At 34.7% G+C, this 68,564-nt stretch overlaps 2 protein-coding genes, 2 long non-coding RNA genes and 1 pseudogene across 6 annotated transcripts; 2 read left to right on the top strand and 3 right to left on the bottom strand.

Moving 5' to 3' along the window:
- Positions 1-26,551: 26,551 nt before the first annotated feature.
- LOC114279194 (plant-specific TFIIB-related protein PTF2 pseudogene) lies at positions 26,552-41,397 on the bottom strand (annotated as a pseudogene). 2 transcript variants are annotated; one of them, XR_014364495.1, is made up of 5 exons: positions 39,182-41,397; positions 39,008-39,102; positions 36,835-37,499; positions 36,649-36,722; positions 26,552-26,964 (listed from the first exon to the last, which is right to left on the bottom strand). The product of XR_014364495.1 is annotated as a plant-specific TFIIB-related protein PTF2 pseudogene, transcript variant X2 (transcript). The 2 variants fall into 2 exon arrangements; XR_014364494.1 differs by lacking the exon at positions 39,008-39,102.
- On the bottom strand, positions 29,916-32,290 carry LOC145821850 (plant-specific TFIIB-related protein PTF2-like). Its single transcript, XM_082918424.1, has 3 exons — positions 32,009-32,290; positions 30,930-31,910; positions 29,916-30,158 (listed from the first exon to the last, which is right to left on the bottom strand). The coding sequence occupies exons 1-3, from the start codon at positions 32,288-32,290 to the stop codon at positions 29,916-29,918; spliced, it is 1,506 nt and encodes a 501-aa protein (XP_082774550.1).
- Positions 41,398-42,548: 1,151 nt separating the features above from the next.
- Positions 42,549-43,499, top strand: LOC145822792 (uncharacterized). Its single transcript, XR_014364496.1, has 2 exons — positions 42,549-42,667; positions 42,734-43,499. It is a non-coding gene; the product is annotated as an uncharacterized LOC145822792 (long non-coding RNA).
- Positions 43,500-43,547: 48 nt separating this feature from the next.
- On the bottom strand, positions 43,548-44,769 carry LOC114305257 (uncharacterized). The gene is made up of 2 exons (XM_028250341.2): positions 44,410-44,769; positions 43,548-44,273 (listed from the first exon to the last, which is right to left on the bottom strand). The coding sequence occupies exons 1-2, from the start codon at positions 44,728-44,730 to the stop codon at positions 43,959-43,961; spliced, it is 636 nt and encodes a 211-aa protein (XP_028106142.2). The 5' UTR covers positions 44,731-44,769; the 3' UTR covers positions 43,548-43,958.
- An 8,850-nt stretch (positions 44,770-53,619) lies between these two features.
- On the top strand, positions 53,620-62,700 carry LOC145822790 (uncharacterized). The gene is made up of 3 exons (XR_014364493.1): positions 53,620-53,836; positions 58,436-58,597; positions 62,360-62,700. It is a non-coding gene; the product is annotated as an uncharacterized LOC145822790 (long non-coding RNA).
- The last annotated feature ends 5,864 nt before the right edge of the window (positions 62,701-68,564 follow it).

Here is a 68,564-nt window from a genome sequence, read left to right as displayed (position 1 = left end):
AGACACAAAAAGTGCTTCTAGCCACCTTTATGCTAGAGGACGAAGCAAGAAGATGATGGATGTTAATGTGTGAGAGTTACAAAGACGCTGACTGGGCAAAATTTCTGGAAATTTTCTACAACAAGTACTTCCCACAGTGTGTTCGAGATAGGAAAGTGGCAGAATTTATGGAATTAAAGCAAGACAGTATGACAGTAGCTGAGTATGAGGCCAAATTCCCTGAATAGGCCAGGTTTGCGCCACATGTGATTGATACAGACTCTAAGAAGGTGAGACATTTTGAAGGTGGGCTTCGAAGTGACATCCTTGAAAGAGTGAATGTCTTAAAGCTAGAGACCTACTTTGGAGTGCTAGACAGGGCCATCATATCAGAGGCCAATATAGCTAGACAAGCCAAGCCAACAACAGAATGGAAGGGTGACAAAAGACAAGGCTTCTTTTCAAAGAAGAAGTTTCTGAAAAAGCAAAACATGGGCTCCTCAAAAGGCACCGTGGGGTTTGTTACCGTGTGTTAGGGGCCTGTTTCAAGTGTGGTAAACAAGGGCACATGGCCCGAGATTGTAATCAAAATGGAGAAAAGAAAGCTGCTAGTTCCACTACATCGATCACAAAGCCAGGAAACACTTTGAGATCCGCTACCACCGGGGATACCGTGAGACAGGGGAGAGTTTTCGCGCTTGTTCCGGGCGATACACAGAATGCCAACGCAGTTGTCTTAGGTACTATTTCTATATGTAATCAGGATACTTTTGTGTTAATTGACACTAGATCCACACACTCTTTTGTGACATATGCATTTGCATCTTATAAAGGTTTGGGTTGTGTGTTAATGCAGAATGGAAAGGTTATTGCTTACGCTTCCCAACAGTTGAGGCCACATGAGAAGAATTATCCAACGCATGACATAGAACTCGCCGCAGTTGTTTTTGCTTTGAAAATCTAGCGGCATTATCTGTATGGAGCAAAGTGTGAAGCCTTCACGGATCACAAAAGTTTAAAATACTTTTTCACACAGAAAGAGTTGAATATGCGACAGAGGAGATGGCTGGAATTGATAAAGGATTACGATTTAGAGATTCAGTATCACCCCAGGAAAGCTAACACAGTTGCTGATGCCTTGAGCAGAAAATCAACGGGGAGTATGGCTTGCTTGCTTACAGAACAGAAAGAGATCTTGCAAGATTTTGAAAGATCTGAAATTGAAGTGGTAATGTGTGAACAGAGCGGATTGATAGCCGCTATTACAGCCGAATCGGCAATCATTGAAGAAATTAAGTAGAAGCAGAAGGAGGATGAATTCCTCAAGAAAGCGATTGATGAATTTGAGACAAGTCCAAAAGCAGAGTTTGGCATTGAGAATGAAGTGTTGAGATTTCAGAACAAAATATGTGTCCCAGATATTCTGGAACTGAAGAAGAGAGTTTTAGATGAAGCCCACAGATCCGTATTTGCTATGCATCCGGGTAACAATAAAATGTATCGGGATTTGAAACAAACCTATTGGTGGCATAAGATGAAGAAAGAAATTGCAAAATATGTGTCCAAGTGTCTCCAATGTCAGCAAGTCATGGCTGAACATCAGAAACCAGGCGGTCTACTACAACCTCTCTCTATTCCTGAATGAAAGTAGGAGCATGTGACTATGGATTTCGTTGTTGGCCTGCCTCGGACTTCGCGAGGTATGGATTCTATTTGGGTTGTAGTTGATAGACTGACTAAATCTGCACATTTTCTGCCAGTTAGAACCACGTTTAATGCTTATAGATTGGCTACTATTTATGTTGATGAGATTGTCCGTTTACACGGAGTTCCGGTATCCATTGTGTCGGATAAAGATCCGAAATTTGTATCTAGATTGTGAAAGAGTTTGCAGGAAGCTATAGGAACAGAATTGAGGTTCAGTACTGCATTCCACCCACAGACAGATGGGCAATCGAAACGAACAATACAGACTTTGGAAGATATGCTTCGGATGCGTGCTTTGGATTTTCAAGGGAGTTGGGAAGACTATTTGCCACTTGCAGAATTTGCTTATAATAACAGCTTCCACTCCAGCATCGGTATGGCACCATACGAGGCTTTGTATGGTAGGAGGTGTACATCACCTATTTGTTGGACAGAGGTCGGGGATAGAGCTTTGCTTGGGCCTGAAATTGTGCAAGACACTTCTGAGAAAATCAAGACCATCCGTCAAAGGCTCAAGACAGCTCAGGACCAACAAAAGAACTATGCGGATGTTCGAAGAAGACCTCTTGAGTATGAGGTTGGTGACCATGTGTTCATTTGTGTGTCTACAATGTAAGGCCAAGTCAGGTTTGGAAAGAAGGGCAGGTTGTCGCCCCGTCACATTAGGTCGTTGCAGATTTTGAAAAGGCTTGGTCCAGTTGCCTATAGAGTTGCTTTGCCGCCGGGATTTGAGCAAATACATAATGTGTTCCATGTGTCGATGTTAAAGGATTACCTCCGAGACCCGTTTCACGTGATTGATTATCACCGGGTAGCTATTGATGAGAATATGGAATATGCTGAATGGCCGAAATGAATCATTGATCAGCAAGTGAAACAATTGAGAAGCAAGTCCATCCCAATGGTGAAAGTTGAATGGAAAGAACACTATGGGACGGATGCCACGTGGGAAAAAGAGGAGGAAATGCGACTACGCTATCCACATTTGTTTCCTGACGAAGGTAAATTAAGTTTGGAGGACCAAACTTCCTGAAGGGGGGAAGACTGTGATACCCCTGTTCCGTAATATGTTAATTGGTCCTTAATATGAATGTGATTATGTGTTTTGACATGATTGTGTGCACCATTATGTGAAAATATGTGGTTTTAAATTTCTATCTGTTCACCGTAGGAATATCTGTTTGGTTATCTGCCTTGAAAATTAAATTGAAGGCCTTATCGACCACAGAACCCGAAATTGATTGCGCCATTATGATTAGCGCAATTTTTAGAGCCTACGGTGAAATTTAATTGAAAATTGATTCGGGTCATATTAAATTGATTTATTTAATGGCTTTGTGCTCAAATTGTTAATATTTGTAATTTTGGTTAGTGGAATTTGTTGTGTAAGAGCACTAGACCTCCCATTCCCTCTTGTATCTTCACTTGGGCTGATCAAACTCTAAGAAAGAGAGAAGAGCCGGCTGTTAGAGAGAGAGAGGGAGAGAATTGTGTAATTTTTTACTCAAGCTTGGGAATTTGAAGTCTAGTTCAAGAATTAACCATAGATTGGGCTTCTAGGTAAGCATTGATTCTTGAATTTATGAGTTTAAGGTGTAATCTTGTGTGTTCAAAGTTAATTAATGGTCAAGAGCATGTTTTGAGTTTGTTTTGTTGAATTGGAAGACCATATATGCATGCATGTATGTAATTGTTTGGAATTTGCATTATTGAGCTTGAATTACATGATTCATGTTGCAATTTGGTTGAAATCCATGTAAATTTGTAGTTGAAACCCATGTATAATCACCATTGGTATCATCTAAGTTGAGAATGGGAGCTAGACATCACATGCATGTACAATCTATGAAGATAAGAGCTTTGAATGCATAAATGTGTATGTTAGAATTGAGTTTGGTGTCAATGTGAGCCATGCATGTGTTAAATCTTTGAAATTGAGCTCCATGATGATGTGTTTTGGTGTTTATACCATGTTAGTACAAGTATGTGTGGAATTGGAGCTATAAAATGCATGAATTGTTAGTTGAAAGTCGAAATGAAACTCAAGAACACAATCTGGGATTTCCAGAATTTTTATTTCCACTCGAGCGGGGTAACTGCCGCTCGAGCGGGAAATACGTGCTCCCAGTACTTTTTGCAGACTTGGTGTCCGCTCGAGCGGGGTAATTCACGCTCAAGTGGGGGAGCTATTTGGACAGGCCTTTCGCTCGAGCGCCCTAATTCACGCTCGAGCGTATTTTTGATGCAACCAGTACTTTTGCAGGCCTTACAGGTCTGCTCGAGCGGGTAAGTCCACGCTCGAGCGGGGACCCTGTTTTCTGAAATTTTGTTTACGCGTTCTGTGTTTCGTTTTCCGTCCTCTTTCACTTCTAATCCTTCTTAGGCATACTTTGAGCATTGTAATTGAATTAAAGAGATAAGAATGAAGCTTGAAGAGGAAAATGTGAATTTAGAACGGATTGAATTGTTAGTGCCCCTTTTGTGTTCATGAAATGTGTAAGGTCGAGCTCTAGGGCAAATCCACAAACCAATCACTGTGAATAATATCTGAAATACATATTGTTATCCAATTGCTTACTTTTATGTAAGTTTTGTAAAGTTTATTAATTTTGAATGGTGGACAAGTTTGAAAGGCTTAAATGCCAGTTTGATATGACAAGTTTGAAAGGCTTAAATGCCAGTTTGAAATGAAAGTCTAAAAGGCTTAAATTCCAGTTTGAAATGAAAGTCTGAAAGGCTTAAATGCCAGGTTGATATGACAAGTCTGAAAGGCTTAAATGCCAGTTTGATATGACAAGTTTGAAAGGCTTAAATGCCAGTTTGATATGACAAGTTTGGAACGGCCGAAAGGCCAGTTTGATACGAAAGCTCGAAAAGACCAAAGGCCAGTTTGACATGAATGAATTGGGCCCAAGGCCGTCTGATGTATAATGTTCCAATGTATTTTCTTTATTTGATATCATTCACCGGGCTTTCGCTCACGCTCATTCATGTGTTTGTAGATGAGCCAAGAGAGGTCCAAACCCAGCCCCAATGAAGTCTGTATAGGACAATCGAGTTTTGAAAAGTCAGCCTATGTGTCTCACGCATGAGACTCGCCTTCGCCTTTGTTGTTTTGTTTTATGTTGTCACGTTGGCGGAGCCTTTGTATATGTCTGTATATAGTTCATGGGTTGACTTAGTTTTGGATGATCTTGTCTATACAGAACTTTTTGATACTTTAATTATGTTGTGAGTTATTAATGTTTATATGTATGACTTGTTTGACGTGCCATGTAAGCGCAACTCTAAGGACAAAGTTTTTAAATTACTTCCGTTTGGCCTCTATTAACTCTGTTAAAATACGTTTGGTTTGGTTTGAGGCCATAGGTAATCTCACGATTATTGGCCGGTTATGTCCTTAACCCACGGGGGCGGGTTCGAGTCATGACATTAGTACCCCAATGGTATGCCCCTAAAAGTAATGCATCAGTTTTCTTGTTGCCATGACGAGAGCAAAGACGAGTTTTTCCAATGAAAGGTAACGTGTTTCGGCGTCAACCATTGCTTTGCTCACATAATGAACTGGTCGTTGCTCCCCTAGTTCTTTATTTAACAGTACGGCGCTGACAGCCCAGTCGGAAACTGCCAGATATAAAATGAGTGGATCACCTGCCAAAGGTGTTGTCAAGAATCGAATTGATCGGAGGTAAGTCTTCAAACCGTCCAAAGCGACTTCGCACTCGGGGGTCCATTCAAAAGCTTTACCCTGCCGAAGGGTATGAAAGAATTGCCGGCATTAATCTGTGGAACGACTGATGAATCTGTTGAGTGTGACGGCCATTCCCATCAACTTCTAAACCTCTTTGACCGACCGAGGAGAGTCAAGTTATAGGATTGCTATGATTTGCCTCGGGTTGGCTTCGATTCCGCAGTGGTTAACAATGTATCCAAGGAATTTGCCAGATTCGATGCCAAAGGCACATTTGGAAGCGTTCAGCTTCATTTTGTATTTGCGAAGAATGTCAAATGCTTCTTTCAGATCGGCTAGATGAGTTTGCTCTTCTTTGGACTTGACCACCATATCATCGATGTACACTTCCATAGTATGGCCGAGTTGCTCCATGAACATGGCAGTGACTAGTCTTTGGTAGGCTGCCCGCGCATTCTTCAGCCCGAAAGGCATAACCTTATAGCAATAGGTTCTTCTTGGGGTGAGGAATGCAGTTTTTTCTTGGTCCTCCAAATGCATGGCAATTTGATGGTAGCCTCTGTAAGCATCCAGGAAGCTCATACGTTGATGATGTGCCGTTGCATCTACGAGTTGGTCTATTCTGGGGAGGGGGAAACAATCATTGGGACAAGCTTTGTTTAAGTCCGTGAAATCCACACAAACACGCCAAGTTCCATTTTTCTACTTTACAACCACAGTATTCGATAGCCATGTAGGATAGGTTACTTCGCAGATTGCCTCGGCATCAAGCAACCGGTTAACTTCCTCAACAACGGCAGCAGTGTGTTCCGCGGCTGACCGCCGGCTTTTCTGAATAATTGGCTTACATCTGGGATCAACGTTTAAATGGTGCTGAGACACTGATGGATCCATCCCCGGCATCTCATATGGTGACCATGCAAATACATCAAGGTTGCCAAGTATGAAGGAAATTAGCTCCTGCTTGTCGACTTTACTTAGGGAGGCGCCGACCATGAAGAACCTGTCATGATTCCCGTCAATTTCAACCTGATCCAGGGCTCCAGTTGCCTTTTCACTTGGAAGCCGCCCAACGTCGTCGAGGCTCTCTCGATTCAGCACCTCAATCGAATTCACTTCCAGCTCTCTTGGTGTCTTTGCGGCAAGAAGATAAGATGTCTGCGCCGATTTCTGGGAACCTCGAATTTGCTCAATGTCGCGTTCAGCCGGAAAGCGAAGTAGTTGATGATAGGTGCTTGGCATGGCCTACATGGTATGCAGCCAAGTTCGTCCCATGATGAGATTATACGGCGTAAGAAGCTTGACAACCAAAAATTCTACATCCACTGATCGGGAGCCCGCCCGAACTGGTAGTGTGATTTTGCCCAACGGATATTCCGGATTAGCTTTGAAGTTGAATAACGGATAATGAGCTGGAGACAGGTCCGATTCAGTGAAGCCAAGTTTGACGCAGGTCTTGTAGTACATAACTTTCGAAGTACTTCCCTGGTCAATGAGAACACGTTCAACGGTGAATCAGTTTACGCATAGTTCGATGACCAAGGGATCATTGTGGGGGAGCGTTATGCCGACCAAATCAGAATCATCAAAAGTAATACTCGCAGCTTCACGGGGCCATTTCGCTGGTGTGATTTTCTTTTGGTGGTTTGGATGCGACTGAATTGTATGTATCGTGGATGTCGTCGATAAGCTGTATATCATATGGATTACGCCGAGTAGAGGTGAATCCTGCCGTAAAGCAACTGTTTTGGTTGGGTTATTTTTTCGAACGTGTTGCTTAAGTCGACCATCTTGTACCAACTCCTCAAGGTGATCCTTCAACGCATAACAACTGTCGGTATCATGACCGTGGTCTTTATGATATTCGTATCGCCTATCCCGTCTTCTCGTGTCGTGAGGTCCCACCATCTTGGGTGGCCATTTAAAGAACAGAAGGTGTTGAACTTTAGACATAACCGTGCTGATCAACTCCAACAACTCCGTATATTTCTTGTCTGTGCGTCTTATGCGCCTGCTATCCACTTGAAGTTGTTCATTAGCTCTGTGTGAACATTGGTCATATGATTGGCGTGAATCTCGTCTTTTGTCTCGTTTAGCCCGATTCCGTGGTTCAGGGCTCCGAGATGGTACAGAATTTATCGGCTAAACGATTTCAGACGGGGCCGTCTTGTTGGCCTTGTGCCTGGCTTTGACCCACAGGGCGTCATCTTCCACTTTGCAGTATTTCTCAACTTTTTTCATTAGCGACTAAACTGTTTTGGGGGGCCTTCTAGTCAAGGAGCTGCGGAGGGCACTATCGGGATCCAATCTCATTTTAAAGGTCGTGATGGCCATGGAGTCATTGCAGGCATCATCTACTAGGTTAAAGCATTCCCAATAGCGCTTCGAATACGTACGTAGGGTTTCCCCTGGTTGGATTTGCATTGCCCAGAGGGAATTGACCTGCTTCGGCTGGACCTCATTGGTGATGAACGTTGCCCTAAAGGATTTTTGGAGCTGATAGAAGCTCTTGATCGATGTCGGTTCCAATTTATAATATCATCTAACGGCCAATGGTCCCAAATTGCTTAGAAATATTCGACACATGAGGGCCTCATCGTCTGCATGAAGCGTCATGGCTTGCTTATAATGACGAATGTGATCAGTGGGGTCCTTTTTTCCATCATATAGGGTGAACGATGGAGCTTTGAACTTTTTGGGTAGCATTGCCCTTGCGATCCGTCGCACAAAGGGGTCATGTTGATCCTCTTCGTCTGAATCATTTCTTCTTCGCTTATTACGTGCACGCGGACTGCCTTCGGAAGAACTGGAGACTTTGACTCGTCCCTTCTTTTTGGATTCTGGAGATGATAAGTCAAAATCACTACCACTATCATGTCGCCGAACTTGAGGTCGTCGGCCATCCTTTCTCAAAGGTCGTCCCTGATCTTGGCGCGTGGTCTGTTGGGATTTTGCCACCTCCAAGGCCAAATCCTGTCGAAGGCGCTCGTTCTCAGCCATCATGTTTTCCAACCTCTGTTCGTTTTGCTTCACCTGATCCATAATCACTTGTATTGTCTCATGTGCTGAAGTCAATGGTGAAGTTTGGGCAACTGAATCGAAGTTTAAGGCCCTTCGTGCGGTAATATTCTCTAGCCCAAGCATGTTGCTTGGAGTGGTGTCATCTCATGGCATAAGGTCGTCAGCGACTACCGGAGGATCTTCCGTCACGCCCGCCATGGATGTACTGGAGTATTCCCACAGACGGCGCCAATTGTGGAGAAGTGGTTTTGAAATGCTCTCTAGATCCTGTAAGACACTCTTGATCCTCAACTAGTCACCTAAAAAGGAATGAACACTCCTGTTAGGGGTGCTGGAATTAGCACTCTGACAGATAAGTCAGTGTATACTCTCTTGGTAGCTTATGTCTTAAGTTAGTCTTACTTGTTCTCACTACCTCTTTTTTAGCTGATGTTTTTCTTATTTATAGTCATCCTTGATGTTGATGGTTGGGCCCACCTTTCGTCCAACGAACAACCGCTCATTCGGCTACCTGTTCATATTCGGCCCGGTTTACACCTGATTCTTCGGCCGATCTAGTTATTCGGCCTCCATCCCTCCGGGATAGAGCCATATAGTACATGACTTGATTTCCTTCTTTAAGTTATTCGGCTAACCTACGTAATAATCTATTCGGCCCCCACGCATAGCAAATAATTCTAAGATATAACATACAAGTTTCTAACCTAGTTTTTCATACTTCTTCTTCTTCTTCTTCTTCTTCTTTTCTAATACTACAAGTCTCAAATCACATAAACATATAACATATGACATGAATGCACGAGTAATTTAATATACATGATGCATGAAAAGGTGTGGTTGTCACAACGTCGCCGTCGCCACAAGAAAACACGAACTGAAACAATTTCAAGACTACACTTCTAAAGAAAATGGCGAATCTTCCTCTGAATAGGAATCCTCCATAGTTGCTTCCAATACTCTCTCATCACTTCCTAATTACTACTAATCCTTTGCCCACACATCCCTAAAAGGCCACTTTTGCAAATTGACAGAGCACTCTCATACCTCAATTTGACTGATCATCTTGAGTTCCTCTTAGACCGGCAATTATCCTAGCAATGCTATGTACACAAAGGACCAAACATTGAACCAAACACAGAAACTGTTCTATTGGACGACCGCTTAGACGACAGGAAGACACTGTAATACCCCTGTTCCGTAATGTCCTAATTGGTCCTTAATATGAATGTGATTATGTGGTTTTGAATTTCTATCTGTTCATCGTAGGAATATTTGTTTGATTATCTGCTTTGGAAATTAAATTGAAGGCCTTACCGGTCACAGAACCCGAAATTGATTGCGCCATTGTGATTGGCATAATTGTTAGAGCCTACGGTGACATTTAATTGAAAAATTGATTCGGGCCAGATTAAATTGATTAGTTAATGAATTAGCGCCATATTATTTTTTATTATTAAACTTGACTAGTGGGCTTATACATAAGGGCCATTACACTTCAATTCCTTCCCTTTTTAACACTTTGGCTGATGTTGAACTCAAATAGAGAGAGAGAGGGTCAGCCTTAGAGAGAGAAGGAAGAGAGTTGTGTGGTTTTGGCTCGAGACTTGGGAATCTTGAAGATTAAGTCCAAGAATTGACTAGAGTTGGAAGATTAAGGCTCCTAGGTGAGTAACCAACCAATGATTCATGGATTTTTGTTTGTAATTTGTAAATTCAAGGTTGAATGATGTTAAGGAATATGAAATGAGTTGGTCTTCAAGAATTGGGAGTCAATGTATATGTGCATGTAGGAGATTGCCATGGATTGCATGTTTAAGCTTGAAATTTGTATGAGCTAGAATGTATAATATTGAATATGGAGGTTTGGGCGTTAATCTTTACATACATGTATAATTTTCATGGATTCCACAATAATAGGTGTCACTTGCATGTTTTGAAATGGGATTAAAGTAAAAAATCTGCATGCATGTTTGATTTTTGAAGAAATGAAGCCTATGTGAAGTTTGAAACATATGGGTTTTTGCTCATGATATAGAAATGAGAGTTGATTGAGAATTAGATGTTGATTTTGAATAAATTGATGTAATAACCTTACACTCTCATGCAATATAATGTGCTAATATGCTTTTGGGACCAAAATCATGAATTGAGACCTTTGAACATCGAATTTGAACTCTAAGAGCAGTTCTGGAATTTCCAGAAAGTTTGATTACTGCTCGAGCGGGAAAACCGCCACTCAAGCGTGAATTTCGTGCTCCCAGCACTTTTTGCAGACATTGTGTTCGCTCGAACGGGGGAGTTCACGCTCGAGCGTGGAGCCATGTAGAGAGGCCTTCCGCTCGAGCGCCAGAGTTCGCGATCGAGCGTAATTTTGAGGCATCCAGTACTTTTGCAGGCCTTAAGGGTTCGCTCGAGCGGGGAAGTCCATGCTCGAGCGGGGACCCTATTTTCTGAAATTTTGAAAATACATTCTGTGTTCTGTTTTCCGTTCCCTTTCACTTCTAAACACTCTTAGGCATACATTGAGCATTGTAATTGAATTAAAGAGATAAGAATGAAGCCTAAAGAGGAAAATGTGAATTTTGAACGGATTGAATTGTTAGTGACCCTTTTATGTTCATGGCATGTGTAGGGTGAGTTCCAAGGCGAACCAATCAACCGATCACTGTGAGTAATGTCTTATTAAGATATTTGAAATATATTGTTGTCCAATTGTTTACTTATATGTAAGTTATGTAAGTTCATTAGTTTGAATGGCGGACAACGATTGACATGAATGATTGGGCCGAAGGCCGATTGACATGAATGATTGGGCCGAAAGCCGATTGACATGAATGATTGGGCCGAAGGCCGATTGATATAAATGATTGGGCCAAAGGCCATTTGCTGTAACTGTTTCAATAATTGCTTATGTATCTTTTTATTGATATTATTCACTGGGCATTCGCTTACGCTCATTTATGTACATGTAGGTGAGCCAAGGGACGTCCAAAACCAGCCCCGGTGAATTATGAGAAACAGTCAGAGTTCTGAAGAGTCATCCCAAAAGTCTCACGCATGAGACTGTCTTCTCCCTTTTGTCCTCTGTTTATAGTTTTGTTTTGTTGACGAAATCATCAAACCATTGTTGTATATAAGTCTTGGGTTTGACTGACTTAAATCTGGATGATCCTGTATGTACAGTGTTTTACATTAATACACATTCTGATGTGAGTTATTAACATATAAATGTTTAAAATGTTATGGTGTGCATATAAGTACAGCTCTATGAACAAAGTTTTAAATTGCTTCCGTTTGGCCCCTTTTACTCTGATGAGTTTTGGCTTATTTGGTTTAAGGTCGTAGGTAATCTCGTGATTACTGGCCGGTTATGGCCTTAGCTCATAGGGGCAGGTTCGGGTCATGACAGACACCATAACAGTCGTGGTCGACAAGCTCTAGCTAGTCATCCAGCCGGACGACAGAATGCACAGTTTCTATGTTTCGGATCTGTGTTCGATCGTCTGTGCACCTAGACTTTTTGGCAATTATCTCCATTTTGAGTAAATGATTATTTGGGAAATCACAATTCAATGTAGTTCTTCAATTTTTTTTTTTTAATTTCAATGGTAAATCTTATACATTTTAATAATTAAATACATAATTTTTTTTATTAATCTATAATTTTTTAAAAATGCCACTGAAGCGTACTTTACCCTTGATTCTTCTCTTTCTCTTTTGTAGAAAAAGTAAATAAATATATAAACAAAATTCAAACCAACAATTGTTTATAACATAAAATTTATTTCTTTCTATTTGTGGTCGAAGTATTTTACTTCATTATAATTTAAATATGAATTAATTATCCTGAGACTCTCTTAATTATTAATGAATATCACTTTATTTTAATAATTTATGAACTCATACATTTTGATCCTTCAACTATAAAAATATTTTATTTTTACCTTCTTTAGACCTTCTCCAAACCACCTCAAAAAAAGATGTATTTGTATAATTTTCATACTTGAGTGAGGCAATATGTACAGGTTAATAGATAAAGGAAAAGTTAAAAGTTAAATTTAGTAATAGGTCAGGGGTCATAGTATAATTAACCCATTAAATTTTTTGGTAGATAACTCCCATATGGTTTTAGAGAAAAGTGTTAAACTAACTATATTAACAAAAAAGGGTGATTCTATTTACACACAACTAATCTTCTCAGCACACACCATTACTTAGTATACACGCATAATACTTTTTAGGGTTTGAAAATATTTCAATTCACACCTTAACTTTCCATTACTAGCTCTAAGGTAACACACCATCTGTTTGTTTGAATACATACCACAACCCACATCCAAATATCTCCATCTTTAGAACATGAGAAACCTCCATCTTCAAAACACCAAAGATTTTTATCGTTGGCATTGAAGATTTCCATCACCGGCGAAGGGTTTTGTTTGGCCGTTGCATTCTCATTATTTCAGATCTCCATCATCATAGTCGTTCCGCCATTGGCTTATAGGTGCATTGTCGTCATTTCAGATCTCCATCTTTATCGTTGTTTCCCTGTTGTTTCGCCCGTGCATTGTGGTGTTGAAATTTGTCATTAGCTATGATAACCACACCTGACATATCATTTTGCATTCATTTAATTGTAGGAATTTTAATTTTATTTACAATTTGTGTGTATGTGATTTGTGTGTTATATATTTGTTAGGGGATTTTAAATTGATTCAGTTTAGTGTGCAAATCCTAATAGGAACTCAATCAAAAATTAAAATGAGATTAGTATTAATTAAGATTGATTAAATTAGGACTTAATTGGAATTGATTAAGTTAATTAAGTTAGGTGTTAATCATAATTAAGTAAGATTATGTGGTGTTTAATCAAGTTAATACATGATTAAAGCCTTAAGCTAATTCTAATCTAACTCTATTTAATATATAAGTTAAGAAGAGAAGTTCGAGTTCATTATTCATCTTTTGCTGAAGGAATTTAGAGAGAGAGGAAGAGAGCTCATCAACTCAAGAAAAGCTAGGAAGAAGAATAATTGAAGAGAGAATTGTGTAGAAGAGGAAACTAGGCTTAAGCTTCATCAATATATTCAACAATTCAAGACTTTAGGTAAGAAATTGAACTTAATCTTGTTGATAATCTTTCATACACCAAGAATTGGAGTCAATTACTTGCAATTGGAGTGAATTTAAGAAAAAGATGATGAATTTGAGCTAGGATTATGAATTATAGAGTTACTTAGAAGTTTGATCATTTTGGGTTTGAATTTTTGTTGCCTCACATGAAATTGAGTTTATATTCACTTGCATAAGAGTTTATAACTTGAAAATTTTCAGAAATTCATGAAGTTATATTTTTAGTTTCATATTTTGAGATCAAAAGGAAAAAAAGTTTGAAAACATAGCATGCATGGAGTTTTGACTCATGTTTTGGCAAATTGATGAAGTTTTTGAGAAATTGATTTGAAATTCATCAGGTATTTATGATTTCTAGTATATTTACAAGTTTTTGGGCAAGTCATGCAAGACCTCAAGCTTTGAAATTGCATTTGGAAGTCATTTTTTCAAATTTTCGAAAACAAGATTTCTACAAACCGCTCGAGCAAACATTTGAGGAAACCATAATCTTATTTTACAGACAAATTTTTGAGAACTCGCGTTCACCACTCGAGCGGACTGCCCTATTTCAGCATATCTTGAAATGCATCTTTCTGAAGTTAGAAATCAACATAAGTTAATCAGTTAGAAAAGAAAAGTGAGAATGTGATTAGTTGTTAAGTGTTATCAATGTTTGTATATGTGTGTGTTTGTAAGTCGAACCTTCATTGAGGATTACCGGAGAGAAGCCCACTATGAGTAATATCTTTGTAAAGATATTTTCGTAAAGTAATTTTTTAAAAGTTATAATATGTTCTAGGAAAATGTGATTTGATTCGAATGATTGAGTTTTCTATTTTGTTATCTATTGTGGCATCCTTTAGTTAGTCCAGTCTTGGGGAAATTATGCCTTAGTTATTAGCAATCTCTGTTAGTTGTCAAACCAATGTGGTTGTTAGCTTCGTTTTGGACCTATGTGGTCATTTTGCTTAGTTCTAATGGATGTACCACATATTCTGCTTAACTATGTGTACTTTGATAAAATCTGATATGTATTTTCAATTTGTGAAATGATCATGATTTGTGAATGCCTTATGAAACTCGTTCATTAACCTCTTTACATTGATGTTACTTATTGGATTTTAGCTCACCCATTTCCCTTATATGTATGTAGGTGAGCAACATGAGGATTAACTGTAGAGATTTTGCACTGAAAAAGTGCCTCTGTGATGAGGCTTTTACTTTTGTTTTGTTTTGTCAAGTTTTTGATAAATCATGTACATGAACTTGTGGATGTAACTATGTATTAATGTTGTACTTAATGTACTTATTATAAGTTATAAAAGTTTGTGTGGGTTTTAATTATATGTCGTTTATGCACTGCTCAATGGACTAAATTATTATTTGTTTGTATAACAACTCTCATTTTACCTTAGTCATATTCACGAAAATTTACATGCTTTTGGTTTGTTAGGCTTCCATCTTGTAAACTTTGATATTTTGTCTAAGTGTGGGATCCTGTCTTATTTTGATATTATGTTTTTGCTTAAGTGTAAGATCCATGCTTTGTGTGTTGAACCTAGGCTATCTACTTTTGCTACCTCACACCTAGGTTGCACCTTTGAACCTCTCACACTTAGGCCATTAAGCGACAACACCTAGGGCCATCTTGGAACCATCTTGGCTGATCTCCACCTCTACCCTCGCACCTTGGCCGAGGTGTTCATCACCTAGGCATCCGAGATCTTTGATCCTTGAACCTTGTAGCCTTGTTGGGCACATTCTTGCCGAGTTGTGCACCGTAGCCAACACCTAGCAACCTTATTCCATGTCTTGTACAACCCAGGCCAGGGTGTGTCATACCTAGGCCAAGTGTTACCCCTCCTAGCCGAGGTCAGAGAGACCTCACTTGTGCAAAGCCTATGTTTTGATCCAGGATCCTTGCTTTGTCATAAGTACCCATGCCACCTTACTTGTTGTATTAACTTTGACCTACTCTTGTCCTTTCATTCTGACACCTTTTGAGGAGACTTAACCAGATAATGCCACGCGTCTCAGTAGTGGGTTTAAGTCAGTTAGCTATTGGGAAACCCATATCTTTGCCATATCTTTGTCTTGAAGAGAGAGAAGCTCTAGGAAGAAGAAGAAGAAGAAGTTCTTGGACGAAGCTAGATTTTCCAAGCTTGATTATTAGACTTTGAACCATTTGATTTGTGTTTTGAGATTCGATTCATCTACTTTTGTTGTTCTTTATGTTAATCTGATCACATTCCATAATCTAGCATGATTCATGAGCTATGCATTGATTTAAAGTTTTGTTTTATAGAGAGAAAGTGATGTTCTTGTGTTCTTGAAGAAAAACCTTGTTTTGATCCAAAAGTTTATATCAAGTTTTATGTTTTTATGTTTGTTTTCATGAAATCTTCAAGGATGGGTACCCAGGTCTATATTTTCGAACTCATATCATGAAATTTCAAATTTTGAATAAGAAGTTATGATTTTAGCATTCATGTTCTTCATATTCTTCATATTCTTCATATTCGTCATGTTCACGTTCTTCAAGGGAAACCCAGATTTCCAGATTTCATTATTCCCTAAGTGTGGTCACCGAGACCCACTCTTGCCTAGCTTTCACACCTAGGCCTAGCATTGCATTTCACCTTGGCCTACCTTGCATGATCACTTGCACCTTGGCCTACCTTGCATAAACACCTAGACCGACCACAACACATCTTTATCGATCACCTTGTAACATCTCGGGCAAGCAGTCCACATTTCGGCCAAGGAGGCCACACCTCGGCCAAGAGGTGTGGAACCACGACTAAGACCTCTTGAGTTCACCAAGCTAGGCCATTTAAGCCTAGTTCATCTCTGTGCATCCATTCTTTGACTTGGTTTATACCCAACATACTTTTCCAAGAAGGAAAAACATTGATTTAACTTCCACAACATATTTTGCTCTGATTTGACTTGGTTTTGGAAAGAAATGTCGAGAACGATTTTACTCATTTGAAGCTTGTTTTGAGGGTGCATTGCATAACCATCTTTGAGCATCTCTTCATGTCTTCTTGAAGTGCATTCAATAGGATTTACCATGTATTTGTAGGTCTTAGATCTTTGCCTTAATCCCCCTCGACCTAAGAGCTATTATGAGTTATATTTTTAATAAAGTTATACTATAATGTTTTGGATAAAAGTTTTTCTTTGTTTTGAAAAAGTATTTGATCAAGCATGAATGATTATTGCTTAATTTTGTATCAAGTATTATGTTTGTTTTAATGACATTCTTGAAAGGTCTTTGTGTGCTAGGGGACTTTAATACAACCAGTATCTTTATTTGAGATATCTCCTTTGTCATCGATAGGTGGGCTTGTCTAATAGATTCCGAGTCGATTATTCCTTTGTTTTGTCAATGAATGTTCATCCTTTGTATTACGTAGATGTTAGTAAACATCCTTTGAAGCTTTGGAAGCCTTTGATTGACAAATTTGGTTCATCCTTTGATTTTGTTACAAGCTATGATATGTATTGTTTTGATAAAATCTCGGATATCATTCATTCAAACATTTATTACTTAGATCATTCACTAAGTTTTCAGCTCACCCCTCTCCTTTATATATATGTAGGTGATGAACAAGAAGGCGATGTCACCTAAGCTTTGTTGGAAGATGTGTTTTGTTTCATATTTTTGTATCATCTTGAAGTTTATTTTATTTTTGTATCCAAGTTTCAAAACCATATTAATATGTATGTCATTTCATTTAATCTATGCACAACTCTTATGGACTAATTAGATTTAAATTTATTATTTCCACACATGTATGCCCCATATTTATACTTTGTATGTGTGAATATTTGTAAGTTGGCCTTCGGTAGTCTAAGATGACTGGCCATCACATCATTTTGTTAGGGGCGGAATGGGGTCGTGTCAGTTTGCTTCTGCTTCTGCCCCCATTATATTAAATATTTTGTATTCCGTCAAATTAGGCCGTAGGTAATCTATGATTACTGGCTAGTCACCGCTCTAACCTCTAGAGGTGGGTTAGGGTCATTGATATGTTTTTCCTATTTTCTTTTGATTTGGTTATCGATTCAACTTCCATAGCAAATTTTATTTCTAGTTTGGTTCAAATTCAGGTTTTCTGAACATAATATCATCGTACAATAAATAAATAAAAATAAAAAAAAATTGAACAAATTGAATATTCAAAATATTTATGTTGAACAAAATAAATACGTTCATACTTTATATGGTTGAACAATTTCAACTCGTTCAGGCTTATTATGTTGAACATATATTAAATTTTAGGGTTAATTACAAAAAAAAACCCCTAGGGTTTCGCTTGTTCAATTTAAACCCTAGAGTTTCAATTTTAACAAATTAAACCCTAGAGTTTTGTCAGTGTTTCAATGTGAACCCTCCGTCCATCTCTGCCTCACTTCATCTTCTTCCTTCTTTCAAATTCAAACACATATGTTCAAACACTTGTATCTCCCTCGTCATAACTTTGTTTTGCCTCATTTTTGCGTCGTTGGATTCACCTTATGGCCTAATTTTCATTCCATCCCTTGTACGCCTTGTTCCACCTCTTTTTATGTGCCATTGGAGCTTCAAAATTTAGACAAAATTTTTTTCTCTTTGGGCAAAATTTTCATATTTAAACCCACATGTTCAAGCCCTTGTATCTCCCTCGTCATAACTCCATTTCACCTCATTTTTGCGTCGTTGGATTCAGCTCATGGCCTAGTTTTCATTCCACTCATGCGCATTGCTCCACCTCTTTTTGCTTGTCGATGGAGCTTTGAAAGTTGGCTAAATTTTTTTTTCTCTTTGGGAAAATTTTTTAGATTCAAACCCACATGTTCAAGCCCGTGTATCTCCCTCGTTGTAACTAAGTTTTGCCTTATTTTTACATCATTAGATTCACCTCATGGTCTAATTTTCATTCCATCCCTGAAACGTCTTGTTCCACCTCTTTTTGCATGTCGTTGGAGGTCCAAAAGTTGACTAAAAGTACGATTTTTCTTTTTTCTTCCCCCCTTCCTCCTCTTATTGGCTTGCTGCTTCATTATCATCATTATCTGCAAGATAAGGTGGTGGTAATGGTGGCAGTGCTGTCAAGTGGTGATAGGTATGTCTACCCACAAAAATCAAAAACCAATGGGTTGGTGAGCATGCCAAGGCACCTTGATTTCCAAACAATCATCATCTATTGCATCTCCACTACCAAGAATATTGTTGTGATAGCAGCAAGACATCCAAAAAAAAAAAAAAAAAAAGAGAAAAATCACCATGAGGTGAATCCAACGACGTAAAAATAAGGCAAAATGGAGTTACGATGAGGGAGATACAAGGGTTTGAGCATGTGGGTTTGAATTTGAAAATTTAGCCAACTTTTGAAGCTCCGACGGCACACAAAAAGAGATGGAACAAGGCATATGAAGGGTGAAATGAAAACTAGGTCATGAGGTGAATCCAACGATGTAAAAATGAGGTGAAACGGAGTTATGACGAGGGAGAGATACAAGGGTTTGGATATGTGGATTTGAATCTAAAAAAAGGAAGAGGATTAAGTAAGACGGGGATGTTCGAAGGGTTCACATTGAAACACGGATGAAATTCTAGGGTTTAATTTGTCAAAATTTAAACTCTAGGATTTAAATTGAAAAACATATGAAACCTTAGGTTTTTTTTTTTTTTTGTGTAATTAACCCTAAATTTTATATGTTATTTTTTTTTTTTGGTTGTAAATGTTGAATACATCTACCTTCTGTAAAAAAAAAGAAAGAAAATACACCAAAAACAAAATAAATTATTGAATTGAATTAAATTTGAGAAATGAAATTCTTAAAGAATTAAGATGTTCACTTTGTTATGTATGAACATTAATAATTTGGTCAACCTTATGTGGACATCACGCCTTTTAGGATATAAGGCGCATTTCCACCCAATGTTGTATCAACGTGCATTCAAGAGTCGCCATTTAATTTTATGGGACACTAATAAATCTTTAACAATGAAAACTAAACAAAGGATCGGTCCATCATAACAATCAAGGTTCAGGAACTTAGATACGAAAAGGGAAGGTCATTACATAATGCACCCCTTCTCGCCCAATCACATGATTGGACTTTACTCATCTTTTATTTTATGAGATTAAATAATTAATTATTCCACAAACTTTATTATTAACCCTAATTCCTTTACTAAACCTTACAATTAGGTGATCAAATAAATATCACTTAATTTAGATCTAATGAATACAATCATATTTTTCATCAAAAAGAGATCTTTAAAAACATAGGTTGCAAACATGAACTAAATCAAGCGATATTCACAAAAACATTCAAAACATCTAATTGGCCACTAAAACACCTAACTTGCATTATTTAAAAAACAATGCAAAACCCACAAGCAATATGTCATAAAAGAACAAGAACTTACCTAGATTCCACCGCAAAGCGTCCAACATGCAAGACATGAATTAAATATGATACAATGATCCTAAACATGCTACTAGACACACAAGATGCAAACCTAAGCCCGGTTTAATATTTACTAACATGATTCAATGCAAACAAAGCAACTAACACATAAAAATAAATATGAGAATATTATGTGATGATTAAACCGGGCCATATGCATGTTCATATGATAAATAAACTAGCCTAAACATAGCAAGTAATATCTAACTAAAGCATGCAAAAACAAAGTGAAAAACATGCAAAATAATTATCTTACATGATTTACATGCTTGCTACCTCCCTAACCATTATCAAACAATGAAAACATACTTAAACGTTCTAAAAATAAAAGAAAGTAGGACCTTACTTTTTGGTTTTAAGATCAAATTGAAGAGCACGCGAAAGGTGAGAAATCTTGCTTGAAAGCTTCTCTCAAACTTAGACTTTTCTTTGATTCACTCTGTTTCAAACTCTAAATCTACTTTTAGTTGTAGAGTTACTGTATTAAGGTTGGATTTTCGAATTTGAGCATAGGGAGTCAAGTTTGCAACTTTAACTCACTCCTAACACTTCAAAATTTGTCTAAAAGTTGGGTTCCTCAAAGAGGAGGGTAGGGTCCTATTTATAGGCAAGGAGGAGTGTGGCGATCCCGACATGCATATCTTTATTGCATATTACATTATTATGTGAATTTGCATGTTTATGTGCTTAATTTTGCTTATATCTATTTGATTATGAAATATCTATTAGAATGCTTGTATTGAGTTAGAAATTGATGGCCCAAATTAATTCATAAATAGAAATTGACAAGCTTAATAAGATAAATTGTATATTTGGAATCATTTGGGAAGCTTAATTAAAATTTGATTCAGATTAAAATTAATTAGAATTAAACTAGATTAATTAACCTTAAGTTTTTCTTGATTAGGCTAATCTAATCTCATGTGTACAAATAAGTTAAGTGTGAGATTTAAGCTTATTATTCATCATCTTGGCTGAGATTTAGAGAGAGAGAAAGAGAGCTTCAATTTAGAGAGAGAGAGAGCGAGAGAGTTAAAGAATTGTATAGGAGGAAGAAGAATTAAGAGAATTCAACTAGCAAAATCATCAATTCAAGTTCTAGCTGAGTAATTGACCCTCAATTTTTGTAGAAAATCCACCTAAGAGCTAAATTTATGAAGCATTTGGGATCATTTCCATGTAAATTGGAAGGAATTGTCAAGAAGATAATGAAATTGGCTTAAAAAGATCATGTATGCATAATTCCATCATATTTTACCATTTTGAGCATGAGTTTTGGCATTCTTGTTGAAATTGGGCATTGAACTATACATGCATCAAAGAATTGCAAGTTTTAAAGGTTTAATTTCATGTTTTGAAAACTTTGAAAAGAGTGTGAGAATAATTCTACACATGCATGGAAGTTTTGATTTCAATTTTGCAATTTCATGATGTCTTTTAATTAATGGTTTCAAATTGGTCCTATAATCATGTTTTTCTAAGTGTTTTCAGGAGTTGGTACCAGCCATGCAAGTTCATGAACTTTAAACTTGTGTTTTGGAAGATCAAAATTCTATTTTGAAACCTAGAATTCAACCGCATCGCTTGCACGGTGGCTTTTCAATCGTCCAGAAGTTTTACAGGGTTTTGCAGACTGCTCGAGCGACCTCAATTCTCTTGACACGTGGCTCGAGCGACCATCGAGCCTAGATTTCGAGCATCAAATACTTTTGCAGACCATGCAGACCTCTTAGTGACCAAAGGACCGCTCGAGTGAACATTCTATTTTCAGTAACTTTTGAAAAACACTTTCATGTGCATATTTTCATTCTCATGACCTTTTAGGCATTCTTGGGAATTGTTTAGGCATCATTACTGAAGGAATAATCTAGAAACCTATTTAAGGGATTGAATTAAGATATAATGTTTGTATAGACAATGTGTTTCAATGTGTATTGCTATGTGTTTTGTGTAAGTGGATCACTCGAAGCCTAACGTCTGTTCAAGCCCATTGTGAGTAATATCTCTATAAAGATATATTCAAATGTATTTGGCTTGTTCAAGAATGATATTTTGAAATCATATTTTATATTAATTAATGTCCTTTTTGAAAATATATTCGTGACATCCTTTAGTAAGGCCTTTGCCTGGGGGATATAATATCATGGCCCTTCGATTATTGGATTTACAGATTTCTCTAATGTTAGACCCGAGTGGTCCCTTCGCTAGACCTTTATGATCCCTTTGTTTAGACCTTGATGGTCCCTTTGCTAGACCTTGATGGTCCCTTTGATTTAGGCCTTCAGGCCCCTTTGTTACTCTATTGGATATACCACATATGATGAATGGTTAATGGATTTCAATATGGAAAATGTTTGATTTGAATTCGTTATATGTTTTATTTAGAAATGTAAGACATGTTTATATTGTGATGAACTTCATTCATTAACCTCTTTATTTTGGTATTACTCACTAGGCTTTAACTCACTCATTTTCCTTATATATATATATGTAGGTGAACATGTGAATTGTCAAGCCTAGAGTTGCTTTTAGAAGTCCACCCTTTTTGAGAAGCCATTTGAGAAGTACCTCCATAATGGGGCATTGCTTGGTCTCTAGCAGAGCCAAGCTTTTGTCAACTCTTTTGTGAAGTCTTTTGTTTTTGCAATTTGAAGAACATGCTTATGTATATGAAGTTGAAGTCTAAATTTGTTGTAAATATTACAACACACAAAAAAAATTACAAAACTATCTAGTGTGACATTCTAATGTAACACACAAAAAAATTTCTTAGTGTAACACTCTAATGTAACTGTGATAACCCAACCTGCATTATGCTTAATTATGCATGTGATTATGTGTTTGATATGAATTTTCATGATTAATTATGTGATTTATATAATTTTGAAATTATATCTGTCGAGTGTAGGAATATATGTCGCAATTAGAATTTTGAACTGAAAATTGAAAGCCTTAGAGGAGTTAGAAACCAAAACTAACTTTATATTTGTGTTTAGCATGATTTTTAGAGCCTACTGTGAAATTTGGCCAAAAATACAATTCAGAATGACTTAATTGGGTTTAATTAGCATAAACCTTAGAATAAGCTAACCTAAATAGTATTAGTCTGAGTTATATATATAGTAAGGCTTAATTAAGTCTTGAGATCACCTTATATTAACAAAACACTTGCTATGGAGTTAGAGAGAGAGAGAGAGAGAGAGAGAGAGAGCTCTAAGAATTGAGAAGAAAAGCTAAAGATTTGGGAGAAATTCAAGAGGAAAACTCAAGAATTGGTTTAAGGTATGTAAAACTCAACTAGAACTCTTGGATTAACTCATCTTTTGATTGAAATCAAGAATTAATTTGAAGATTTAAAACCTAAATGAGTTAGGGTTTTGACTTGAGAGTTCGTTTGAGCTAAATTCAAGAAATTGAGCATTGATCTCTTTAACTTTGTTTAATTTGATTTCAATCTTGCAAATACTTCATGAGATGAGCTCTAGATTGTTCATACAACAAAGATTTGTGTAAGGATCATCCACGTATATATGTATTTTGAACTTGATCATGTGATTCTGGAATTAATGGAAAAGATGAGACCTTGATTTTGAACTTTAAGCGAGATTGAAGTGTTTGAGTTGAAATTACACTCATATAATATTAGTAGATCATGTTTTTGAGTTAGTTTTGCATGAATTGGGCTTGAAATTGAGTTTGGGAACTTGGTTTTGAACCACATTTTCGGACTGTCTGGTTTTGTTCAGACCACTCGTGCAGCTGCGAGCTTCGCACAAGCAGAACATGAACCAAATCAGGGGAGTGCATTCTGCTTGCTCGAGCGGCTACTACTTCTGCATGAGCAGACAGCAGGGGAAATTCTACTTCCTTTTGCTGACCATTCCGACCTTCTAAACGCATTTTTGACCTTATGTAAACACTCCGGAAAAATGAAATGATGATTAGAAACCCATTGAAAAAGGATGTGAATCATTAAAAGAAAAGTGTACGAAATGGAACGTATTATTTATCAAATGTGTATGTGTGAAATGTTGTATAGGTCGTGTGTCGGAGGGAATGCCGCAAGACCAAACGCACTGTGAGTAATAAGTTTGTAAAGATATGTTCTGAATTATTATTTTAGAACAATATGAATGTTATATATGTATATGAACTTTTGAAATTGTATTATGATATGACATGTGTAAGTTTCGATTAATGCGTTATGAATGTTATAGAGTGCTATAAGAATGTTATAAAATGAAGGATAATGAATTATATGTGGGCCCAAGGCCGTTTTGTTATATGTATATGTAGGCCCAAGGTCATTTTGTTATATGCGGTCCTGAAGTCGTTTCGCACATTGGATCCGAGGTCGTTTTATTATATGTGGGCCTGAGGCCATATTTGTATAATTGGACCTGAGGTCGTTCCGTAACATGGTGAACCCGAGACCGATTGTCAAATTTGAGTGTAAAGAAAACTATGGTTCGTTTTACTTCTGAAAACTAATTGTTATGTTAAATATGTTTGAAGGATCAAACTTATATATTAAGGTAGCGTTTGGTAACGTTTACGTTTTTGGTTTATGTTTACAAAAATTTTATAAACTGGTTTTTGTTTATTTTTAGAAAAACATAAACTACAAACACGTTTGGTTTAAACAAAATGTTTAAAAAAATTTATAAACATAAACTAAAAAATATATTTGTTCAGGCCTAAAATATTTATATTTATTTTTTATTATTTATGACAATTGGATCATACATATTATAATTGGAAAAAAAAATTAATTGAAAAACTTAATGAAAAAAAAAATTATTGAAAAAAAATTTATTTGACAAAAAAAAATTATTTGAAAAAAAAAAATATTTGAAAAAAAATTTAATTGAAACAAATAATTATTTGAAAAAAAAAATAATTGAAAAAAAAATTGTTAGTCAAATGTTTAAAAACCAACGTAAACTCATTATTTAAGTTTACGTTTTTTTCTCAAATTTATAAACTAACTAAAAAAATTATCAAACAAATTTTTATGATAGTTTTTAAAATTTTTACAAATATAAATTGAAAACTGAAAATAAAATGATTACCAAATAGACCCTAACCCTTTGCACTGTTGTTACTCATTGCGTTTCGCTCACTTCCTATTTTATATGTATGTAGGTGATCAACAAGGAGATCAGCATTAGAGTCAGTCTCAGGAACTGTCTATGTGGACCTATTATACCAAGCCTCCAAGATGGAGCTTTTGTCTTTCTGGTATTATATTTTATGTTCAATCTTTTGTTTAGTTTTTGTCAAATGGGTTTGTGAATATGTAAACTTAATGTTGATAGCTTCCATGTATATAAGGTGTTTGGAAATCAAGATATATATATATATATATATATATATGAGAGTTTATCCGGATCATTTAAGCACTGCCCAATGGACGTTATACATAATATTTGCTTCCGCTTAAGGCCTTATTATTAAAAATATTTGTTTTTCGTATGAGGCCGTAGGTAATCTCGTGATTGCTGGCCAGTTATGAACCAAACTTTTAGGGGTGGGTTTCGGTTATGACAGTAACACACAAAAAAATTTGTTAATGTACTTTTCTCAAACGTAACACTCTAATATAATATTCTAAAAAAATTCCCTAGTGTAACACTCTAAAATAACACACAAATTTTTTTTAGTGTAACATTCTAATGTAACACGCGCAAAAAAAACTCCTTAATATACTTTTTCTAAACGTAACATTTCAATATAACACTGCAAAAACTTCTTAGTGTAACACTTTAATATAACACACTTTAATGTTGCGTTTGGAAAAAAACATACTAATGAGTTTTTTTTAGTGGTTTTGTGTGTTACATTGAAGTATTACATTTGAGATTACATTGATTGGAGTTTTATGTTTGGAAAAAGTTCAGTAATATTGTATTTGGTTGGGGGATTTGAGAAGGGATTTAGAAAGAGAAATGAAAAATATATATGAATAAAACATATCTACATTTCACCTAGTTTTACACACCTTTTCCCTTTTCCTTTTTTCCTTTTCAAATCCCTCTCCAAATCCCCTAACTAAACGCAGCGTAAGGAATTTTTTTTTTTTTTTTTTTGTGTGTTGCATTGAAGCGTTACGTTTGGAAAAAAATACACCAAAGAGTTTTTGTTAAGTGTTATGTTAGTTCGTTTAGAAAAAGTACACCAATGAATTTTTTAATATATTATATTAAAGTGTTACGTTATTGGAGTTTCGTAATGTGAAATTTGTTCTAGAATGAGAGAAAATCCAAAAATTCTATAGTACAGATTGTCCAAATGTGTAATTTTATATTTTGAGAAATCCACTTTTATTCCTAAAAAATTAAACCCAAACATGTAATTGACTACATTTTTATGTAATTTCCACTTTAATGAGAGATTTGGATTCATAAGAAAAAAAGAGGACTAAACAATTCACAAGATTATATTTTGAGATTTATTGGTGCTTCACCCTTATTACACACATATATAGTATATAGTATAAAAAAAATTAAGATTTTTTGAGAGGAAATAAGGACATTCATTATAATAGAATAGATATAGTCATACATATTCATATACAAAATAAAATTAGCCCTTACTAAGGCTAACTTGGCTGCCTCATGGGCAAATTGAACATCTTTCCTATTAACCTTAGTAATACATACATGATCCAAAACACTACAAAGATAATTAATATCCTTCAACATAGAATACAACTCCCATTCTATAGCCATCTTTGATTTAATTCGCATTATTAGCATTTGACAATTTGTAAGAATTTTGGCTGACATAATCTGGTGCTGTGAACGCCATTTGAGCATCTCCAAACATGCCTTTGCCTTGGGCACTAATGCTGAAGATGCTGTAAAGGAAAATTGGTGCTTTATGATTGGATTTCTGTTGCAGTCCATTGCGACCCATGCAGCCCCAGCTTGAGATGATTGTTGCCTCCATGCTCCATCGATCAAAAAATCTATGCACAATAGAATCTGGACACCAACTAGCATTGTTAGTAATAATAAAGGAAACATCTCCCTATTTTCGACATAATTAATCCCCATAAATTTTGCATGAAGTTGTCTATTTGAAGGTAAATCCAAGTGATTAATCCACTCAATAGCCCGAATCGGATGCTCAATATCCTTTTGAAATACAGCCTTGCTCCTGTGGATCCATATTCCCCATAAAACCTTAATTGCTTCCACTATAGCCTGCTCATCTGGTGCATTTCGAAACCACCACTCAATCCATTCCTGAACCAATAAACTTTGCCAAGATTCAAAATCCAACCCCAACTGTGAACCCTTCCAAATGTGCTTGGCAAAAGGGCATTGAAAACAAAGATGTTCCACAGATTCATCTTCCTCCAAACATCTTGGGCATTGAATATCAACCCCCACTCATCTTCTAATTAAAACAACATTAGCAGGTAAAATTCTATGAATAAATTTCCATAGAAATAAAGCCCATTTTGCCGGAATATGAAGGTTCCATAACTTCTTCCAACACCAACAACTGACTCCTATTCCATGAACTTCAGAGACTCCCCTACCCATTGCCATAGAGTAATCAGATTTAATGGAGTATCTACCATCTTTACAATATTTCCACACCACCCAGTCTGCTTTCTTCTCCCTAGACAAATGAATACTTTGAATGTGCTTTACCATATTACTCAGAAAAAGTGTGAATCAATGATTCCCTCAAAGTCCTAGTACTATGATCAATTAAATGCGATACTGAAAAGGAAGAGAACACGCTTCCGACATTTCTACCTACTATTTCATTGCGTGTAGTATGTATCCATTGATCCTCGAATGGGTTAATTCTAGACCCATCCTTTACAATCCAATAAAGATTTTTTTTTCAACAAATCTCGTCCCCACAGAATGCTTCTCCATCCTCAAGAACATCTACTGCTTGGCTGAACCTCCAGAAACCCCTTATGACGACAGTGTTTTGCCAATATGACTCTACTAAGAAGGGATTGTGGATCTTGGAGAATACGCCATGCAATTTTAACTAATAAAGACTAGTTTAACCATCCCGGATCTCTGAAACCCAACCCACCCAAAGCTTTAGGAAGACATAAAATGCTCCATTTCCTCCAGACAACACCACCCCCATCCTTATTTTTCCACAGAAAACAACTAACTATACTTTGAATTTGCTAAACAAAATATAGGGGAGCCTTAAAAACTGATAAAAGATACACTGGAATAGCAAGCATGGAATGTTTGGCCAACACACATTTGCCCGCAAAAAATAAGAAACCTCTTTTCCAACCTTGAAGTTTCGAATGAAATTTAGACACAATACGCCTGAACAACACTTCATCCCTTTCACTTAAATCTAGATAGGCACCTAAATATATTCCCGGCTTAGCAACTAACTTCACCCCTAGGCAATTACTCAAGAATTCCCTGCAAGAAGACAACATATTCGAACTAACAAACAAGTCCAACCTTTTGAAATTAATAATGAGCCCGGATTGATGACAAAAGGCCCCTGAAAACCATTTAAGAATCCGTACTTCTTCCATGCTGTACTTCATACAAATAAAACAATCATCCGTAAACAACAAGTGATTTATTACTGGAGCATTTCTACTTAACGAGATACCATTACACACCCCCTGCCCAGATAACATCTCAAAACGGAAGATAATTCTTGAATCACCAACAAAAAGAGATATGGAGACAATGGATCCCCTTGCTGTAGCCCACATCTTGGCTGAAACCACTCTGTTCTTCTAGCATTAATCAACACAGAAAAGGATGCAGTAGATATACACTGATGAATCAAATGAATCCACCAATGACTAAAACCTGTAACACCCAAAATATTTTCAAGGAACTCCTAATTAACCTGGTCATAGGCCTTATACATGTCCAACTTAAGCACATAAAAAGACTGATTACCTGACTTCCTTTTCCAAATAAATTCCAACACCTCATGGGCTAACTAAATATTATCTGAAATTAATCGCCTGACAACAAACGCATTTTGCTGAGCTGAGATTAAAAAAGGAAGAATGCGACGAAGCCTATTGGCCATAACCTTAGATGCAATTTTATACACCACATTACACACATTGATGGGGCAAAAATCATTCACCGTTTGGGGATTTTTAACCTTGGGTATAAGAACCAGCAGTGTTTTATTCAGTTCTTTAAGCATATGGCCACATTCAAAGAAAGAGAGGACCGAAGCAACCACAGATTTACCAACAACTCCCCAATATTTCTGATAAAATGTTGCTATCATACCAATTGGTCATGGGGCTTTCAACCCTTCCATGTAAAAATAGCATCTTTTATTTCAGATTCCAACACAGGTTGATCTAACCACACCTTGTGTTCCTCCGAAATTCAACAATTAATTGCAGATAAAAATTGAAAGTGAGAAGGGTAAGTAAAATGTGGCAATGTACCTGATGACTGAGATATGGAATTATGGACATGATAAATCTCTCTGAAATGCTGCAAAAACGCTGCTTGAATCCCCTCTTGATCCATAACCAACCCACCTTTTGTGTTTTGATCACCAAGATATAACTAGTTAGCCTTTTCCGCTGCGCCCAATATACCTCTTGCCATTGAAACAGATCATCAAACTTGCGTCTTAGCCCATAATCTTAATAAGACTTCACTCCCAAATCTGAAATCTTCTGCACTTCTTCAAATTTTCTGCGAGTTTGAGAGATTTGAATGTCCAATCTCCGAGAGGCTTGATTATGCCAATTTCTTAGGTGTCTAAGCACAATTATTTGATGTTGCATAAGTTGAAACGCATGTGATCCCGCCATCGAAACCTTCCAAACCTTCTCAACGATCTCCCCTGTGTCGCTTTCTAACAACCAAACAGCTTCAAAACGACCCCATTCTTTCTTTTCTGAACTAATGGGACTTGTATCCAGTACAATTGGTCCATGATCCAATCACTGAATAGGCAATGCTAGTAATACTGCCTGCCGAAAAAGATTTAACCAATTGGTTGAAACTATTGCTCCATCTAAACATTCGTAGGTTGCCTTGGTACCCACTTGATTATTCATCCAAGTGAACAAATTCCCCACAGCCGAAAAATCCACTAACCCATAATGACTCATAAAATCCCTCAAACACGAGGCACTCCGAATACCATTCTTGGTTCGACTTTGACGCTCGTGCAGATACAAGACCTGATTGAAATCACCCATCAGAACAAATGGCATTCTATGCCCATTTTTGTGTTAACTTCGAATGCCCATAGAACAACACCAACATCCAATTCGCACAATTTTGCTCATGAACCTCCAAAGCGATAAAACGTTCACATCTTTCCACCACTGTAATCTACCATAAGTCATCCCATGCTGCCTATAAACCTCCCCCACACCCAAAATTATCTACCCCAGACCAGAATCGAAATCCCATTGTCAAGCCTAGCCATTCCAACTTCCTAGCCTCCATTTTAGTCTCCATAGGAAATAGAAGATTAGGCTCATGAGATTGGGTCAAATTTTGCGCTGTTCGAACAGTTAGAGGGTGACTCATCCCTCTATAGTTTCAACTTATAATCTTCATGGCGACTGAGGAAGTTGTTACAGGACAACCTCCTCCAAAACCCTATCCACAGTTGACTGAGCTGTTGCCAAAATCAGATCCGACATTGAAGTTGTCTAGAATTCGACCATGAAATTGTCCTCACGAGATGGTACATCGCTGCCATTACCAGGTAGGTTCTCAAGATCCGAATCAGAGCATCTCCAACCATACTCTCTAAAATGCCTCCTCAAAGTACACAAAAAACTACCTTTTTTATTTTACCTAACTAGTTTAGCTAGTGTATACTCCAACTATACTCTTTATTTTACCTAACCAATCAAACTAACTTAACTAATTTTTTTAAGAAAACTATTATAAACATTAATAAATAAATAAATCGAACACATAATCTTATCGATATGCACCTTAGCAGCCTTTATCTTTTCTCTCCTCCTTTGATATGCCAAGCATCCCGAGACGAAAGAGGGAGGCAAAGCATTCAGTCCTACATCTTTCTCCAGTATTTGCTTGAGGAAAAGCTTTTTGCTCAGTACTGATTTTCCTTTCCACCACTCCCTACACTCTAAAAGGTCAAACCCCATCCCTCTTTTCCATCTATTGTCACTCTCACTCTCTCCCACGGAATTGGCATTAGAAACTTCATTTGATAACTCTGAATATAACAGTGACAAGCATTCATGTGAAATCTTGAGCTTCTCCAAATCATCTATACACCATCTTGGGGAACCAGTCGGATCTTCTACCTCAAAATACTGAGAATCATTTTCCATGCCATAACTATCCATCCCAAATTCAACTTCTTTGCTCAAACAATCACGAACCAAACCATCCACATCAAATCCAACATGCTCTAAACTCTTCCTCTTCTCACTATGCTTAGACATTGACTTCAACTCCATATATTGAATCACGAATCGTGCATTCTTCATGATGTTCTTAACCGTAATATCCTTGCCCCAAGGCAATGCTTGTGCAACTTTCACAAGATTATTTAAAAGCTCCTTATACCACAACTTGCATGTACTAACAGCCACATGTAATTCCTTTGCCATGTCCTCTAGCCGAACATCAGCCTCATTCAATTGTGCAACAAATACCAATACGGCCGCAACAATCGAAATCGGTCTCCGCCCCGTCGTCAAATACCACTTCACCAAACACTGCATTAAAAAAATCCCTTGTTTTAAAATTCTCTCAATCTTTTCCTTTTCCATTAAATTTTCATCAAAACAAGTCTTAACCACCCATTCAAATGAATTCACTATATTAAACTCCGGCAATTTCAATTCAAGAAAATCAACAACCCGATTAACCATCCGATCAAGCTCAAAAATATCACAATCGACCTTATCAGCCACATCAGAAAGCGGCAAAGGTTTATTATCCTTTCGCATAAAACATAAGCACAAGCACCAATAAGTCCAGGTAACAATCACCCTGACTATACTCTCTCTTAGTAATAGTCTCCACCATAACCCTAAACCTCATTCGTCTTGGAAGGCCAAAAATTCAACAATGAAGCAATGCGTTCGAGGGTCTCTTTAGCTTTGTATATTTTTGTTTCCTTGTAACGATAGACATTACCGGTATCGGCAGTGCCGGTGCGGACAAATGTCCTGGTGGGGCCACTGGGGCCGCCAAAATGGTGCTGTAAATCATCAAATTCTTGGATGACTCTGCACGACGAGCAGACCAAGTTGCACGTTGCGTCATCGGAGACGATAGTCCTCTTTCCACAACTCTTACAGGGGCGACAACTCTCCATATCAAAAATTTTATTAGGGTTTCAGAAAAATTCAATCTGGGATGTGTTTGCTTCCCAGGAAAATTGGAGAAACAGTTGAGAGACTGAATGTATATGTAATTTAAAGACGAATTCAATGGACAAAAATAGGGGAGAGAGAAGAGACCCCACAATCCAAACAATTCCTAATTGCGTCAATAACTTTTGTTTCTCTCGCTGCTCTCTCTCATGCTGAACCAATTGAAGAGAAGAGACATCCAACCTTTTTCAATGCAACACGAGGAGGATTGAAGAGCTTGGAAGGCTCGGCCAAGTTGATGAAGAAGATCGAAAGCTGTTTGATGATATGATTTCAGAGAGACTGCAGCTTGGATTGAAGCTCCATGATTTGTGGATACTCCCAAAATGGCCGATTAGACGAGGCTCAAGCGCTCTTTGACTCGTTTGCAGGCAAGAATGTGACTTGACTTCAGTTGATGCTAGTTATTCGTTGTTGTCGAATGAGGGAAGCCAGAGAGTTGTTTGATCAAATGCTTGAGACAAATTCTCTGTTTCTTCTTGGATGGTTATGATTTCTGGGCATGTTCAGGTTATGATTTTGGGGAAGCTCCTCCTACTTGGGATGTGTCTTAATTTGAAGGCAACTTCACTTTACCCATTGATTTGGGTCGGGTGCGATTTACCCTAACATTTGAAAATCACTACATAATCTCCATATAATTTGTGGATTAAAATGCATCGTCAGCTTTTCCATCTAAATTAACGGAATGTGAGGCTCACGCACCTAGAAGACAGTAAGTTGATTTTTAAGACTAAATTACCCCTCATTCACCTTCAAATTTACAAAATATACCATTCTTCTTCCTTCTTTCTTTACTGTTTCTCTCTCTATGGTGGGTTGAAGATGAGGTTTGGAGGCTTGTAATTTGGGAAAATTGGAGTGTTTGGGGAGAAAATGGTGACAATGAAGAAAGAAGGAGATCGGAGTTAGTCTTTAAGAGGTTTTACATTGATATATACATATAGCTACAGTTTTTGATCTCTATAACAACGCCACCACAGCGATGGCGTCCCTACCTCTTACCTGCTCTGTCAATCTGGGTTTTCGATCTCTACCCACATGTAGAACTCAGTCTTCAAAGTCGTCGTCGTCGTCAACTCTCAATCTCAAATCCAACACTCAAAATCAAAGAAACCAGTCAAAACGACACTCACTGATCACAAACCCATATATTGGAACAAGCTTCACATTTAAGTCCATCACCAAGACCCACACCACCTACAATTCTTCAGTTCTGACCCGAAATCTCATTGTCAAAGCCTCGGCTATTGCTGTTTAGGCGAAGCTGCCACCGCCGCCGCTGCAGCCATGGTAGGTTGTAGACCTAAATTCAATCTGATTGTAATTGGGTTATTAAAAATAATGAAAAATTTATTTGGGTCAAATTCTGGTCAGATTCATAGTATATATATATATATATATATGTATATATTTGGGTCAAATTCAATATGATAGTATATAATGTAATATGTGAAAAATGCTGGGTTTCCTAGTGTTTTGCATCAATCAAAATTTTTTGAAGTTGAAATTTGTTAGAGTTGGTAGAAGAAAGAAAATATATGTGTATATATCTATATATATGTGCAGGTTCAATTCAAAAGAAAGAAGAAAGAAAGAAAATAGGTGTGTGTATACATATATACGTATGTATATTTGCAGGTTTAATTTAAAAGAGAGAGAATAGGAAGAAGATAGGGGGCATAAAGGTAAATTTATACATTCTGTTAACAGAAGTTAGTGTGCATTTTAGTCCACGAACCACATGAGGGTTATGTGGTGATTTCCAACTGTCAGGGGGATAAACCGCACCTGACCCAAACCACGGGGTAAAGTGAAGCATTGTGGTTTAGTGAAAAGTACTCAAACATCTTGCTTGAGGTCCTAACTTCGAAACTTGGAGTTTGTTTTTCTTAGAAGCAAGCGCCTTTTCAGTACGCCGATTCGATAGAACCAATGTTGTACAATACATACAATAGTGAAAACAAAAACAAAGATTTCATTAACAAACTAAACAAATGATACATTATAAAAGCAAAGGTTTCATTAACATGAATGTAAACAAAGTTTTTAAAGGCAAATGCATAATTCGAGGTGTTTAGGCTTAAGCATTTCGAATTTTAAATTTTAATATTTAGTAAATAAATTAAATATTTTAAAATAGTGAAAAAAACAAATAAAAATTAACTATAAGGTATAAATAATTTTGTACTTAAGGCATCAAACATTTCATTGCAAAGAATGAAGCTTGCCTTCATTGCAAGTGAAATTGACATTCTTAGCTTTGGTGATTGAACTTCTCACTTGAACATTAACTTTGTATTTTTTGTTCATTGTTCATTTACTTAATTTTTTTCTATAGAATATAGACACAAAGGGTTTTTTTTTTTTTTTTTTTTTTTTTTTTGATGTTTAGACTATCTACCAGACTAAGTTTAACAAGAGTCTAAGGAAACCTCTTTATATGCATACTCATCACAGGCTTATGTGCAAAAGGCATACAAGGCGCACCTAAGGCGCATGCCTCAGATTGTGAGGCGCAAGCCTTTAGGGAGAGTAGCCTAAAAATCAAAGCCTTGATACGTTTTACCTTAGCCTTGAAGCAAGGTGAGCATCGAGGTGAGCCGTAGTAAAGTCTTTGAAAACTTTGAATGTAAAGAAAAACCTAAAATATTTTCTTTGAGCTCTCTCATTCTTTTCAGTTTCTTCATTTCCTTTATCTGAATTTATGGTTTCATTAAAATTCTAGGTAGCATTATTTGATACATTAGTGAAGCATATGTTTGTGTAAAGTTGGTCTTGGTTATAAACTTTGCGTATGTTTGATTAATGCTTTTACAAAGAACTATTAGTTTTAGATAAGTTTATGCTTTTAATGAATCTAGCTGGCATGCTTCTCACCTCCCTGCCTAGCTAATGCAGGTTTAGGTTCATTTCATTTAATCTCATATATTCATATTGGCATGCTTTTGGTCTCTACATGTCTTATACATGTTTCTTAATTAAGTAGCTTGCTATGTTTTTTTTTTTTTAGCAATCTATTCCCTCATTGATTTTGAGTACTAGTTTCTCTTTTCTTTTTTTGTTGGTACTATCAATTATCTACAACTTAATTTGATTGGAAGGAACTATTTTTGTAATGCAAGAGAAGTTACTTTTGAGGGGAGGATAAAAAAAGGGCACTAAATCCACAACCCAAGTTAAATTGACCAAGTGAAAAATATATCTCAATCCAATCAAATGCTCAACAATTAATCATTCAATAATAAAAAAAGGTCAAGTTTTCCATAATGAAATCTTCTGACGTAAGAAAAAAATGAAGCTTCATAGAACCTAAAAGAAGTTTACAATATATATTACCCGAAGAATAAAATCAGCAAGCAAGCACCCAAGCGGCTTTAGGTTAATTAAACAAACAATTGAAAATGAGCAGCAAAACAACAAAATGATTTGCGTAAAAGAGTCTATCAAAGTTTGGACAAATACCTCCTGGTTGCAGGATAAAACTTCAACATAAGAACCATTTTAGGAGCAAGGAACAAAATCTCATTTTGTTTCCATTGAAATGGCCAAAATGTTTCCGTTTCCTGAATCAACGACATGAAATGCTAATGGAATATTGGATAATTACCAGGTCTAAGCTAACTAATTTTGTTTAGGTATAATACCTAAAACCACTAATTTTGTAACCATAATTGGTCCCCATGTAATGCTACTCTGAAAATGGTTGCCTGTAATGAGGCTTCATAGTCCCCTCACCTCAACTTAGTTCCAAACTTCTGTCAACTTCTGCAAACTCATCACTACAATGAGTGAGTGATCAAAAACAAAAACCTTAAAAAATCCTGCATTGCATTGTCCTCTCACACCTGGCCGTTGGGTTAACAAAGTTGTCGGTGTATGAAGGTCGAGGAGCGAAGCTTTGTGCTGTTCAATCAAGTCAAACGAGGCTGACTGGGCAAGGTTGTGCTCATGGAGCATTTCAAGACTTCAGAGATAGGGTTAACCAAGGTTTGGTTGTAATCCTTCCTGTGTGTCCTGTAGTAGATTTTGCTGAGTATTGGGACCATGGCTTTCCCCTCTTGGAGAGTTTTCCTGGAGGGTCTCCAAGTTAATTGATGTGTCTTCCATCTCAAAGTTGTTTGGATTTTCCAATGTGATCACAATTTAATTTGAATCATCAAAATCAATTGGGTAATCTTGAGATAATTCTTGAAATTGGCCTATTCATACCCCCCTCCCTCTAAGCACAATTATCTTGGGCTCCAATATTTCAAAAAAAAATCAAAATACATGAGAAAAAACAGAAATAACAAGTTACCAGAATCTGCAATGGAAACATAATCTTCTGATTCAGAAACTTTATTGGATAGCTCAATCCCAAGCCAACAGAATCTGTCACAGATATAGTCACAAAGGTAGCCGCACCAGTCAGAGTAGAAATTAACAGAAGTAAATAAAAGTAAAGAAAGAAGCACATAGAACAAATAGGATAACAGAACCTTACCATTTGATATTGCTGAGAAAGCATCACCTGAAGTGCAGTATCAGAAACTCTACATTTGCAGGACTCAACTAAAATAACTGAATTAGCTGATGGCAGGACATTTGACTTGTCAGCTGTGGCTTTTACATGGTTAGTCGTGTCCGCTTCCTTCACACAAGAGTGATATCCATCTAGTGATACTAGTGTTGACAAATCCTCTTGACCATCCCATCTTTCACCATCAGATTTTTTGACTCTGCAAAATAATGATGCCAAGCTTGAATCTTTCTCTGCAGTATCAACTACTACTGGAATCTCTGTTGGGAACGGTTTCTTCGCTGGGTCATTTTTCACTACACTCACATTTCACTTTTCACTCGTACCAATATCATCCTTTTTCTCCGACAATAAATCATTATGTTTCTCTTCCATGGGTTCCATACAATATTGATGGGCCAAAGAGTTTTTGTTGCAAAGTCCCTTCTTAGGGTCAATGTCAACACCAATCATTGAGCTTTCATGAGTTGTGAGATTAACATTTTTATTTTGTTGAGGAGATAATTCAGGAGCTACCCCTTCCATGAAATCTGGCGAAAATGAAGGCACATCATGCATGAATTTTGACAAAGTTGTTTCATATCGGCACCCATTGTCTGCAGTTGGTTTTCAATATTGGCGCCCACTGTCTGCAGTGTCAAAATGCAGAAACAATTTTGATTTGAGAAACATTAGCAGCATCAAGAGGATAAATGATATGAGATATAGTAAACCTCAGAACAGAGTAGCTATTCAACCTAGTGCAAGGAGAATAAACAACAGAAAACACAACCACAACAAAGCATGGTTGCACAATTTCCTACCCTAGGAAAAAAGGTAGACTAAGATTTGCAAAGGTACGCAAATCAATTTGAAGGTAGATTAGATAATAAAAAATATTGTCATCATTCAGCATGTCTAAATGCTTCCTCTCCAAGTGAGCAGCTGATATTAATGTGACATAGCAGCTCTAGTAGCCAATACAAAGTGACATATAGACATGTAGACTAAGAAGAACAGCCACTTCTATGAAGAAGCCGTGTCTTGTTGGACATCGACATTCTATGGACTCTCCTAAAAGAGTGTCCAACATTTCTTCAACATGTCTTAATTAAAATTTTAAATTCATAATATCGAACACTTTACAGACACTTCGGCAACATTCTTAAACCCTTGTAACCTAAGAAGCATGAACACTGCTAAGAAGGTAATGTATCCGTGTCGTGTCCATGTCGGACACCAAAAAGAAATAAATCCAATCATTTTTGTGTTGCAATTTTGAAATTAGTACAATCTTAATTTTGATCTCCTCCAAACTTTGTGGCAATTTTGCAATATTGTCAATTATCTTATTTTTGAACTCCTCCAAACATCATTGAAAGCCCCCTTTACAGGTTTTTTTTTTTTTTTCTACAAAAATAAAATAAGAAGCAGCTTCATCTTAATACATCACAAAAACCTTATACAACTCTTGCCAAATAGCAATCTCTCTCTCTCTCTCTCTCTCATCCAACCACAAGCACAATGAAAGTCAGCAGCTTCAAAGATTGAAATGTTTTTACTGGGCCAGATATGATCTCCCTGTTATTCAGTCAAGAAGAATAGCTTTCAAATTTATAGCAAGCTGCTCGACCCTACAATGACAAATATCAACAAAAGGGCCAATAATTGTTGCCTCTATGTTTTCAACATGGCCTTAGCTGCTTAATGACTGATAGTTACAGTTCTCAAAGTTAAGTTATCGTGTGTCAAATTATTAACTACAAGGTGCCATCACGATTAGATTGAAATTTGAGCTTCAAACAGATTTATGAAGATAATCTGAAATGGTATGATTTTGTAAAAGTGTCACCTAAAAAAATTCAGGGTAAAGTATTTAATTTTTCCTTCCTTTCCCTATTTCACTGCATCAGCACCGGTCTAATGAGGCATTCTATTTTGTACTTTTTAAATGAATCAAATTACTGCTGAAAAAATTTCCCAAAGTATCACTTAGCATTTGATATTTAAAAAAAAAAAAAAAGGCAAATAAATAAATACAAGGAGAGAAAGAAAAGATAACTAAAAACAGAGTACTACAAACAAGAGATGTCTGTACAGAATATATAACACTTCAAGCAAAAAGAATGGGTAGATCTATCAGCAGCGAACCCCATACATGTCCAATTTGAATCAATCTCAATGGATCCTTGCCGCACACTCCTTGATGAAAAAGAAAAAGCATGGAGTTTTCAAGCTCTTCACATTGTGAAACTGGATAAATTCAAGGAACAAGCTCATATGTCACATAAATATGTGGAAACCAAAATTCTATAACAAAAAAATTTGATACCTTGTATTAATTTTGCAGAAATAGGTAACAAAAATAGATTCCCTCCTGCTGGAGGAGTAAAAAATACAAAACTTCTCTCTAATAGTGCAGTGACCTATGCAGTTGAGTAGATTCAAGCCACAATTCCAACCATAATGAAGCTAATTACACACTTGCAGAGTTAAAAACATGCAAGTCCAGTAAGGTATTGTAGTGCCCCTTCTCTATTTCCTCCTCCTCCACCCGATGAAGGAGAAGGGTCTCAATAATAAAATCTTCCCAATCAACATCAATGGCCATTTTCTTTCTCCTTCGTTTATTCCCACCATTTACGCATTCCAAAATGCAAAGGTCATCATCCCTGCCACCTGATTTGGCATTTGGCGGACACATAATCTTATCGATACGCACCTTAGCAGCCTTTATCTTTTCTCTCCTCCTTTGATATGCCAAGCATCCTGAGACAAAAGAGGGAGGCAAAGCATTCAATCCTACATCTTTCTCCAGTCTTTGCTTGAGGAAAAGCTTTTTGCTCAGTTCTGATTTTCCTTTCCACCACTCCCTACACTCTAAAAGGTCAAACCCCATCCCTCTTTTCCTTCTATTGTCACTCCCACTCTCTCCCACTGAATTGGCATCAGAAACTTCATTTGATAACTCTGAATATACCAGTGACAAGCATTCATGTGAAATCTTGAGCTTCTCCAAATCATCTATACTCCATCTTGGGGAACCAGTCGGATCTTCTACCTCAAAATACTGAGAATCATTTTCCATGCCATAACTATCCATCCCAAATTCAACTTCTTTGCTCAAACAATCACGAACCAAACCATCCAAATCGAACCCAACATGCTCTAAACTCTTCTTCTCACTGTGCTTAGACATTGACTTCAACTCCATATATTGAATCACGAATTGTGCATTCTTCATGATGTTCTTAACCGTAATATCCTTGCCCCAAGGCAATGCTTGTGCAACTTTCACAAGATTATTTAAAAGCTCCTTATACCACAACTCGCATGTACCAACAGCCACATGTAATTCCTTTGCCATGTCCTCAAGCCGAACATCAACCTCATTCAATTGTGCAACAAATACCAATACGGCCGCAACAATCGGAATCGGTATCTGCCCCGTCGTCAAATACCACTTCACCAAACACTGCATTAAAAAAATCCCTTGTTTTAAAATTCTCTCAATCTTTTCCTTATCCATTAAATTTTCATCAAAACAAGTCTTGACCACCCATTCAAATGAATTCACTATATTAAACTCCAGCAATTTCAATTCAAGAAAATCAACAACCCGATTAACCATCCGACCAAGTTCAAAAATATCACAACCGACCTTATCGGCCACCTCAGAAAGCGGCAAAGGTTTATTATCCTTTCGCATAACAACATAAGCACAAGCACCAATAAGTACAGGTAACCAATCACCCTGACCATACTCTCCCTTAGTAATAGTCTCCACCATAACCCTAACCTCATTCGTCTTGGAAGGCAAAAAATTCAACAATGAAGTAATACGTTCAAGGGTCTCTTTAGCTCTGTATATTTTTGTTTCCTTGTAACGATAGACATTACCGGTACCGGCAGTGCCGGTGCGGACAAACGTCCCGGTGGGGCCACTGAGGCCGCCAAAATGGTGCTGTAAATCATCAAATTCTTGGATGACTCCGCACGACGAGTAGACCAAGCTGCACGTTGCGTCATCGGAGACGATAGTCCTCTTTCCACAACTCTTACTGGGGCGACAACTCTCCATATCAAAAATTTTATTAGGGTTTCAGAAAAATTCAATCTGGGATGTGTTTGCTTCCCAGGAAAATTGGGGAAACAGTTGAGATACTGAATGTATATGTAATTTAAAGACGAATTGGACAAAAATAGGAGAGAGAGAGAGAGAGAGAGAGAGAGAGAGAGAAAGAGACCCCACAATCCAAACAAATTCCTAATTGCGGCGATAACTTTTGTTTCTCTCGCTGCTCTCTCTCCTGCTCAACCAATTGAAGAGAAGAGACCCCACAATCCAACCTTTTTCAATGCAACATGAGGAGGATTGAAGAGCTTGGAAGGCTCGGCCGAGTCGATGAAAAAGATCGAAAGCTGTTTGATGATATGACTCAGAGAGACTGCAGCTTGGATTGAAGCTCCATGATTTGTGGGTACTCCCAAAATGGCCGATTAGAGCATCTCCCACCCAATCCTCTCACCAAGAGGATGAAAATAAATTTTTTTATTTAAAAAGTGAATATAGAGTACATCACTATTCGTTCCAACTCCAACCATAAACCTTTATTTTCTTCTCTAATTGTTGATGCCATGAAAACATGGTTTAGAATTATTCTGCATTGCTGAAAAAAGTGGCAGGGGAGACATGAATGTTGATGCCGTGATAAAGGTTTATGGTAGACTTGGATTATTCGGCATCAATAATCTGTAAATCACTTCTGAATTATTCACATCAACATTCTAGGATTATTCTGCATTTTCTTCTCTAATTTTCAACAATTTGTAAATATTTCCCTCCAAAATTAACCATCAACTTTCCCTCCATTAATTTTCCCTCCATCTATTTTCCTTACCATCTATTATTTTATAGAAAAACCAAACCCTCATACAACCAAAACAAATGACTGTAGAGCTTCTGAAACAGAAATGGATGCTGAGTGTATTCATGAAGAAATGAATGCAGAGCATATTTATTTACCACCATTCCTTGATTATGAAGAAGAAATGGCAGCATGGGAAGAGGAAGAAAATATATTATTTCATTTATATGCTTCCAACAACATCACCATAGCTCAATATCTTCAAGAAGATGATCAATTAATACATAAAGGTTCAGTTTATGGACATATAGTGAGAGATCGTAGAAGGGAAGAAGGTCATGCTCAATTATGGAATGATTACTTCTCAGAGAACCCGACCTATGAGGAAAATTTATTTCGTAGGAGATTTTGAATGCATAGAAGTTTATATTTACATATTGTTGATGTCGTGAAAGCTCACGATGATTTCTTTGTGCAGAAGAAGGATGGTCTTGGTAGACTTGGATTGTCTACTTTGCAAAAAGTAACAAGTGCATTTGGAATGTTGGCATATGGAACGGCGGCCGATTCTACGGATGAATATATATGAATTGGTGAGTCTACTGCCATTCTATGTATTAAAATGTTTTGTCGGGCAATCGTTGAGATATTTGGAAAAAAATACCTTAGATCACCTAATTCCAATGACATTGCAAGTTTGTTAAAAAAAGGTGAAGAACGGGGCTTCCCAGGGATGCTTGGGAGCCTTGATTGTATGCATTGGTCTTGGAAAAATTGCCCAACAGCTTGGGCAGGACAATACTCTAGACGTGGTGGATCCTCAACTATCATTCTTGAGGCAGTGGCATCTCACGACCTATGGATTTGGCATGCATATTTTGGCTTACCGGGCTCCAACAACGACATTAATGTCTTGCAATCATCTAATTTGTTTGCGAATCTCACCCAAGGTATAGGTCTTCCTGCTTATTATACTATCCATGGCATAGAGTTTAATGTTGGCTATTATCTAGCAGATGGTATACATCCGAAGTGGTCAACTCTCGTACAAACTATTTCTAAACCTCAAGATCCGAAGAAACAACACTTTGCAATGATGCAAGAAGCATGTCGAAAAGACGTTGAACGAGCATTCGGAGTACTTCAATCACGATTTGCTATAGTCAAGGGACTAGCTCGTTTTTGGAATAAGTGTGTGTTACATGATATCATGTCTGCGTGCATCATAATGCATAACATGATTGTTAAGGATGAGGGTGGTGAACATGCAAGTGTTATTAATTCTGGTACTCCAGCTCCCATCCCCAATGTTGAGATAGTGGTAGATGAAACAGAACAATTTCAACAGTTTCTTGCTCGACATAAAAAAATTAAAGACAAAGAGGCTCACTATGTTTTGAGAAATGCATTGGTTGAGCATTTGTGGGAAAGACATGGTAATTGCCACATTTAGAAGACATGGTTATTGATGTGAATGCTCTATTTATTGTTTTTGCACTTGGAGCTTTTTGAGTTTACATGTACTGGAGCTTTGTTTTTTACTCAAGCCACTGCTCTCTCATTTTCCAAACATATATCAGTAGCTACAATTCTCTGTGTTGCTGTTAGTTTTGTCTTTAGTAATGGGATGTAAATTGGAAGATACTAGGAGAGGTTGGGTTGGTAGTTACATTTATAAATGTAACAGTTTATTAATTTAGTAGTTTATTAATTTAACAGTTTATTAGCAGTTTGTTAATTTAACAGTTTATATACGAATTGGTAGTTATATTTTTGAGTTTACATGTAACAGTTTATTAATTTAGCAATGGGATGTTTTGTCTTTTCCCAACATGATAGTTATATTTATAAAATATGTCCTAGCACTAGTAATCTGGTAAGACATCACCACCTTCATATTGCCTAAAGCTACTAAAATCACCATGGCTAAAAGAAACAGAGTTGTTGGCTACTTGATCATTTTGTTCTAAAATTTCTAATTTTTTCCTTCGAAAATACTCACGATCAATTGGGTCTGCAATGTTTTTCAAGTCCATCTTCATGATTTCTTTCTCTTGATGTTCACGTTGAAGTTTTAATCTTTTACTTTCATTTTCAGCTTGTAACATCATGAGTTGGACACGCGCTGCAGAATCATTTTCCATTTTAGCAAATCGTTCTTCTCTTTGCTTTTGCCCTCTTTTCAAATTTATCATGATTTCTTGGTTTCCTTCAACAATGGATTCAAGGAGATGACTCTTATCAGCTATTTGCATCATTTTTAACTTCTCTTTCTTCCTCCCTATAAGACGACCCGATGAATCGACGTGATGATCCACCTTCTGATACAGTCTCTTCATTTGCATCCAAATCAATGGATGATGGTGCTACTAAGGATGCAGATACAGGGGATCCATTTTGAAATCCTTCAAAGCAATCATACCCTTGTTTGGGATTTTCTTTGGGGGTATTGTCAAGCCATTTCTCAGCCTTCTTAAGAATGGGCCATACATGATCATATTGGAATCCTTTCCTCTCTTCAGGGTCTTGTGCAAATAGGATTTTGGCCTGATTAATCTGCAAAATGAGAATTAAAAAAAATAAAAAGAAAAAAATGTTTATAGTAGTAACAACATTTTGTAAGATATAGGAACTTCTTGTTGGGCATTTTTTTTTTTTTTAAACATTGACAAAATTGTGTAAGAAGTCTTACATAATCTATCTCAGAAGCACCACTGGGATTAAGGCGTTCAACTGATCGAACACATCCCCGGAACTTGTTAATGGCCTTTATTATTAAAGCCATGCGACATTGGAGGGATTTTGTTGTTCGAGAGCCACTGTTGTAGCTTGGCAAGAGCTCATGATACTTAGCACTAATACGCTCCCATAACTTCTCTTTCTTTTGATTAGTACCCCTTACAGGATCTTGAGAAATTTCAAGCCATGCATTACATAGATTTTTATCCTCTTCTATTAAGAATGCCCGACCACGTTGAACTGATTTTCCACCCAATTCCACACTTGCAGACATTTCTATAGAAAGTATATATGGAAATATGATTGTAGTTTTGATAGGAAAAGACTTGTGCTTTTAGAAAAGAAAGATATCTGTATATATAGACTATTTCTTATGTTGAGGACTTGAATTCGACATTTATAATGCTGGTACTTTTCATCTACCAGTTGGTGGGAGAAGTTAATAAGGATTCTTTGACAGAAGTCAAGCACGGTTGGTAGGAGAAGTTAAGAAGCATGGTTGGTAGGATACTTTGAGGCTTTATCTTGAAAATGTATGGTTTCGTGGAACATTGTTTTTGTTCATTAACTTCATCTACCAGCTTTTGTTCATTAACTTCATGGAACACTGTTTTTGTTCATAGAACACTATTTTAACATCCCAATCTACATCCCATTGCTGTTTTAAAGAAAATATTTAATTTAATACAATTCTGTATATATCAGTAGTATCTACATCCCATTTTGGTAGTATCAATTGTTTTAACATCCCAATCTACATCCCATTGCTAAATATTTAAAATAGTTGGAAGTGGTAGTATCTACATCCCAACAGTGGAAGATACATCCCAATCTACATCCCAATCTACATCCCATTTTGGTAGTATCAATTGGTAGTAGCTACAATTGGTAGTATCTACATCCTAACACTGTTTTGACAAATATTTAGCAATGGGATGTAGATTGGCATCTGTATTACTGTATTTAGTTTTGTTTTTGTTCATACAATTCTCTGTATTACTGTTTTAACAAATATTTAATTTTAAAATTTTTGTAAAATATATTTAATATTATACTCATTTTAAAGGTATGATTTCATACTTTTTATTGATGTCAATTTTATAAAAATTAAATTTACACATTAAAAGTTATTTCGAATATAATAAGAAATATGGAGTGAATAGTGTTTTAGAGATCTCTTTCATTTTTTTCATCCTCCCTTCATATTTGAAGGATCAATCCATCTTCCTCCATTTGGAAGGAAGAAATGAAGGATGGGTTGGAGCTCAAAATTAAGAAGGATCCTTCATATCTGAAGAAATGAAGGATGGGTTAGAGATGCTCTTAGACGAGGCTCAAGCGCTCTATGACTCGTTTGCACGCACGGATGTGAGGACTTGCGCTTCAGGGATTTTTCCATGATGAATGCAATTAATGAAGAAATATAATTAATAAAATATAGGAAAATTTAAATTTTTTTTGAGGATTTCATGAACAAAATTTTATGTTTATTTTTAAAAATTTTGAAGATTTGAAGATAAGATTGTTGTTGATTTGAAACTCCTTAGGTAAGAATCTATCTCTCTATAGTCTCTATCTCTTTTTTTTACTTTAACTTTTCATGATATTTTGAATTTATAAATTTTAATGTTTTGTTGGAACAACAATTTCACCTAGTTAAAAGAAAAATTATGAGATTTAAGTGGTAAGAAAAAAAAATCAAGTTTGATGAAATAGTAACGGCAGTCTTAGGTTTAGTTTAAATAATTGATTAATCAAGTCTACTAAAATAGTAAATACAGCTCCATTGAGTAGTAAGTATTGTTTAAGTGATGAGTCAAGTTTGATAAAGTAGTAACTTTAAGTGATGAGTCAAGTTTGATAAAGTAGTAAGTGGAGTCTCATTGAGTAATAACTGTTATTTAAATGAGTGGTAAGTCAAGTCTGATAAAGTAATAAGTAGAGTCTCATTGAGTATTAAGTGTGGTTTAAATGAGTGGTAATTAAGTGTGATAAAATAGTAAGTACGGTTTAAATGAGTGGTTTCCAACTTACTACAACAACTAAACACACTTACTATTTGATATGATTGTACTTACTATTCCACATAACTACACTTATCATTCAAACGTTAATAAAATGCACCTAACCTCTAAAATAAATATAAAATTTATAAAAAAAAATTGAAAAAATGTACAAAATAAATATGAAATTTATAAATTTTATTATAATTTTTTACATTTTATGGAATATGATTTTTTTTTATTATTTATCTACTTAATGGCAATGAATGGCAATAAATGAAACCTGTTATCTTTTTCATTTACCATAACAAATGCAATTAATGAGAAATATGATTGACAAAATATAGAAAAAATTCAAATTCATTTGAGGTTTCCATTCCTTCTCATTCTATTTGCAACTCTTTGTGACTCAACCGACCACTTACCATCCATTTTACCACCTAGTAAGTAGAATCTCATTAAGTAGTAAGTGTGATTCAAATGAGTGGTAAGTCAAGTTTGATAAAGTAGTAAGTACAGTCTTATTGAGTAATAAGTGTAGTTTTAATGAGTTTAAAATCCATAGTGAAATGATTTTTTTTCTCTCCACAAATTCATGTGATTGGCTATGAATATGTTTTTACAAATTTAATATCTACAATATTTCGAAACATAAATGGAAGTCTACAAATTTACCACTTAACATCCATTTTACAAATTTGAGAAAGTCTCCATGTAAGAATCTATCTATGTCTTTGTCTATGTTTTATTTTAACTTATGTGATATTTTTAATTTATTAATTTTAAGGTTTTGTTGGAACAACATTTCACCTAATTAAAAAAAAAAAATCATTGAATAATAAGTGGAGTTTCGTTAAATAGTAAATCGAGTTTAATTAAGTAGTAAGTGAAATTTATAAATTAGTAAGTTAAGTTTGATGGAGTAGTAAGTAGAATATCAATGAATAGTAAGTAGAGTCTTATTAAGTAGTAAGTGGCGTACTTTAGTAATAAGCAAAATCTAATGAAATGGTAAGTAGAATCTCATTCAATAGTAAGTGAGATTTAATTGAGTAGTAAGTTGCCCAATCATTAAGTTATAGTGAGATTTAATTGAGTCGTAAATCAAGTCAAATTAAATTGCGTCTTACTAAGTACTAAGTTAAGTCTAATAAATTTTTACATTTTCACATTTTGTTTAAAATTCATATTTCTTGTGTTAGTAATTTGAAATTCATATTTCTATTTATTATTGACCAATCATTGAGTTTATGATTTACTAAGTTATTCTAACAACATTTTGCGACTCAACTTACCACTTACCAGTTTACCACTTAGTAAGTAAAGTATCAATGAGTAGTAAGTAGAGCCTGCTTATAATGGAAAATAAGGTTTAATTTAGTAGTAAGTGAAGTGTAATAAAATATTAAGTGGAAGATTATTGAGTAATATGTAAAGTCTAATGAAGTAGTAAGTGGAAGTTCATTAAATAGTAAGTACAATTTAATTAAATAATAAGTGAAATCTAATAAAATAATAAGTTGAGTCTCGTTAACTAATTGCAATATCACTTACCATTTGGTTTGATCTAATTAATTTTATTATACTTACCACAAATGGAAGACAACATTGGGCATAACAACATCGTATATGAATTACATAACGGTAGTGCTACATGTACCAATTGGTATACCAATTAGTGTACCGACATATGTTATGACATTATTACTAACCTCACTCATTATACAAATTACAAATATCCTAAGCCTCTAAAATTATGCCATATCATCTATTAGTACACTAATTAGTATACCAATTGGTGCATTTAGTATTATTCATTACATAATGATGATGATGATGATGATGATATTGACACTGGTGAGCACAACTTGGCAATCAAGAGGAATATTGTTAATTTTAATGATCTCCCAACCGAAAGAAATGTTAACTATATGGATCAACTAACTGAAAAAGATATATTTGAAATGACATTAGATTTGGTAGAAAATGAAAAAAGTTTCTACAATATGCATGTAAAGGTGAAAGGTCTTAGTATTCGAAGAGATTAGTTGTATAAGGACAAGAGTAATATGGCTATATCGAGGAGATGGATTTGCTCAAGAGAAGGGCATCAACAATCTAAATACCTTAAGGTAGAAGATCGTAAAAGAGAATCGAAATGATTAACTAGAGTTGTCATGCATCCTATAATATCAAATACAATCCAAATATTTGCAAATATGAAGTGATTGAGTTTGTTAAAGGGGCAAAACCATTCCGTGATAAGGCCTCTAGTGAAGTAATAAGTGGAAGCTCATTGAATAATAAGTGAAACTAAAGTTGAGTAGTAAGTGAAAATTGATTGAGTAGTAAGTGGAAACTCATTCTGCAGTAAGTGGAGTCTAGTGAAATAATAAATGGAAGCTTATTGAATAGTAATTGAAGTGTAATAAAATAGTAAGTGGAAACTCATTGAGTTGTAAGTGAAGTCTACTGAAGTAGTAAGTGAAACCCAAATTGAGTAGTAAGTGAAGTGTAATGAAATATTAAATGAAAGCTGATTGAGTAGTAAGTGGAGTCTATTGAGATTTAATTGATTAGTATGCGAAGTCTAATAAAATAGTAAGTGAAGACTCATTAAGTAGTAAATGTGGTTTAATTGATTAGTAAGTCAAGTCTAATGAAGGAAAATTTAAAGGATCAACAAATAGCAAGGTTTAATTAGGTAGAAACTAGAGTTTAATGAAGTGGTAAATGAAGTCTAATTGAATAGTTAGTAGAATTTAATGAAACAATAAGTCAAGTCAAATGAAATAATTAATAGAGTCTCATTGAGCTGTAAATGAGATTTAATTGAGTGATAAATCAAATCTAATTTAAAATAATAAGTAAAATTTCATTGAGTAGTTAGTAGGATTTAATTAAATAGTAAGTAAGTAGTGAATAATGAATATAGGCTACATTTGACAAAAGATCAGAAGGATATTCAGCCACCATCTAATATACAAGTCTAGCAATTAAACAATTCCTGATTTTAATGGCTTTATAAAAATGCAAATAAACAACAAAGTATGTCAAATCTATTTAATTGTTTTTTATTGGGTATAAAATAATTAAAAAAATTAAGATTGAATACATTAATTTAATTTCAGAAAATTTCTCTATTGGTCCAATCTAATTAAAAACTTACAATTCAAAGGAAAATTTAAAGGATCAACAAATTGTACATTTCGGCCAACTATTAGCTCGCAAAGAAAAAATTACACAAAAAGAAACAAAAAAAATAAAAATAAAAATTGAAATATTTAAAAATTAAAATTTTCTTTTCATTGCACAGAACAAAACAGAGTTAATTGTTAAGGAGAAATCACTAAACAGTAATAGGTGGGGAAAATAATTACCAAAGGATGTGGGATGTAATTCACATAAAAAAATTGCACCTCCAACTTTTTGTAATTATTTTATTTCATTAGGCTAAATGGTAATTTCCCCAATTGTAAATTCATTTCGCAAGAACATGCTCATTACACACATATTTATCTGAGAGTTTTTGGGGAATGATTTTCCACCGGTTATAACCGGTTAACAAGTTGAGCAATGGACCGTCCAGATTCCTTCCCTAAATCTAATGGCTAAAAATAAGTTTTACGAATGGTATACAAATACTACTTTTGGGTACCACAGTCGGACCCTGCACTTCAGTTGTTACTGGTTATTCCTGGTTGTCGAATGAGGGAAGCCCAAGGGCTGTTTGATCAAATGCTTGAGACAAATTCTCTGTTTGTTCTTCGGATGTCTTAATTTTAATTTATAACTTCTTAAAACTTAAACCCTTGAATACGTCGTTATTAGTGTATAAAAAAATTGATAATATTATAGATATTTATATAATAAGATAAATTACAAATATGTTTGAAATACGAATCGTCTACATCTCGTTCTTTGAAATTTTTAATTTCGTAATATATTTTATTAATATTTTATCAATAATTTTTAATGATATTAACAATTTATTTTAATTAATAGCTCTGATAATTTTATTTGTGTGTATGAGTACAATTTCATATTTTTAGTTAATTCTATCAAATAAAAATTCTAATAAAGATATATTTTAATTTTTTTAAATTACAAGAAGTAATCTATATTTTAAGCAAATCTCACAAGTATGTTTATAATTTATCTTATATAATAAAAAAGTTATATTACATTTTTATTTTTATTTTTAATTTATAAAACTAGCTAAATTAAAAATTCAGAGGTTATATTGCAAGTCTTAATAACTCAACTACACTCATCTTAGGCCTTGTTTGGGAGGTTGGTAATTTTAGTATGTTATTTTAGTATTTAACTGTTTTAGTAGGTTAAAATTTTTGTGTTTGTGAAGATGGTTAAATTTTTTTGAATTGAATGTGATGTTTATAAGAGAAAATATGAAATGATTATAGATTTGATATGACATTTTGTTTTATTGACTATTTTAACTTATTTTGTCCTTTTATGAATTTTAGCCTAAAAAAACAAAATTTAACCTTTGCAAACAAGGCCTTACTAACTCAACTACACTTTGATGTATATGAAGCTTATTTAACTAAACATGTTCAATTATTTATTTATTTATTTATTTATTTATTTTGAAAAAATTATGTTGACTTCCCTTAAAGTTTCAAAAAAATACATCAAGTTTGCAATTTTAGTATAATTACATTAATCTTATTTTTAATAAGCTTAAAGTGACCGAAACTAATATAGATGGTATAAAAATACAAAAATAAATATGAATAAATATACATTCCAGTATAAAGAGGGATAATAATATTATTTTTCTATTTATATGTATCACGCTCCAAGTCCCGTGACAACACCGTACATTCATCTAAGTGATCATGCAAGGTTAATAGTCAAATCAAATAAACCACCAAGATAAAATATTCAAAAGAAAACTTTAATTATCATAATATCAAAATCCATAAATAATAAACAATCCCTAATACATGAAAATGTCTAGCAAATCTGTTATTATAATCCACTAATAAAATAGTAATTCAAATTAACTTAAAATCATATTCTTTCTCTTGGCATTTCCACAAGTAAAAATTTGAGCAACTCTACTCCTCCGAATATGGTAAAATAAAAGAAGGGTAAGCTCGACTGCCCAGCAAATAACTAACTACCATTGATAGTTGAATCAAGGATATAGAAAAATGTTGATAAACAATAAATATATTTTTGCTCCAACTCAATGAATGAATGATAATAATGTAAGATGATTACATGGCTGGAAAAATAATAGAGTGTAGCAATACATTTTGATTGAAAACACAATACGATTATTCAAAGTAATTTCGTTGTTAAAATCAATGGTTTGATATTCAAATAGTTCAATGATTTGATTCACACCACAAAATATACTGGCAATAAACAACATACAAACAGTCTTTCATAATGATATAACTAAGGATGGTCACGGGACGGGTTTGCCATTCTCCGCCCCCACCCCCACCCTACCCCCACTGACAAACTCCACCCTTGCCACCGCCCCACCCCTGCCACGGATGAAATTTTTCCACCCCACCCCCGCAGATACCTGATACCCACAAATATACGACCACATTTCAAATAGTCTAAGAACCATTTAAATTCTTAGTGCACTAAATAATTTTTTTATTTTCATATATATAAACGTGAGACTTTTAAAATTATTATTTATTTATATTTAAACAAAATCATAAAATTTTAAGATTATTTTCTTATAACTAATTATATTATATATACATATATTATTAATTATATCGAGTCAGGTTTGGATCGATAGAAGCAATACCCACCCTCGCCCCACACCCGTTGCGAGTGACTAAAACATAATTCACTCCCGTACCACATATGTGTTGGAGCGGGTAAAATCTGCTCCATTCAGGCAGGTGTGGACGGGCTCTTGCGGATCAGATTTAAATGGCCATCCCTAAATATAACTAATAATATGTGAACATTTACATTATTCACATAATATGAATATTATCCAAAAATCAGAGCTTTGTGTGCATGTATTACCAAACAAAAATCATAAGCTCATTCGAAAAAAAATAAACTTACATCTCTGTGTATTTTAGAAAATGCACATAAATAATATATTCCAAAAAATGAAGTCAAGTAAAAACAGAGCATACAATCCTTTATATAAATTCAAACATAAATAAACATGCATCCTTAAACAAAACGATACTAACATTGAGAAGAAATTATGTACTCATTTTCTCCTTTTAATCAATGATTGATTTTGCATAATTAATTTTATACTTGCTCTCTCCATCGGATCAATGATTGACTTTGCACAATTATGTAAAAAAAAGAGCACAAACGATTAACACTAATGCAATACACATAGCTTTGATTTGTCACCTTCATCCCACAACAACGAAACCCTATCACAACATGAGTGAAACTGAATCAGAATCAAAAGCGTAATTAATGATAACCACCAAAACCGAAAGAAAGTAAAAAAAAAAATGTGTATATTCTTTTTGTCTATAATACATATCGACAATAGAGATAAGAGTATAACAATCAAACAAATAATATAAATAAGAAAAAAATCTCATCTAAACACCGATATTAAATAGGCTACAAATTTTCATGGACTTATTGGTTAGAACATCTCTAACTAGTTGAGGGATTTTGAAAGAAATTTAGAAAGAAAAAAGAAAAAAAAAGAAGAAGAAAAAGTAGATAAAATAAGAATAAAACACATTTCACCTAATTTCATATAAATTTATTTATTTATTTATTTTTAAGCCCCTTCCAAAATCTCCAAATAAAGCTTATCAATAAAAATCCCTTACTCTATGTTTGGATAGAGTGATTTGGTGAGGGGAAAAAAAAATGAGAAATATGTATTTCTCTTACTTATTGGGATAACTTAAATGGAGAGAAATGAAGAGAAATAAAGAAAAACGAAAAAAAACTAATTTTTTTTATAATTCTCATTTTTAATCTTTCCAAAAAAAAAAAAAAAAAAATCAATACATTCTTATAGTTTCATAATATTAATTTTATCTATATAAAAAATTATTTTAATAATATAACATAAAATATAAAATAATTAATAAAATAAAAAACATTTTAATAATATAATATAAAATAATTTCTTTTATTTTCACTTAAAACAAGCTAAAGGACTCGCTAAAGGAGGCCTGCATTTTAACCAATCACAATCCCGGTGCCCTCCAACGGGCTAGCTAAAACGTTAGCTACTTTACCATCAATCTTCCCCGCTGGCTACTTTGAAGGGCTGAATCACTCTCCAAATCCTACCGAAACCCTTCTTCCCGCGAAATTGTTACCGTTCACGTCTCTGCAACTCCATCATTCACATCTTTGCTTGCAGCTCTCTTCTTCATCAAGGTATGTATCCTTCTCAATCTATCTCTTCTTCTCCTTCCTTTCCCCTCTCTGTCTTCTGTGGTCAATGTTTGGACCAGTGAAGAAGAATAAGCTGTCTTCCTCTTCTTCTTCAGAGACTTGTTTGCACTGTTTTCGTGATCTGGGTTACTGTTCATTTTCTTCGATTCATCAGCATCGATGACCATTGGATCTTCCATTGAACCCTGACTTTGCATGTACACTCTCAAACACAACACGAATCGACGAAAAAACCGAAGAACAACAACGGATGCAGAAATTCTCCTTTCATACAAATCTAGGGTTTTCGATATTTTCCCAAGAAAATTAATGAAACAGATTTTCCGGGAAAATCGACCGTTGATCTATCCCAAGAAAACCAAAACCCAACCAGACTTCTGGGGAAGAAAGAAATTGAAGGAAATTAGAGTGACAGTAACTTGAAGTAAAGAACCCACGAAACAAAACCACCACAATTTTCCTAATATTTAATATATATACATGTGTGTGTGTGTGTGTGTGTGTGTGTGTTTTGCTTTGTTCTAAAAAAAAAAAAAAAATTTGTTAAACATATATATTTTTAAAACGTGTTAAAAAATATTATTGCAAATTTATATTAGTCAAATATTAATATTTTTGTTTTAAAAATTAGTTAAGTTAGTTTAAATGATTAGTTAAAACAAAGAGAATGATTGGCGAACACAATAGCTAAAGAGTATACTTTTTTTATATTTTAGCTAGCAAAAAGTAAAGAGTATGGTTGGAATTACTCTTCTAAAATAACTGAATAAGAAGGAGAAAAATCACAATTATTTTTTTATTTTTTTTATTTCTCACTTAGAAAAAAAAAAAAATCACAATCATTAAGGGTTGGTTTGGAAAGTGGGTTGGCTTTTTAGTTTTTTTGTCTATTTTAGCCTAGGCTAAAAAGCTTGGTTTGGGAAGGATTTTTTGGCTTTTTGATTTTTTGGCTTTTTTGACTTTTTTTGTGAGAGAAGAGTGTAATGATTATGGGTTGGATGTGATGTTTTGTTTGTTGTGGCTAAAATAGCCTATTTTATCTTTTGTGACTATTTTAGCCACAAACCATCTTTCCAAACGGACTCTAAGTAGTCATTTTCTCCTTTTCTTTTCCCAAACATAGTGTTAGTTTGTTTTTGAAGCAGACAGCGAATTTGCAGAAGAAAGGAGAAGAGGTGATGAAGGGTTTTGAAAGATTAGTGCGGCACGGTCTCAGCAGAAGATCAGATGTTTGCTCCCGAAATCGTGCTCGCTATGCCTCTACTCGCCTCTTATTCGTTTCTTCAACAACCACATCGTCTTTTTTTTTTTTTTTTTTTTTTTATCAGTAAAGAAAAATTTCATTAACAGCATGAAATTAAGGTACAGAAAGATGACATGCATCGAGAGAGATTCGGAAAGTACAAATTACCTCTACTACTGCGACTCGCATCCATACAACCAACCCCTTGGCCTCACGATTTTTTTTAAACAAACAATTAAGAAGGACTTAACTAGAAAATAAAATACATGAATCTTCACAAAATCAAACCACACAACTCAAAACCAAAAACCAACACCAAAACACCCAAGCTACTCCTGCATTCCTCACAAAATCAACAAACCACACACTACTATTCAACCCGAATATTTTATTCGCCCAAGCTGCTACACTCCCAAACTAGTATCTTTTCAACAGCCCATGACCCATGCCAGACAACACTTCTACACTCCCATGCTGCTACACACATGTTGCTGCACTCCTAAAGCACAATCTTTTATTCACCCATGCTGCTACACTCCCAATGCACGCTAGACCCACCAAACTCACATCACTTCAACAGCCCAAGACCCACCAAAGCCGAGACCCACGCCATACAATACTTCTACTTCCATGGTCGGACTCATTCTGCACGCTCTGCACCAAACTCACGCTCATTCCACACGCTCCGCACCCAGCTCCACTTCCATGGTCGGAAACTTCTTTTCTGATTCAAAAACTCCAAGCACTCATTGCAACCGAAAACACCCAAGGACGATCAAAACTCACGACCACAGACGAACAAGACCCACTGGCATCTCCACTTCCATGGTCGGACACATTTTTTCCGATCCAAACTCCGAACACACCCACTGCAGAAGCTCCGATGTTGACAGCCCAAAACATCGAACAACCGCCGAGACACCTCCATACATCTGGATGAAGTTCACCCCTCAAACTCCCACTCGAAGAGGAGTGCTCGAATGAAAACTTAGATAGATCTGGATCGACTTCAACACCCATGTTTCCCCCCAACAAAGCACCGAAGCAACTCCATAGATCTGAACCAGAGCTCATCCCTCAAACTCCCACTTGCACAGGAGTGCCCGAATGAAGATCCAAACCAGATTTGAACATCCTCTATTCCAGTCCAAAACCGACCTCCTCCTACTCTGTTATGACCCTTATTCCAAGCACCCCTGTTGAAACAAAACATACAACCCCAATGCATCTACCAAAAAAACAGATAACAAACACCAAAAATTTTAAGATCAGCAGCATACAAAACACAAATAAGTGGAAAGACATTGTGGGAATCAAGTTTATTAAAAGCAAAAACCAGCACACAAACACAAGAGAGAGCTGGGCCAGCCGACCGCCATAGCTAAAGGCGGCGGTCGGCCGGCCAAAAGTGAGGCCCAGGGGTGGAGGTTTTTAGAGAGAGAGAGGGAACCACAGCGCCTTCTTCGACTTCACAAATCCTCAAAGCTTTCTCTGGTTTAACTTCATTAAAATCCACACCTATCCCTTCATTGCACCCCTCAAAATGGGACGCATTTGGAGGTAATTTGGTTTCTTGTTATTCAGATAAACAAGAAAACGAAAAAAAATCAAAATATTGAGATGCATATATGTATATGTTTGTGTTTTTGTAAAATTTATTTATGTATTGGTAATTGATTGCTGGGTCCAAATCTATGAAAAATTTGTTATTAAGAAAAAGAAAATGAAAACCAGTCAAATTGATTTTTGACAGTTTTTAAAGCCCCAAGCATTTCCAGCTTGAAAACTCGATAGTAGATGTTGTATAGGAAGTGTTGGTGTCATCTGCAAATGAGATTTGTTGACAAGTTTGGTTTTTGATTCAGATTGTGTTGATTAAGCATAATAATGTTTCTGTTGTGGGATTGAAATTTTAGATTTTAAGTATGCCAAACTTTAATGAGTATGGAGTGGAACTTATGATGTGGAGAAGTTAGCTGTCTACAGAGTGTAGAATGTTGAAATTGTGGAGAACCCAGAAACAACGGAAGGGCTAATTGACGTTTTGTACATATTTTAATGTGGGAATTTGGTGGAATGGCCAAAAGCTTGTGAAAAAAAAGAGAAAGTTGTTTTGGTTTCCAAAGGAACTAGAGACTAATGTGCTCTTACCTCACTTTAAGTTTGCCTGGGGACAGTTCGGTGAACAGCAGGGGTGCTGGTGAGTTGTGCAAATTTGAAACCTGAATTGTCCCAAAAATATGAAACTCTCCTTGGGGAAGATATAAACATTGAAAGCGTTACATACACTAGGTGAGAAAACAAAAAAGGTCGTGCTTCTCACCTAAATAAAAGAAAATATTCTGTGTTGACAAGTAAGAAAGACGAGTACGGTTTCTCATCTATCTTGTTTGTTTGGTTACACTAGAAAAAAAGAAAGGATTTTATCTTATTTTTCCAAAATAACCTTCATCTTGTCATGATACGTGTGATTTATTTTCCTTCCTTCATAGTTTGATTTATAATTTTGTTATTATGAAAACTTGACATTCAGCTGGTTTTCTTTATCACAAAATTTTTGCCATTTTTTAGTGAGATATGGTGAGAAAGGAGAACCATGTGTTTTTAGAAGAGTTATCTTCTCACCATTTTACACAATTTTTCTCTTGAGCAACCAAACCTATGTGAGGCCTTTGGAAAGATAAAGGTGGACGTGTGAGAGGGAGTGGGGGAAATATGTATGCAATGGAATATGTATGCAATGGGGGAGGGAAGTAAGGAGCGTGACTTAGTTTTAAACTTTGCCTCTTAATCAAAATCGTATATATAATAGATAAGTGACATGAGGAAAGAAAATGTGGTATGGAAGAATTTTTTGTTAAAATAAACAAAATATATGAATTTTTTGAAGGGGCAAGGATCCTTTTGCATCTCTGATCATGTCCTGACTATTGAAATAGTTAAGGTTCAAATTCTGATTTATTTTATCTTTCTTCATTTCTTTGCAACTGAAAGGAGGTTTATTAATTAATAAAATAGTAAGGAAAAAAGAGGGAAATAAGCCATGGTATAACAATTCTAGTGATAGTATGGGGTTTGTGGGCTTTGCTAGCTGGTTAGATTATGCAACCTTAACTCTGCGTGCACCTAGGCCCTCCCTTAATTCTAGTCACGCTGACTATATATCAATAATTTTGCTCTTTCCACTTGATATTATTATTTTCTTTGGAGCGTGTAGTGATTTTTCAATTCTTGATGATAATAATAATAAAAAAAACAGTGATTACAAACTGTTGGCATACTATGGAGGAAGTGCTGATTTCTGTAGTCTTATTTTATGGCAATGTTACCTTGGGCAGGGCAGAGGAGGACCATGTTTATCCAAACACAAGCGACTCCCAATCCTTCATCCTTCATGTTCTATCCTGGGAATCCAGTCATGGAAGTTGGGAGTGCAGACTTTCCTAATGCTCATTCAGCCATGAATTCACTACTAGCAAAGGCCCTGTATGGGATTGATGGTTAGCTTGCTTTTCTTGTCTCCTGTATTGTTGTGATCAATTGGGATTCTTATTTGTCGAAACAATTACCTGCTAGTTTATGCTACCTTTTTATTGACAAATAGAATGTACCATCTTTATCTTCTATTAGTTTGGTAAAGGGAGTCTGGTTAATTTTTTGAAGTGCTGAAACTGACATTTAGGAGACAATTCCCATTTTTCATGTTTTGAAAAACAATGAAGGGTTGGTTATGCCTCTTATTATCTTTTTTTTTTTCTTAAGAGGATCAACCCTTGTATCCCCAATTTTTCTTCAAATGCCATTTTTGATGGGCATGGTGAGATTCCGTAATACATAAGTATTAATGAATTCATTTGTCTGCCCCCCCTCTACTACTGTCACCACCAAAAAAAAAGAATATTTAGTTGTATGTTATGCATGGTTCTAAATTGCGGTGTCAGAACATGTAGAGGTATTGGTCACGGTTTATCAGTATTAGGGGTATTGAACATATTGGGAATTGAGTGTCGCGGTTGTGAATTTTTTAAAACCATTAGCAACTTCTCTAAAATCAATGATATGTATTATTTGACACTTTTAGTTCTAATTTGTCACATTTTTTTATTCATTTTAAAGCATTAAAATTTCTATGGTTGATCATATGGTTGTCTCTTTAATGGTTTGATATGTAGAGTTTTTAGAGTAATTCAATTAGTTTAAATTTGAAAGTTTAAAGAATAGAAAAGAAGTCAAAACGTGCCAGTCGGCTATCCACGTAAGTAGAACATGTATTGGATGCCTTCTTCTGCATTACTATTTTAGTGGGTGCTTGTGTCCCACATCGCTAGAACATGTAAGTTTTTCTCACCAGGTTCTTCATAAAAGTAAAGCTAAGGGCTCTAAACTGAAACGTGTGGTGGAGGAACTAAAATTTACTTGGCGAGCCTAGTAGTTGTGCCCCAAAGGCCAAAAGTTAAAAGGTTAATTGTTATTATTATGAACCAACCATTATGGGTTCAAACTGACACGTCGGTATGCGAGCTTTGTTCTCATCAGTAAATGGTCTGTTCTGAATTGGACAGGATGAAAACCAATACGAACCGACCAGTTTTTTGAACCATGATGCTATTTTTGAAATTAAAGTTTAGGAAGTTTCAAAAGAGATGTAAATGCACAATTAAGAAATAAAATTTTAAAAGAAACAATATAATTTTGTACAAGGGACTTAGTGTTGTGATATGTATTGTTATATCACGCCTACATTGTTATAGGTGTTAGATTTACATAGATTAATGCAGTTCTCATTGCATTGAGACAGTGTTTTCAAATATTTTGGATTGTGTGAGTTTTAAAAAAGTTTTTTGTCAGATTTTTCATTTTGATGTGGTTCCTAAGGATAAAACCAGCTACTAACTTGGATTTGTAAATGTTGAGGATTGGCTATAACTTTGGAACTGCAATTTTGGGATGAAACTTGACAATGTTGAAACTAGTAACATATTCATAATATTTGAAACACTTATTTCTCAATGAGTTTAAGTACTCAAGGGAGGCTCTATTCACTCGAAAAGATAAAGGGAGTTGAAAACGTTGACACGCACAATTAATTATGACGGTCAAAGCGGAGGAAAAATAGTTAGTGGGTGGGAAGTGCTGGTAGGAGGGAGAGGCCACTGCTTTTTTAATTCCAATGAAGTTGAAAAACTTTGTTACGTCATGTGCAGGGGGCTTAATTGCCCAGATAAGAGGAAGGTAGCTAATTCACTTATCTAAGCTTGGAGAGTAGATGTCAGCTTCTTGCAAGAGACAAAAAATTTTAAAACATGAACAATGAGCTGGTCAGAAGCCTCTAGTGTTCTTAGTTTGTGAGCTGTGAGGTTGTGTAGTAGCTAGAGGTACAATGAGGAACATCTTAGTTATGTGGGATAGGAGACTGGGAATTGGAGGCCATGGGCGAGTTCCTTGAACTTCTTTATGTGGTGTTTGTTCGTACGGGTAGGGGGGGGGGGGGGGGCGGGGATAAGATGAGGTTAAGAGGTGAAGTCATGACAATGGAACCTCCTTGGTTAAATGATATGCTTGAATGCTCAGGAGTCACTTATCTAGTGTGATGTGTACTTTATGGTCCTGATCTGGATGGGATGTGACTTAGGATGGAATATCGATTTTGTAATCAAATTACATTAATTAATCGAAAAAATTAGGAAGTGGAGGAGGGAGTAAGAGGTTAAAATCTAAGATGAGTTAAGTTTTGACAAGACAAAAGCATCAAACACAGGTCATAATACTTGTAGAAATGTTTTGCTACATAAAAAGAATTACATTGTATTGGACGTCTAATAGTTGAAAGAAAATTTTCTCTAAAAGTACCTTAAATTTTTAAGTGATATAAACAAGCCTACCTCTATCGTACCATATTTTAGAGTATGTGGCATACCATACTCCCATTCCCGTTCCATGTACTGGACGATCTACATTCCGGGTAACATATATCATCCATGACTTGGGTGACTGATTGTTCAATCTGCATTTGTGGAAAGAAATGGAAAGATTAATGTTGGATCTGTATGTGTTGTTACTTTTTTGTTCTCTCAAATATTATCTTGTATTAATGTAAGATTAATGTATATGACTTCTGATTTTTTTCCCTGAATAATATCTGTTTGTATGATTTCTAGATGACTGTTTCTTGTTGTGCATAACTGGTTCTAGATGATTTTTGATCTTAACTTCAGCATTTATGATTTGGGGAATTTCAAATTTGGTCTTTTCTAACGCCAACTCTGTAAATTTCTTCAAATGTTAACATTCTTACAGCTTTGGTTTTATTTTGTAAAGAAAACCTTCAACACCACCATTATTGATACTTATCACACCAAAAAAAAAAAAAAAACCACCATTATTGATAGTCTGTAATAGGATAACCAATATAATTCTTGATTGATTATTACATTCCATTTTGATTTTGTTGTGAATATACTAGTAATAGTCAGCCTGGCCGGACAATTTTGCATGAAACATGCAAACAATTTTGTCAATGCTATGCTTGTGACTAAAACATGATGCATAAATGCTGACAAAAGGCAAATAGTAGAAAATTCCTTGCATGTTTCTTGGTAAGGTGTTGCTATTATTTGACTAAAATCTTTGGTGTGCCCTTGCCAGTGGCCACTCTCTTGTGACTGAAGAATATGTTTCTTTTCCAGTTACTAGTAGAGTAGCTTTTGGGGAAGACATACCTATGGCTTTAAGGAAACTCTTAGCCAAACTATTGCATTATTCTCTTGCTACCTTACTCAAATGGTTAAAGTACATCCAGTATATGTATGTATATATATATTTTCTGTACGAGAAGTGAACTAACTAAGTGATTAATATCAGTCCTGGAAAACACTAAATTAAGATAGTATTTTTTAAAAAGATATGAGTTCTGGAGTCCCCTTTGCTTTGTTTTTCCTTCCATATGTTGAAGCCTTGCTCTAATAATTTTCTCTGTTTTCCATCTTTCCATTGTTTTAATTGCTGGGAATTCTGATAAAAATTCTGTTTGTTTTATTTGCTATTTCACTCGATTAGATCTCAAGTTTGAGACTCGAGTTTTCATTTCTTTTACAGCTGGTTCATATTCTCAGTCTTGTGCCTTTATGTTGTTTATGTTACATTAGCAAGTTCACATTGGTGATTTCAATTCATTTGTGTTGGGTGGACTATCAAATTTTGAATTAAACAACGGTTTCTCTGATCTTCCAATTTACTTCGTCTTACTGGAACTTCCCGTGCAGGTTAAAGCGGTGGAGCAGGAACTTGATGATGAAGATGAAGCAGCAACATTACCCGGTTAGATCGAGTTATTGAATATTTTCTCTTGTTTTATGAGCTACTTCCAGATATATAATGAGCTTGATGACTACAAGTAACCCGCCTTCAGAAAAGTGAGCGGAGTTTATTAATCAGCGCACTCTGTTCTGTCAAAAAATAAGCGGCTTCCTGTATTTATTTTGGCAAATTTTACCAAATCATTTGAGTATAAGCTAATTGCAAGTTTATTTCATGAGGGTATTTCTTGTGACTTTGAATTGAGTTATTTATTTATGGGCATTTATTCATAAATCTTTCTTTATTACTTACGTTCTACTCAATTGTCTTAAATTTCAATAAGTTCATGTGTGACATAATTATCAAAATACCCTAATAATAATATTCACGTTGATAGTATGGATGTTTTGTGGTGTGAATGTTCACACTGTCAATGCAGATCACTAAGTTGCTAAGCATTCAAAAAATAGTTGTAAGGGTAAAATTATTCATAAAACACTTTCAATATGAGAATTAAGATTTGGTGAATCAATTGTCTAAATAATAAGACTTATTGAAATTCGAGAATATATTATGGATTAATGGGATATAAGTATTTGAAAAAAGATTTCTTAATAAATTCTCTTTATTTATTGATTTTTTTTTTGGATAGGGAATTGGTATCCAAGTTTGTCTGGAATTGTATAGTAATTTTTGGATAAATTACAAATATACTTTTTTAAGGTTTATTTAAAATATGAATTGCCTTTTGTGATTTAAAAAAATTACAAATATTTACTCGTAAGAAATTTTTTATTTAACAAAATTAAAAAAACAAAATTTCTAATTGTTTTCTTATATAATTATAAAATTATTTAAATTATTAATTAAAATATATTTATAATATTATTAAAAAATATTAATTGATTTGATATTTTATTAATAGAATGAATTATTTGTTATAAAATTATAAATTTCAAAGGATGTGATATAATTTCTTGAATTATAGGGAGTAATTGTATTTTAAATAAATTTTAGAAGATATATTTATAATTTATTTTAAATTTTTTTAGTTGAATTTATTTTTTTTTATTTTTATAGTTTTAATTTGATAAGACCTAAAAGTAATAATTTTAATACAAAACAAAACTACTTGAAAAAGAAATCGGCAAAGCCAATGAATTGCCATTTTTGTCGCGATGTATGTTATGGAGGTTCAATACTGATTTAACACTTTGATGGGTATTCAAAGCTGGGTCTGGTCTGAGCCTCCTTTTAGGTCAAATCAATGGCGGTGTGCACTAGGTTTTTTTTTTTTTTTTTTTTTTTTAAATTATTTATTTGATAAATTATTTATATACAAAATTAAATTAATTTGATAAATGTATTTTGTTTAATTAATTATTTTTTTTAATAATAAACGTTATAAATTGAACAAATTATTATTATCAAATTGATTCAATTTTTTTTATAGATAATTTACAAAAAAGTTTTATAAAATAAATAATTTAAATTATCAAAATGAGATTGCGGTAGATAACAAGAACCCGAACGATGGATTTGGAGTAGGTGTTGTGCCTTATGGCACAACATGCTTGTTGTGAGGCCCTTTCAGAGCGTGTTCCGAGCTTACTTTCATAATTTGAACTGTTCATATTATAAGTTTCATTGTACATAAAAAAAATTAGATCAATTAAATATCTGTAACTCTATAAAAAGACCACATCTATTTTAAAAATAAATAAATGATAGGTATAATTTTGATATTTTTTTGAAAAATAATTAGAATTGATCATAAGGTTGCGTATGCTTAATTAACCTATTTTTTTTAATTTATAAATAACATATTCAATAAATTTTATAATATAAAAAGTTCAATGAAAATAAATTTGGGACATGCCCGAAAGAACCTCACAACACACTATACATCTAAATCTGAAGTGGATTGACTTTTTGATTTTTTTGAGTATTTTAGTCTGGGCTAAAAAGGTTAGTTTGGGAAAGACTTTTTGGTTTTTTAGTTTTTCTGGTTTTTTTTGTGAGAGAAGGACTTTTTGATTTTTTAGTTTTTCTGGTTTTTTTTTTTTTTTTGTGAGAGAAGAGTATAATGATTATGAGTTGGATGTGATGTTTTGTTTTTTTAATTAAAATAGTCTATTTTATCTTTTGTGGTTAAAATAGTAAAAAAAAAATTCACTTTAGCTCTTCTCAAAGGAATTGGGGTCACTGCTGACTGTTGTGCCTCATTTTGTAGTGTATTATGGATTTATTTTTATAATCTGAACCTTGTAAGGTTTGTTGAGTACTTCATGCCTACCAAAAATCATATTAATCGGATACCAATAACTATATGATTGATAACCAAAAAAATAAACAAGAAGTTTTTCTTTTGAAAAATAGTATAAAAATATGCAATTCGATTATATAGTTATTGATATCCGATTAATATGATTTTTGGTAGACTTGAAGTACTCAACAAATTTTACAAAATAAACAGTTCAGATCATAAAAATAAGTCTATAATACATTTCAAAATGAGACAACAAGCATAACAGTAACCCCAAATCCCTTCTCAAACTGACCCAGAAATTAATGTACGCCAATTCTGTTGTCAATAAATGAATTGACAGTGCATGAAAGGTGGGCCATTTGGTTTTTGGGGGGACATGAGATTATAATAGGGCCACATATAGTTGTTGATTTGTATTTTGCCATTCTAATGGCTAACAAACAAAATGGTTCTTGCCATGTAATTTGGGATCCAATTTGGTTGAGCTGACAATTTTATAGGAATCAAATAATATATTTTTAAATTTAGTATAGACTTAGATAAAAATTAAAAACATGAATTAAATTTAAGTTGAGTTTGTACAGAGACACTATAATTTGAAATTTTTATTATATATAAATATATATAAATTATTTGTTGTTGAATGATATTAAAATGATTGGAATAATTAAATTGTATTTATCATAAAAGTCATATAATACAATTTTTTTTTTTTCACTCAGAAATGACTTTTGGACATTCATATCTCTCATCCTTGTCTCTCTTTTATAATATAAATTAATTAGCTTAATTGTCAAAATAAAAATAAAAATAAATAAATAACTCAAATTTATAGACAATCAAGCCTAACCTGAGTTTAATTTATCAAGTTAGAGTCGGGCTTAATTTATAAAAATACGAATACTTTAAATCATTTTTATTTATATGTAATTTTCTCACTATTTTGTGACAAAGTGTAAAATGAAAGTTAAAAAATACAGGTTATGTAGGACTCCAAATGTGGTCACTAATGACATAAAATGACTAGTGAGAGACCACGATAGATAGCATGGATACATCAAGGTCTTGAATATATTGATGTATCTATCACAATTATTATTATTATTTTTTCACTCTCCAATTCTTAGGCTTAATTTTGATAAATTCTGTGTGTGTGAGAGAGAGAGAAGGAAAAAATAAGATGGGGTTTGTATGGCTTTGATTATATTAAGTTTTCCAAATTAATGATTAAATATATGGTTTTGATATTTTTCAATCCCACAACTCAAAACAAAAATTAATAATAATAATAATAATAATAATGATGATAATAATAAATAAAAAAATTCCATGCAACATACAAAAAAGGAGGTAAGAGAAGAAAAGGAAAATGAATCCCTTAGTAGAATGATATAGTATTTTATGTTTGTTTGTTTTTTTTTAATTCATCAAAGGAAAGTATTTTATATATGAGTATTATTACATGGCTGAATTGACGTGATGTATCTTTTTATTTATTGCTTTTTGCGTAATAAAAAATATGATTAGAGTTTGATGTGACTGAATATTCAACATATCAATTGATCACACAAAGACTTTTTGAATCTCACTTTGTCTTACATGACAACCGATGAGCAAAAGTTACACCATTGCAATCCGGTACATAAAATATTCCTCATATGTGAATTGGTGATTTTCTTTATATTGTTTGGTTTGAACGGAAGGGAGAGGTTTTAGATTATTTTGTTATAATGAAAATTTAAGGGGTGAATCATAATTTTACATTTAAGACAAATGAAAAAAGAAAAGAAGTGATGTTGCATTTTCTTTAAATCGCTCTCCCCAAAAGAAAATAGTTTGATTGGTTCAAAATTGTAGATATATGCGAGTCTCTAAAAGGGCTCCACTTTAACTAGCTTCTGTGCTTTTCTTTTTGGTGAGAAGGGAACAAAATTTTTTTTTTAAAAAAAATAATAACAATGATTGAGACTCTCACTTTCACGAGATTTTACAAGATCTTCATAAATCTGGACTGCTCATGATGTGAACTTTATACATACATGAGTGGATCTTACACATACATAAAGAGTCAAGATTACTTTGAGAGTGTGAGGATCATTCCTAAAAAGAGTCCCAAACATTTCCCAAAAAATAAATTGAAAACAAGCCCTCACATAGGTTCCCACACAACCCCTACCCATTTTTTTGTTCTTACTTCCTTTGTCATTCTTAACTTGCATTAAAAAAAACCTAATGAAATGGAAATATCAATTTGTATTGGGTTTTGTAATTATCCTTTTTGAACCCAAGAAAATAAAAAAATTGTTGCATCTTTCCATCATTTTCTAATGGGATTTGTTGGGCTATTTTTGTTTTAGATGGCGACTTTAAGCTTTTTAACTCATTGGGACATCCTCGATTAGATGAACAAGGTGCCACTTATTGACCAATTGAAAACTTTCATACTTATTCAGAGTGATCTAAATAAATAAATTTTTTAATTTTTTTAATAAAAGAATATATAAAAATAAAAAATTAATTTGATTTAAATAAATACACATTTATTTAAATAAATATACTTATTTAATTTATACTAAACAATCGAATGAGAGATAAGATCGGTGATTTCGTCTTACTTTATTTGGAACATCCTACTAAATGATGACACCACTAGCATTGCACAAGTGTTTATGTTCATACAAACTATTTTTTCTTATTACCCCTACCTTCTTTCCGTACTCACAAAATTTAAAACGACAATGCTACGTAACTCAAATTTTGTGGCTCAAAAGTGGCTCAAATGGCCAAAACAACGTCGTTTTGAGTACAGAACAACATAAAAATGGCCAAAACGACGTTGTTTTAGCCATTTGAGCCACTTTTGAGCCACAAAATTTAAGCTACGAGACATTTTTCAATTTAAAAATTGATTAATTTTTCCCTACTCACTCCATAATTTCAAACTTATCCTAAGGTCATCACTTTTCTCTACACCCGCCTTTTTCATTCCTTCCGTCTTTCTTTCTTACTTGCTCCCTATTTCATCCCATCTACCAAAAAATTTAAAAATTGATTTATTTTTCTCTACGCACTCCATAATTTTAAACTTATCCCAACTTCATCATTTTTCTCTGCCCACAGCCTATTTCATTCCTTCCATCTTTCTTTCTTGCTTCCTCTTTATTTCATCCCATCTAAGGGTGAGCAACGGATATATCAATTCGTCAAAATCGACCGAATCGAACGGATGTATGATGACGAGCAGACGGTTGCGGATTCATTTTCTCCAATCCGCCAATCTGGCGGACGGATGGCAGATTTGAGATTCCTTTGGCCGCAACCGAACCACCAAACCTCGAGCACCCCTAGTAATTTATAAGATTTTATGTTTTCAGTTTGTTTAAATATTCAGTTTGTGTTTTCAATTAAAAAAGAATTTAAATATTCTGTTGAAAAAAAATTTTCAACTTGAATATCTTTTTTGAATTAAAAAAAATAAACGTATTATTTATCTATATTTTTTGATTTTTAAATCTATCTCTAAAAATAATAAATAGAAAATATGATATATGTTAGTTGATTTTTGTTTTTAAAAATAGATATAGATGTAAGAATACAGAGACATACAATCTCTACTACTGCTTTGTTCATGGATTTGGTGGTTTGAATTATTTTTATATTTTAAGAACCACATATTATAATACTTTATGTGGATGAGGCATGTTGTGATTGTAGTATGTGAATGAGACATGCAGTGATTGTGATATTCTAAAGTTTCAAACTTTCTTGCTTTGGATGAGGCATGCAATGATTGTAATATTTTTTTAAGTTATTGATTGTAATATATATATATATATATATATATATATATGTATTTTTTTTGAGGAATTGCACAAGTTGAATTATATTGAAAATTTATAAAA

Source organism: Camellia sinensis, chromosome 3, assembly GCF_055761805.1.
Source record: "Camellia sinensis isolate YWXY chromosome 3, ASM5576180v1, whole genome shotgun sequence".
Lineage (NCBI taxonomy): Eukaryota > Viridiplantae > Streptophyta > Magnoliopsida > Ericales > Theaceae > Camellia > Camellia sinensis.
Note: the sequence above shows the minus strand (reverse complement) of the source record. Positions and strands in the feature narration are given on the sequence as shown.

Excerpts from the sequence above, each read along its gene's own strand:
- LOC145821850 (XM_082918424.1), bottom strand. The coding sequence starts at position 32,290 with ATGGAGAGTTGTCGCCCCTGTAAGAGTTGTGGAAAGAGGACTATCGTC. Across the intron at positions 31,911-32,008 it reads GGCCTTCCAAGACGAATGAG|GATAATAAACCTTTGCCGCT; the intron begins GTTTAGGGTTAT and ends TTTATGCGAAAG. Across the intron at positions 30,159-30,929 it reads AAAAGATAAAGGCTGCTAAG|GTCTTGTATCTGCACGAGCG; the intron begins GTGCATATCGAT and ends GATTTCAATCAG.
- LOC114305257 (XM_028250341.2), bottom strand. The coding sequence starts at position 44,730 with ATGTCTGCAAGTGTGGAATTGGGTGGAAAATCAGTTCAACGTGGTCGG. Across the intron at positions 44,274-44,409 it reads GTGCTTCTGAGATAGATTAT|ATTAATCAGGCCAAAATCCT; the intron begins GTAAGACTTCTT and ends CTCATTTTGCAG.